The following is a 72089-nucleotide window of genomic DNA, read 5'->3' as shown; positions in this document are numbered from 1 at the left end:
TCACTGGAGGGATAGTTAGTCTCTTTTTTAGGGATATATAGTAATCAGAAGGATACTATAGATTTAGAAGTTATAATTGGGTAACTCAAAGATTTTCTGTTTGTTTTGGGTGATAAAATAACGAAGGATTCAGACATCTCCTTGGCCTTTTTGATCCTTTCTGGGAAATTTGGAAGCAGCACACCTTCACTTGATCTTTAGTACCTCCCATGTACTGTCATGCTGTGGAAGCAGTGGGAATATCACTGGACCAATGAGAGGGTAGGAAAGTCCACCTAGCAATGGACATGCTTACCAGTCTTCAAGGCGCAGGTTTCCTGGCCTTCAGTGGACATTCGGTCACCTTCCACATACCTCTCCTCAGCAAATCCCCGGACAGCAGGCCACCTTGTGTATAGAAGAGTTTGACAGAAGGTCCGACAGGGGAGTTGATCTCTGGAAGAAAGTAAAGGAGTTTGTGGCACGTTGGCTCACTCCTCATGGCTTGCACGTGGGCTTTGTGGCAGCTGACAATAGATCTACTGTTGTAGCTGCATTCGTAGAGTGGTACGTTTGCGAGAACATTCCAACACAGTGACCAACTACTGCAATAGCCAGAGCCGGCAACATGATCATGTCCCCATAAAACCAACACAGTGGCAAATGTTGGACAAAGTTTAGTCTTTTCTGCAGCCATTCAAAGAGGCTAGTCAGTGGGTTCGCCTGTATGATACATCACTCAGCGAGGTGCTGCAACTGGTGGATCTATTAGAATGAAAACTATCCAACACAACACATGAACTGTATGGCGTTGCAGGGCAACTAGCTATGAATCTGCACTCAACCTTTTGGCAGGGTCCAAACATAAAAGGTATAATGAGGAAAATGGATGACGTCTTGACATTTTTTCTTGACCCACCATTTAAAGTGATGGCAGCAATGTTTAAACGGGTTGTGTGTGAGGATGAGAAAAATGCAACAGGTTGCCATTTTCAAGAGCATGTGCTTACCATCTGTAAGGATGCACAAAAGAGATGTTTGAAAACCTGGCTGGAACAAGAAGAAGAAACCCAAGGTCAGAGATCAACTTCCCAGTTTGGGACTCCACAACTGCAAAGAAGCTCATCTGGCTGTAGACACTCGTTTTCTAGATTTCCTGACACAGGTTCAGGACACACCATGGTGAGCTTTCAGAGAATTGAGAACCATAAGAGATTGCGGGAAAGACAACTACCCTAGTCCGGCAAGAATTCAGTGTGCCCATTATAGATGAGATGGTTGATGCCTGCGTTCTGGACCGAGTAGCAATGATGATCCACTGCCGGTCTAGCTTGCCAAGAGGTAACTGTGGGCATCTGTACTTGTTCAATTATCTGTGGAAATCCTAAGCCACCGCTCCAGTATAATGAAGTGTGGATGGTTTGTAGCGCTGCTTGGGGTCTTGTCTCAGATCAGAGGAGACACCTCAATGGGACACACGCGAGAGAGCTTACTTTCATAACAATGAACGAGCATCTTATCTCTGAAGACTACAGGGGGAGAAAACACCAGTCAGGCCACTGTGACTACCACACAACAGATTGTTCTCATGAAGATGTGTGGGCAAGACAGCTACAGTCATGCGGATGGAGTGTCTTGAGAAAAGGTTGTATAACTGTAGACTCTGACAAGAGTGGTTGCATGTATTGCAAAGGTCAATATTTAGTTTTCTCATCATCCTAAATCTATTTGGCTCGACCAGGGGAGCCACTGTCTGACTCCTAGCACCACACTCCTGTTACAGCCCGAATTATTAGTCTCTATCAACCAGCAGAGCCAGCAACAAATGTTTACACCTCCAACATCTGTGTATTTTTGTGGGCGAATCACAGCTCGATCTTCAAGCTACAGTTGGTATATAGTTTTCCTCCATGTTGGAAGGATTTTTCAAATAAGCTTAAATTCTTTTTTACGTGATGTCTAAAATTCTTTTCCAATAAACAATCAAACCCACTTATGCTCAAGGAAGAAGAAATCAAGTATTACTTATTTATTGTTCATTTTTAACGCGCTTCATACCAGCCAGTGGTTTCTAAGCGCGGGTCGGGGATTCGAACTTGTGATGCGCCCCACTGCTTTTCTTCCACAGAATATGGTCACCAGTCCACCAACTTTACTTGCCGATTGTTCCCTGCAGGTCATTCTGCCAATGTCTTACCTTCTTCTATTTCGAGCACACTAAAAAGTAATGGAATTAAGCCAGCCCTTGACTCACATAGCTTTGCTTCCTCTACAAAAAAACATTCACCACATGTTGAGAAAAAAACCCTGTCTATAAATGGTACTGCTCCTTGTTTACAGAGCATATCAGGAGGCTAACCGGAAAGAGATATTGTGAAACATGTTCTTATTGCTAATTAAGGGCTGGCGAAGGGAGCACGCGCCACCAGCGTTGAGGTTGACATCAGGACTTACATTCGCTGTAAAAACCAAATGGGTTCGCGCGGGCACGCGCCCGCGCGTCTGCAAAGCTTTTAGCCCAGCGGCGGGTGAATCCATCAAATCCCACCACCTAATTTAATAGCAATAATGAAAGGTGTGTGCCACTATTAATATAGGGCCTGCAACATTAGCCCAGCACTCAGGGAAAAAAGCCAGCGTAGTGCTATTTACAAATGCACAAGCCGGGCACCGAGCGGGAAAGTACTGGGTTGACCCCACAGCCTGCCTTTTTCATTTAGCCAGAGGTATCTTTCTGTTAGGTGTAGCTATTTATTCCTTTCCCATTTAAAATGTTTTCTAATCAAGTTCAAGTGCATCAGCAGGGATCAGGCAGGGGGGCGGGGAAAGAAGCAGACGAAAGTTAAGTGAATTTGAATCTAATGCCTGCTGCATTAAGGATCCGTGTGTACAGTTGCAGTATAAAACGAATAACAAGCTGCTGAGATCAAAACGATTGCTTTTAACTCTTCTTATCACTGTGTGCAGAGCATAGACGTATTTACAGCAAGGCCGACTAGGCCCAGGCCCAGGGCTGCAGACTGCCAGAGGAGCTGCATTTTATTTTCAATTTATTGCTTGTCATTTTTTAAATATAAAACCAATTTTATTTCTCCTGATCCACAGCACTGAACGACACTGCAAGTAATGTTGAGCTGTTATTCAACTCTGACAGCTGAAGTCTTTGATGGGCAAACCTGTATATATGCTTGATATTTACAAAAGTTATATTGCTAGGGGGACTTTTGTTTATATATATATATATATATTCAGTGAAAAAACTTTGTTAAAGGGACGTTATGGTTCCAAGTAAAACCGAAAAACCCTTGAAATTCGCCAGTAAGCTAAGCAACCATAACTCGCGCCACCACCGTGCACTGCTAAGACTAACACCCAGGACATCAAAGATGACATCACAAATGTCATTGATGACATCACGGATGACATCACATGTCTGGCTCACTATTTTTTCTTTTGCTGACATATCTAGGCCACATGGTTTTCTTCAGTAACAGTCAGAAACTAAGAATTTTATTTTATTTGTAGACGTATCCTTCTAGTAGGTTCTTACAGTAATTCCCTTAGAGTACAGTCACATCATATGAAACATATACATACGGGAAGACACAAGCTTGAAAGACAGCAATCCTTTTTGTGCATAAAGATAATCAATAGACTTATGAGCACTTTCTGATAGTTCTGTTGTTTTTTTTTATGGCTGTACTTTCCCTGTATATGGTCATATTTGTATACATTGTACTCACACTACTTTCCTTAGGGTCCAATCACATCAAGTGATACATATACATAGGGTAAATAGCAGCTTTGAAACAGAGCAATCATTTATTGCATGAAACTAATCAGTTAAGTTATGAATTGTTTCTTCTACTACCTGTGCTTTTTTGCAAACTTCACTTTCCCTGTATATACCCATATTGGTATGTGTTCTTGTGTCTTTGTGTTTTGTCTATAGTAATGCAATTATGTAATACATGGGTTTTATTAGCCACTTATTACATATTTCACAGTACACAAAAATCTATTAAGAAAACAATTATCATTTCATTATTCAACATATTAACATTACGAATATCATACCTTCATCTTGTACACTGCACACAATGTTATGTTTCTGTATGAGTAGCTTAGTATACTAGATAGAACCCCATAATAGGATGCTATTTATATTAATGCATCGTTCAATGCACTTATTAGGGTATATTTCTTGCAATGATTCTTGACACTTTTTTCGCAACCTAATAAGAATCCCTTCTACACATATTTCATGAGAAGTACATACAAATGTGATGTCATCAGTGATGTCATCAATGACATTTGTGATGTCATCTTTTATGTCCTGGGTGTTAGTCTTAGCAGTGCACGGTGGTGGCGCGAGTTATGGTTGCTTAGCTTACCAATAACTGGTGAATTTCAAGGGTTTTTCGGTTTTACTTGGAACCATAACGTCCCTTTAACAAAGTTTTTTCACTGAATTTCATAGGTTTTTAGTAGCGCAACTTAACCATAACGTCCCTTTAACAAAGTTTTTTTCACTGAATTTCATAGTTTTTTAGTAGCACAACTTAACAATAATGACTTTGACTTTATATACATGTCATATGGAACTGACTAGATCTCTTCTTATGAACTTGATGTCCGCGAACTTATTTAATGTTCGCGGACATGTTCGGAGAACAGTACCACTACCTAAAAACTGTGGGGAGGGGTGGGGGGGTATGTTTGATTGTTATATCATAATATAGGAACATTTAACAAATTCAAAAAGCAGCACACAAACACATTATATATAGTAATACATAAGAAATGTAACCCATATATGTAACACACTAACCATACATTTAAATACAATATGTTCTGAAATGGAATATACCACAAGAAGATAAATTGGCTTCCAACATAATTACCTCACAAACACATAGTAAATACGCAATACTAATGCTTCTACGTTACAATGCAGATGGTACCAAAAACAACTGCAAGCTGACTGGATTCGCACATAGTCAAATATCACTTGGTAAGAAAACCTTCACAACAATAGGTATAATCTACCACGCAGGAGCCACAACCAATTCAGGGCACTACACGGCATATATAAAAAAGAAATGTGGATGGTTTGAATGTAATGATAGTACCATTACTCTAAAGCAGAGATTACCAGCAAATCTTACAAACGCTTATTTGATATTCTTAAAACCAAAATTTGATAAATAAACTGTATTTAAACCTTTAAGTAAATTTGTGTTAAAATAATATAAACTGTTAGAATACTCCAAAAGCTATCTAACAGCTCAAAGATTCTACAACAACTAATCAGATAAATGAATACCACTAAATTAGGCCAAAAAATACACAGTTAGAATACGCCAATTGGTATGTAACTGTCCCAAAATCTAACAATATCCAAATAGATAAATCAAAACCACTAAAATATATTAAAAAAATAGACAGTTAGGATACGCCAATTGGTATGTAACTGCTCCAAAATTTTATAATATCAAAACAAATGAAGAATCTGTTACTGCTCCAAAAAAAATACAACAAAGCAAAGTATAAAGCATTAGCCAGAAACAACAAGTTAACACTGAAAACAAACAAACAAATAAACTGTAGCATAACAGAAAAAGGGTTTTTTTTTAATCCAACATGGATTTTTTTTTCTCCCACAGACCCAATGATTTTAGCAACAAATACAGAAACTGAGCAAATTGCACAGTACTCTGATTTGTACTCTACTAAATATGAGGGTCGAAAAAAAATAAAAGTATATTGCTTATACAATGAAATAAGTCATTACAAAATACTAATACTAACATGCTATTTTCTTTTATCACAGAAATGAAGAAGAAAAACATGGACTCCCATTACTAGACCAAACAGTAAGTATACAATAATAAGGACAACCATAGCAGCATATCACATCCATAGTATCTAATACCTTTGTTCCTTATACATTTGTTTTTAACCCCAAGTTATAAGCAAATATGAATGTGATATGCTGCGGTGGTTGTTGCCAGGGCATACAGTTGTCGGGGGGAAATTCTGCCGGGGTCGGCTGGGCCGTCCGCGGACCTCCGGGCAGGGAGGCCCCAACTCCTCCCGCGTATCGCAAAAATGAGTATGAGGCACACGCAAGAAGCAAGGTGGTTCTGCTGTTTATTATACAAACGGCAGGGATGGGTCAAGGATCGTACGCGTCCGTCCTGACACACACACAATCGTGGGGCTCGCAGGCCCTTTTTACCTTAGTATGACGCGCTACTTGCATCACCTCGAAAAGTTAGCAAAAACTTATCTCCACTCTGGATTGGTTACTTGAGTGGTAGGGTTAGTATAGCATACATATAGAGAAGGGTTTTAGTGGCTGAGGGTCAGTCAGGTGGTATACCTGGGTTGTCCCTGCAATTAGATACATGAGAATTGTTACATGAAGACCCCTGAGGATTGGTCAATGTTAATGGCGTCAGTGATAAGAGCCCCATGTTCTGATTGGTGCGCTCGCGGGCCTCCCAGCCTGGGACCATCGCCGTTCCCAGCTCGCAGTGCACCTGTCATTTGCAACAATGTTTCACTATGGGTACGTGCAGACAATGCAAGGACTTATTCATAGGCTGGAAGGCCGACTACTCCCACTGTCGCAGATGTCCATTGAGTCTTTTATTTGTATCTGCCTGTGTCTTGTAACGAGGGATCCAGGCGCCCCCGTTCTCTTAGCCTTGGCATCCTTTCAGGTTTGGCTTGGTCACGTGAGGCGGGACCGTGTTTGAGGCCGAATTCTGCACAATTAATATTGTTTTTTCCACAGTGTGCCTTGTTTAATTTGCAGGTGCGACCTTGACGTTGGTGTGCGGCGTGCGAGATTGCAACATTGTGGCTTGACTGTCTGCCTTTCGTCAAGCTCATTCTGCAGGATCAGCAACCGGACTCTTGTTCATTTTAATGTTCATGGGAGCTCTTGCTTGCGGCCTACTTGAATCAGGTACATAGATGGAGCCGTTGAGTGCACAGGTGCTTTAGGTTATAGGGTTTATGTGAAGCGTGAGCAAGCCATTTAGATAAGTTCATCGTGCGTCTTGCGTTTCTGCATCTTAAAAGCCTATGTGAAAAATAAAAAAGATGCACGTCCGTGGATGTGTTCGTCACCTACGTCATAGCGTTGAGTATATTCTTCGTGTAGGTTGGTGTAGGAGTGTCCAGTGTGCATGGTCGTACAGGTGTGGCCGTTGGCTAGGTCATCATGGCATATCTAACGATGTGTTGGTTTAGTCGAGTTGATCCATGTTGCAGGTGTCGGCCTGGGTAGGGCGAGCTGCTGGGCAGGTAGGGCAGGTAGGTGGGCACATCCGTAGGTTCCTGTACCAAGGTATTTGGTCTTCTGGTAGATGGGCAAACTCATCTCGTGGTGGGTGCCTAGGCCGTGATCCTCTAGGCCAAGCGTGAGAGGGGATTGGTGGGAGCCTGTGGTTTCATTCTCCCACTTCAGTCCCCCCTCTGGTCGACTTGTCGACCACAAACATATCCTTTTCTTTATCTCCTCTCACTCTCCATATTTTAGTTATTCCTCCCAAATGTCCATAATGGTTAACATGGTCCTCAAATGACCAATACATGTATTCACAGGGTCCTCCAGGAGTGCAGTATACCCATTTCCCTATGTAGCTCCTTGGGTTTCTTGGGTTTTCGAGCTTCACAGATGGTGGGTCCAGGTGGTTGGTGGTGATCTGATTGCGCAACTTCTCTCTCTCTTGTATTATCATGCCTGTGTGTTGGCCGTCATCTGCTGGCATCAAGGGGTGCATACCGGCCATTTCAATCATTTCGTCTGTGGTGCGTGCCTTCCGGGCTTTCCAAAATCTTATTATGATCAGTGTAGCTCCAGCCAAAATAGTACATCCAACTATAACCTTCAGTCCGTCTGACAGCCATGATGGCATCCATGACCATAATATTGAAAACCAACTTCCATCCTTTGTTACACCTTTACTTTCATCCATCATTTTAGAGTTCATCTGGGCCAATTGTGAGACTGCTTCTGTCAGTGTACCGTTGTCAGCATCATTGGCAGGGATTAATGTACAGCATGATTGTCCTATCTTTGCGCAAACTCCTCCTTCCATTGCTGTGAGCAGGTCCAGTACATATCTGTTCTGAAGTGCCACCATCCTCACTGGCGCAGTTCCTCTTTTATTGCGTTGAATCCATTCACTGTAGAATTGATGGTCATCATTAGTTCCCATCTAGTTATCTGGAGCCATTTTGCATTTGCGTAAGCCTGTAATCCCGGATGTATTATTGAGGAGAAGAACATTGCTGCTCGGCTAAATAGTCTGTGTTCTGGCGGAATTGAGGTGAGTGCTGTTTCTGATCTACCCCATAGGTAATTTCCTGTCAGAGGTTCTCCTTGTCTTTTCTTTCTATTCAGGACAGTATTATTGCTGTTGGTTTTGTTCTTTGGCCCCGTCTGAGGTTGTACAGATCTCTTCTTCCTCTCGTTCCCTTCATCCATTTTGGGGAAGTTGGCCATATTCACGTGTTTCTGGGGTACCACTAGTGATGGTACATTAACGTGCACTATTGTACATATACCATTCCACAATGGGGGCAGCGTGTGGTATGCCTTTTCTCCGCAGGCCCAGTAATGGTCCATTATCACTGCTGTTCCTGCTCCCCCCTCAGGTAGCTCCATCACGCTTGCACAGTTGGTGTTATAGCCTACGTCCACCTCTCCTTTATGTTGGTAGCATACCTTAGGCGCAGTTAGCGGCAGTATTATTATTGGGTCTTCATCCTTCTCTATCCACGTGAGCATGGGTACGTACTTGATCCAAGTCGTCCAACATCTGTGGTTGTGTCCATCGATAGTTGAAACAGTTTCTTTTGTTATCATGTTGCTGCCAACCACTCCTATCTCCCATTTGTGTCCAAGTACACCTTCCCTGTTATCGTCACCAGTGGCCTCTCCCAACATCCTGTTTTACCAGGAACTTCAGTGGCATACCAATCACATGGTAGGTACTGTAGTGTTACCTTCTTTGTTTCTCCTTTTTCAGGACCACTTGTCATGTATCTGAAGGCTTCAGTATGTAAACTTTTCTTGTGGTAACTTAAATAAGTCTTGAGGAAGTTGTTTTCATATGGATATGAGTCTCGTGTTTTCCACACCAGTTGCACCACTGTCCCTTGAAATCTTCCTTTCGTTTGGAACAGTGCCAGGTATATTATGCATCATGCTGTCTTTTCATCTATTTCTGTAGCAACAAATGTTCGAGAAGCGCTCATGGCATATGGAATTAATGAGCAAACGTAGCAGCTGTCTTCTGTTGTCTGCTTACCTCTGTGGGTCATGTGTTGATACCACATGTTGTTTGAGATGTGTGCTGAATCTTGTATGTAGTTGTCAATACCTTTATTATCTGAGTATGTGCTGCGTTTAACTCTATTTTCTTCGTGTGGGATTATACTAATACCACCTGACGTAACACCTGTTGCAGCTGGGGGTGGGGGTATATTAGGTTTGGGTACAGCAACAATATTCATAGCATAGCTGTACTGCCATACAGAGGCAGCCAAGAACCCGGTGATCATCAAAATCCCTATCAATTTTATTACAAAGGCTAATTTCACCGGCATTTTGCTCTTACCTTGCTGCAGTCCGGCAGCTTATTCTTGCGATGTTAAAGTTGCCCGCCTGAAAATTCTTAATATGCTTGTTATTACAGTTAGTGGTTATTTTTTTTTAAGCCCTCCCTATCAGATAGTCATTCAGTGCCCAGGCGAAGAGCTGTTCCCACGCCACTCTAAGTGATCTATCTCTTAGGGCAGGTAAGTATGGGTGGAGGTGGGGCATTGAATATTCTATGGCCAAGAGGAATGCTGTGTAGTAGACACGTACCCTTCTTTTGTTCAGGTACGTTGGCCTTCTTACTTCATATACAAATTGGTGTGACAATTCTTCTGGGTAGTTATCATCTGAGGGTACCATCTACTCCTGGGCAGTGAATTTGTTAGTTAGCTTACTTTCTTAACAGTACAATAATACGCAGTACCTGCATGTGCGAGAGAAAAGAAAAAGAGAACATTCAAGTGTTTACGTGTGTATATGTGCAAAACAATGTCCTTCAGTTCGGTCGTTACTGCAGTGGGTAGGGGGTCAATGGGCAGAGGGTTTGGGGCTTAACTGGCGGAAGTCTCTTTACTCTTTGATCGTGTGACCATGGGGTGGGTGGGTCCAATAGTTGTCTCTGGGGGATCTGGGGGTGGGGTTTGACAGGGTATGGGGACACTTAAGCCGTCAGTAATGGCAGAAGTCTCTTCCTCCGTTGGTGGCGCTGTTGTTGTTCTTCCGATGGCCCTGTCGGTGGCGCTGGGGCGGGTCTGGAGTTTGTAGATCTTTACGTCATGTAGGTGATTCCAGGCACTTTTGTCCTGTAGCTTTACTGCTCTCGTTGATATCTCCTCTACCAGATGGGGGCCAGTGAAACGTGGGCTGTTCCACTTCCTATTGAAATTGCGGAGTAGCACGTGGTCACCTTTAGCAATTTTACACAGTCTTTTCTTTTCCAATTCTTTATCCGCGTCTTCTTGTTGATCACTGTTAGACCCGCCCCGTGTGCGCTCGAGCTGTTGAGACACAAACACTACACTAGTAATCAAAGAAGACACATATTGGTACATTTCATCACCAAAAACAGTGGCAGTACTATCGTGATCGGTGAATGCTCTTGATGTTGGTGTCAGAGGAAGGCGCATTTGGCGTCCGGTAACCACCTCGTGAGGGGTGAGGTGGTGGTCGGAACCTGGATTATTCCTTAGCTCAAATAGGGCTAGCGGAAGGCAATACAACCAACTCTTTTTTGTTGTTTGCTGTATTTTTGCAATTGCCTCTTTTAATAGGCCGTTCAGGCGTTCGCATATACCATTGGCCTGTGGGTGGTAGGCACACGCAAATTTATGCTTGATGCTCAATAAGGACGTGATGTGCTGGAACATTTCGTTTGCGAAATGTGGGCCATTATCTGACCGCAGTACCTCGCACACCCCCCACCTGGGGAAGACCTCCCTCACTAGGAATTTAGCTGCTCTGAATGCATCTGGGTGTGAACATGGCCCTGCTTCAATCCACCTCAAAAATGGGCATACTACTACAATCATATACCTGTTTCCTTGACATACGTTGATCATATCAACATAGTCAATATGGAGATGTCGGAAGGGTCCCTCTGGCCGGGGTATAGTACCTTTTATCACCTTCAGAGTGTGACCGGCCGTAAACTGTTGACATGTGAGACAGTTACTTATAAAATTTGACACATGAGAATTTAACTCGGGGGAAAACCAGTCTTCCCTAATTCGTGCTGCAATTACTTCCTTGCCTGTATGGGCTGGGTGGTGTAGTTGGCTCAGGGCGGTATTCAATAGTGCCAGTGGTATTACAATTTTTCCAGTGTTACCCTGGCGCCATAGTGCGTCAGTTGGTGACATTGTGCATCCTCTTTTTACCCATAGTTCTTTTTCTGCCATTGGTGCAGCTGCTTGTAGCTCCATTATCTGTGTGGCTGGGAGATGGGTGTACCCTTCTCTTATCAACATCTCCTTAGCCATTCCCCTCCCTCTCCCTCTGTCTGACTCTGGGGGGTTCCATATCTCACCAAAGTATGCAGCATACTTCGCATGTGCGTCTGCCGCTGCATTCCCTCTTGAGACATGATCTTCTCCATTGGTGTGTGCGGTACACTTGACCAATGCTAATTCCTGGGGGTTGTTTATTACTTCAATTAGTTCTGCCAATAAAAGAGCATGTTGCACTGGAGTGCCGTCAGCTCTTCTAAACCCTCTTCTTCTCCATTTTGACAGCCCTGAGTGGACAGTGGACGTGACATATGCGCTGTCAGAATATATAGTCACTCATTTATTAAAGCTTTCCTTCAACGCCAAGATCAGAGCAATTAGCTCTGCCGCTTGAGCAGAGTAATGCTGTGGTAATTGCACACATTTCATTGCCACACACACCGCTACCTCCATCATTTTCACCACTGCTGCCCCAGTCCTCCTTATCCCATCTTTTTGGTCAATTGTTGATGACCCATCAATGAACAGGAGCTCACCTCCCTCTAGTGCGTTTTCTTCAACTTTTCTAGCACATGAGTACATTTCAGTGGTTTGCGTACAATCGTGTGCATAATCTCCTTCCTCAATTACTTCTGCTAAAAACCTTGCAGGGTTGACCGTGCTACATCTAACAATTGATAGTTCAGCTTTAGATAAGATGATCTCATAACCTGATGCCCTCTGCGTGATTAGGGTGGACTTGGGTTTATTCAATATTGCAAATCGTGCATGTTCCACAAATAGTGTGGTTGGGCACCCCATGGTGATTGCTGATGCTTTTTCTACCGCAAAAGCAGCCGCGGCAAGACCTTGTTCGCAAGGGAAATGACCCAACATTACAGGATCTAAGTGGCCGCTGTAAAACGCTACTGGTTTGTATCCCATGCTTGTTTTTTGAGCCAGTACTGCTTTCATTACTGCTGAGTCGCAATGTGAAAATATGAAAAATTGTCGCTCATAATCTGGGGTGGCCAATACTGGAGCAGTTGATATCGCATCTTTCAGTTCATCAAAAGCCTCTTTCATTTCCATTGTCCACCCCAACTGTTTCTCCCCTTTGTTAGCTTCTTTTAACCCCTCAAGCAGGGGTCCTATGTATGAGCTGTAATCAAATACCCATGCTCTACAGTAGTTGCACAGACCTAGGAACTGCTGCAGTTCCCTCACTGTTTGTGGCAATGGCGTTTTTGAAATGGCCTGTGCTCTTTGTGGTGCAATCTTTCTTCCATGTTGGGATATGAGCTGACCAATGTAAAGTACCTGTTCCTGACAGTACTGTAACTTTTCCATGTCTACCTTGTAACCTTTTTCAGCCAATATTGTCAGCATCTTTAATGAGTCCTCTCTGCATCTTTTTTCGTTTGTGCTGCAAATTATTATGTCGTCTACATACTGCAACACTGTGCTTTCTACTTCAATGTTACCCAAATCCATCTGTATTACTCTGTTGAATATTGAGGGTGACTCGCAGTATCCTTGTGGCAATCTAGTGTGTTTCCACTTTGTGTTTCTGTACGTGAAGCTTGTCAAATCTTGTGAGTCTGGGTGCAATGGTATTGAGAAAAAAGCATTTTTAAGGTTGATCACTGTAAATCGTGATGCTTCTGCTGGAATGCCACACAATATTGTGGCCGGGTTTGCTGCTATGGGGTACTCTGCCTCCACTATGTTGTTCAAGGGCCTGAGGTCCTGTATGAAGCGCCAAGACCCCCCTTCAGCCTTGCGCACTGGGTATACAGCTGTGTTACATGGTGATTCTGATGGGACCAGTATGCCATTATTTATGAGGGCCGTTATGGTTTCATATATGCCCTCATCTGCCTCTTTTGATAGTGGGTACTGTTTTACTCTGGGGAGTATTGCACCTTTTTTCAATTTTATCCTTACACCCCCTATACTTTTTATACATCCTACGTCATAGGGGCTAGTAGTCCATAGCGATGTGGGTACCTTTGTCATATCCTCCTCAAAGAAGGGAACTGGGGTGGGTGCGGGTGCCTCAAGTGCCATTGCAATTTTTTGTGCCACTTGTTTATACGCCACTCTTAGCCATATCTCCACACTCATCATAAACACCATTTCACCTTCCTCCTTTTCTTCTGAGAACAGCTCCTCATCTGACACCTGGGTGAGTCTACATCCCTCTGCTAGTGCTATTACTGCTCTCCATGCTCTACCTTCGCTGTCTTGGGCATGCACTGCAATGTAATCAGCTGTTGCTATAATGCTCTCTATGTTCACTGAAATCACCTTTCCTTCTGGTTCATTGGCTGGAGTTTCTGGTCTGAACAAATAGGCTGCTGGCCTCCTCCAGATCTTTCCTTCTATCCCTGGCACCCAGGCAAATGCCATGTCTGTCCCGTACTGGAATAGTTCACCATCAACGGGCTCAGCCCTAATCGCTGTCTGTCCGCAGTATGCTTGCATGATTTGTCGTGCTGTGAGCATGTTGATCCCTGGAGTAGAGCAAATTATGCCGTTTTCCGTAAAGGAAATCGTCATATTCAACCTGTTCATGATGTCTCTCCCCAGTATATTTACTGGTGAGGCCCTAGAATATAAAAGTGGGACTGACATGTCGTAATCCCCTATTGATAAGGGAACGTTATCAGTAAAGGGAACCAACCCCCTAGCCCCAGAGAATCCTTGGGTGTTCATGGCTTCGCCTGACATCTTAAACTTACCTTCCCTTATGCAAGACCGGGTCGCCCCGGTATCAACAAGGAATGATAACTTTTTGTCACCTATCGTTACCCCTATGCGTGGTTCCTCCGCACTATTAGGGGTTACTGACAGGATGGGACACACCAAGGCCGTCTGTGGGCTGTCCTATTGAGGGTACAACGATTGACCGTTTCCTGTGTACGGGTTGTGTCCTAGTACTGTCACCCTACCCAGTTGTGTTTGTTGTGCTTGGGGTTGTTGTTGTGTTACTAGTTGTTGCTGGTCATTTCCCTGTTGCAACGTCTGCTGTTGCTGTATCCCCTGCTGTTCCTGTGTGGGCCTTAGTTGTCCCTGCTCGCTCCATGATGGTGTTCCTAGTCTTACTCTACACGTGCGTGACATGTGCCCTACTAATCCGCAAATCCAACACACTGGTGGTTCCCTACTTTGCCATGGAAAGCTTCCTGTGTTGTCCTGGTATACTGGTTGACCGGTGGGGTAGGAATATCTAAGTCCTCCCACCTGTTGTTGTGTGTTATATCCGTATCCTCTCCCTCTCATTATTCCTCCTCTTCCCCTATTGTAATTATAATACCCAGCTCCTGGCATTGAGTATCCTCCTCCCAAGTTGGTCGTGTACGGTTGGAGTGGCGGCATCTGTTGTGTTATAGTCTGGGAGGGTTGTATTTGGGAGGGGTCTTGTGCAGCCACTACTTGTGTGGGGCTTTGGGTCATTGTTGCAGGTGTAGTTATTAGTGCCCCTTCCATTGTGTATTTAGTAAGTTTTTTCTGTACAAGTTTAGCCTCTTCCGTTTTCCTGTCTTCTTCTTTTTGTTTCATTTTACCTTGCCATGTCCTACAATGATGTACTATTGTCAATTGTATTTCTGGCCATGCTTTTGCTTCCATTCCCACCACTTTCTTCAGTTGTTTCTGAACTCCTTCTGGGAGCCCTTGTACCAGTATATGATAGAATATTGCTGGTGTTTTGTCCCATTGTTCTCTAGTTTCCATGCGCCACTTCTCTTGAATTTCCTGGATATAATCAACAGGATCTTCCTTCTCACGCATCTTGCGTGAGGTAATTGCTCCTATGTCTGATGTGTCTGGGTACTGTACCCTTAGTGCCTGCCATAATGCATGTCTGCAGTTTGCGAATGGTGCCCCATCGTGTGATGTGTTGGTTATTGTTACCCCAGTGAATCCCGCTCTTTTCCAAATGTCATCCGCTGCATCCCCTAATATGGATATTAGAAGGCCTTTTACATCCCCCACTGCCAGTTTCTGTCCTGCGGTGTGTTTTTCCATTTCATATATCCATTTACCTGCACCTCCACTTAATGATGGGAGCCTGCACTTTATATTTTCTTTGTCTACATGCTTCCAAGGGACGTATTGTGGTCTCACCCCTCCCCTCTCAAGAAGTGGCATTAAGTTTTGTCTCGTTATCTCCCTTGGGTTCCATAAAATTGAGTCCCCACACCCCTCCTCTTCTTCCCTCTCTCTTATATCGTCAATTCCGTCCGTAGTTCCCCTGCTCGTAACTCTTTCTTCTCCCTCCTTTCCCCTTCTTTCATCATTTCCTGTATTTAATGTAGGTGTGTGTATTCGTCCTTCCTGCCTACGTCTAGGGAGGTCTCTAAGCCTACCTACATAAGGTGTCATTTCGTTTGTGAAAGGCGCGAGTTTAGTTGTACGTAGTGATCGTGGGGTGGTTGACTTAGTGTAGGATGGTGAGGGTGTGGCTTCATGTATCTGTCTTTTCATTATTCCTCGCTCTTCCTCCTCACTTTTCTCCAGTTCATCCTTTCTCATACATATCCATGGTGAGTCTGTATTGGTCCGAGTGGTGTATAGTTTATCTAGGCTTTCCCTGTCACTGTTTCTTCCTTCCTTCTCCATTCCTTCTTCTTCCTCACTACAAAAGTCATCTGTATGTGGCTGCCCCCACTCTGTCTTTCTTCCCTTGATCGTTACTGTTTTTAAGTCTATTAGGTCTGTCTCTCCCCTTTCTCCTTTACCACCCGCTCCCCTTTGTGCTGATGTTGTTGCTACTTCTGTATCTCTATATACATACCTCCTTTCTTCAATCTCTCCTCCCCTATCTTCTCTTTCCCCTCCATTTCTCTCCTCCATCTCTCTACCAATTTCCTCCCTTTTCCTTTTTAATTCCTCCATTACTTCACTACTCATCTTTCCCAATACCCTTTCATCCTCTTCCTTCCTTTCCCTTCTCACCCTCTCCCTTTCTAATATACTCTCTATCACCCTCCCTTCTTCGTATTTCCTGGTCGTTTCTGATAGTAATCTCTTCTTCCACATTGCCATTTCTTTTTCTTTCTCTTCTTCTTCCTTTTTCCTCTCTCGTAGTATTGCTCTTGATACCCTTTCTGCTGCTGCTTTTACCCTTTCGGCTTCTCTCCTTTGCTCCTCATTTCGTTCCCTTATTCTTTCCAACTCGTTCCTACCTTCTTTCCTTTCCCTTGCTCTCTCTCTTTCCTCCCTCTCGAGCTGTTTGATTAGTTCATTCTGCTCATCCCTTAGCTCTGCTAGCCGTTCCTCCAAAACCTCTTCCTTTTGTCTTATCAGCTCTTCTCCCCTTATTTCACTCTCCCTGGTATTATCCTCGTCCATCTTCCTCACTACCTCCCTCTCTTCTCCCGTTAATGTGCCTCGTAATTTTAATAGTATCTGTGCAGCTACCCACTCGTCATGTCCTATTTCCTCAGTTTGCTCTTCTCCAGTCCTCCCCTCCCCTTCTGGCATCTTCCTATAGACTGATCCCGTCGTACTAGTCCGCTCCCCTCCCTTGTGGACACCTGTCACTGCATATGGTGGCGGGCTGTATGTCGGGTTCGAGTACCCCTCAGCCGCCCTTAGTTGTTCTCTTCCTATTTCTCCTAGATCTCTCAAAGGGTACAACCCCCCTCCCTCTGTTTTCACTACCTTTGCTAGGGTTATATCGTCGCTCTGTTCCTTTTTTAGTTCATTTTCTTTTGGGTTGTTATTCTTTTCTCCTCCCTCTTGTCCGTTCCCCGTGTTCTTTGGGCCTTCACTCTCCTTCTCCCCATTCTCTCCTTCCTCCTTAATCTCTTTTTCTTCCGGTGTTTCCCCCACAGTGAACATTCCATTTGGTCCTGGTCGGGACCCCTGGAACATCCGCCATAAGTTAAACATCTCCACATGGTTCGTCAATTTCTTCCCCTTGTATGTATTATGCAGATGGTTTAATAGTGAATGTTGGGTATATGGATCGAAGCTACCATTAGGCGGCCATGGTGTTGTCATTTTGTTGTCCGTCCCCTGTGTCCATTCAATGCTATACTTGATCAATTTCTCCCGATGGGGTGACAGTGTTTTGCATATGTGCTGTAGTGGGGTAGTGAGGGTGTTCCCCCACCCTCCCGATCCTGCTCCGTGTGACATAGCAGCGCCCCACTTGCTATCCTTCCCCTGTTTGGTAGCTGTTATTTTACTAACACCTTCAATACACAACCTTTTACCTTTACCTGGCCCCGTGAGTTTGGGGACTTGCGATAGTCCGCTAAGGAAAATTATTAAAATATATTATTTAAATTTGCATATTCTTTTCTTTCTTGTCTTCCCTTACAGAACACCCTTACGGCCCCCTGCGGCCGAGGCGCACGTGGCCCCCCACGGCTGCGTGCCCCTTGTGACGTTCTTATACAGTCGTCCTATTTTCATTTGCTCCTCCTCCCTCTTCTATACTTGCCCGTTTCGCCTTTTCCCGATCAACTCGTTACCGTTTATCTCCGTTTCCACTCCCTTACCACAACTCTCTTCCCCACCACCCTCCGAAAGAGAGATGCCTTGTGCTCGAGATATCCTATGAAAGCCCTACTGGTGACGTCACCGATCTCTTCAAACTATTAGTCAGCTCTTAATACACTTACACTCTACCCCAGTTAACCCCACAGCTGTCTTCCTGTCACGCCTGGAACAAGGTAATCAACAATATATAATCGGACTGCGCACGCTGCGTCGCCTCGCGTGTGATACGCCCCTCGACAGGAGGGCTTAACCAGCCAATTATCTTCCGTATTGGGCAACCAACTAGCTACCGCCTACAGGGAAACGTCATCTACCTATCGAGTTTCTTGCTCGATCAATAGGGATCCTCATCTACTCATTGATCAATAATCACCAAATCGTAGGGAACCGCACACACCCACACCCGTACACGTAGTCGCGACCTAGGCCAATCAGTGTCTACGAGCGGCCGCACGTGATGTTTTCATGCTCCGCCCCCCTCTTTCGCGTGGCGTAGCCGACTGCTCTCGCGCTCGTTCGGCTACCATTCATTTCATAGCCAACACTAAATTGTCAAACCTTCGCCGCGCACCTGTGCAACACCTCCCTCCTACCTTATTTTAATTCCTCCCCCCTCCCTCACAATTTCATATTGCTTGTTGGGTGTGGCATACTCACCAAGTTCTCTTGATGCGGGGCCGCTCGACTGCGTGCACCCCTCCAAGCGGCTCGCCACCTCCCCTCGTCTGGACCACGTCTGGACACTCGCCAACCGCGGGCGGGATACTTCTCAACCGGCTCCCGAAGGCCAATATCCGGATTGCGCTGTCCGGTCTTCTCGCAGTTCCGCGATGGTCCTGTAGTCCTCAGAAGGGGGCAGCGGCAGAGGGGGCCACGCCGCCGGGCCTCCTCGCAGCGGGAGCACTCGGAAAAATAAAATAAAAGCAGACCTTAAACAGATCTCAACAGTGCCTCCAACTTGTCGGGGGGAAATTCTGCCGGGGTCGGCTGGGCCGTCCGCGGACCTCCGGGCAGGGAGGCCCCAACTCCTCCCGCGTATCGCAAAAATGAGTATGAGGCACACGCAAGAAGCAAGGTGGTTCTGCTGTTTATTATACAAACGGCAGGGATGGGTCAAGGATCGTACGCGTCCGTCCTGACACACACACAATCGTGGGGCTCGCAGGCCCTTTTTACCTTAGTATGACGCGCTACTTGTGTCACCTCGAAAAGTTAGCAAAAACCTATCTCCACTCTGGATTGGTTACTTGAGTTGTAGGGTTAGTATAGCATACATATAGAGAAGGGTTTTAGTGGCTGAGGGTCAGTCAGGTGGTATACCTAGGTTGTCCCTGCAATTAGATACATGAGAATTGTTACATGAAGACCCCTGAGGATTGGTCAATGTTAATGGCGTCAGTGATAAGAGCCCCATGTTCTGATTGGTGCGCTCGCGGGCCTCCCAGCCTGGGACCATCGCCGTTCCCAGCTCGCAGTGCACCTGTCATTTGCAACAATGTTTCACTATGGGTACGTGCAGACAATGCAAGGACTTATTCATAGGCTGGAAGGCCGACTACTCCCACTGTCGCAGATGTCCATTGAGTCTTTTATTTGTATCTGCCTGTGTCTTGTAACGAGGGATCCAGGCGCCCCCGTTCTCTTAGCCTTGGCATCCTTTCAGGTTTGGCTTGGTCACGTGAGGCGGGACCGTGTTTGAGGCCGAATTCTGCACAATTAATATTGTTTTTTCCACAGTGTGCCTTGTTTAATTTGCAGGTGCGACCTTGACGTTGGTGTGCGGCGTGCGAGATTGCAACATTGTGGCTTGACTGTCTGCCTTTCGTCAAGCTCATTCTGCAGGATCAGCAACCGGACTCTTGTTCATTTTAATGTTCATGGGAGCTCTTGCTTGCGGCCTACTTGAATCAGGTACATAGATGGAGCCGTTGAGTGCACAGGTGCTTTAGGTTATAGGGTTTATGTGAAGCGTGAGCAAGCCATTTAGATAAGTTCATCGTGCGTCTTGCGTTTCTGCATCTTAAAAGCCTATGTGAAAAATAAAAAAGATGCACGTCCGTGGATGTGTTTGTCACCTACGTCATAGCGTTGAGTATATTCTTCGTGTAGGTTGGTGTAGGAGTGTCCAGTGTGCATGGTCGTACAGGTGTGGCCGTTGGCTAGGTCGTCATGGCATCTCTAACGATGTGTTGGTTTGGTCGAGTTGATCCATGTTGCAGGTGTCGGCCTGGGTAGGGCGAGCTGCTGGGCAGGTAGGGCAGGTAGGTGGGCACATCCGTAGGTTCCTGTACCAAGGTATTTGGTCTTCTGGTAGATGGGCAAACTCATCTCGTGGTGGGTGCCTAGGCCGTGATCCTCTAAGCCAAGCGTGAGAGGGGATTGGTGGGAGCCTGTGGTTCCATTCTCCCACTTCACAGTCTTGGGTCATGGCCAAATGGCCATGCACCCAAGACTTTATGCCCTGGCAACAACCACCGCAGTATATCACATCCATAGAGTCAAACATTTCAACTATGATCTATGGGAAACTTTTAATGTCCGCGAACAATGTGAGTGTTCTTAGAACACTTTGAACTTGCAAGCGAACAATACGGACACCGTTTTCAGGACACCCCCTACGAACATTTCAGAACAACGCGTTAGTTCTTAGAGAACTTTCAATTTAACAACGAACAATACGGACAGCGTCCTAAGGACACCCTCTACGAACATTCCAGGACACCGGGAGTGTTCTCAAAAACGTCTTCAGAACACCCCCATTTTGTTTATTTGCGAACATTTCAGGACACCGCGGGTGTTCTTAGAACACATTCAACTTGACAGAGTACAATACGGACAGCGTCCTCAGGACACCCCCTACGAACATTCCAGGACACCGGGAGTGTTCTTAGAAGCTTCTTCAGAACACCACCATCTTGTTTATTTGCGAACATTTCAGGACACCGCGAGTGTTCTTAGGACACATTCAACTTGACAGAGAACAATACGGACAGCCTCCTCAGGACACCCCCTACGAACACTCCCCGGACACCGCGAGTGTTCTTAGAAGCGTCTTCAGAACACCACCATCTTGTTTATTTGCGAACATTTCAGGTGTGGCCGTTGGCTAGGTCGTCATGGCATCTCTAACGATGTGTTGGTTTGGTCGAGTTGATCCATGTTGCAGGTGTCGGCCTGGGTAGGGCGAGCTGCTGGGCAGGTAGGGCAGGTAGGTGGGCACATCCGTAGGTTCCTGTACCAAGGTATTTGGTCTTCTGGTAGATGGGCAAACTCATCTCGTGGTGGGTGCCTAGGCCGTGATCCTCTAGGCCAAGCGTGAGAGGGGATTGGTGGGAGCCTGTGGTTCCATTCTCCCACTTCACAGTCTTGGGTCATGGCCAAATGGCCATGCACCCAAGACTTTATGCCCTGGCAACAACCACTGCAGTATATCACATCCATAGAGTCAAACATTTCAACTATGATCTATGGGAAACTTTTAATGTCCGCGAACAATGTGAGTGTTCTTAGAACACTTTGAACTTGCAAGCGAACAATACGGACACCGTTTTCAGGACACCCCCTACGAACATTTCAGAACAACGCGTTAGTTCTTAGAGAACTTTCAATTTAACAACGAACAATACGGACAGAGTCCTAAGGACACCCTCTACGAACATTCCAGGACACCGGGAGTGTTCTCAAAAACGTCTTCAGAACACCCCCATTTTGTTTATTTGCGAACATTTCAGGACACCGCGGGTGTTCTTAGAACACATTCAACTTGACAGAGTACAATACGGACAGCGTCCTCAGGACACCCCCTACGAACATTCCAGGACACCGGGAGTGTTCTTAGAAGCTTCTTCAGAACACCACCATCTTGTTTATTTGCGAACATTTCAGGACACCGCGAGTGTTCTTAGGACACATTCAACTTGACAGAGAACAATACGGACAGCCTCCTCAGGACACCCCCTACGAACACTCCCCGGACACCGCGAGTGTTCTTAGAAGCGTCTTCAGAACACCACCATCTTGTTTATTTGCGAACATTTCAGGACACCGCGAGTGTTCTTAGGACACATTCAACTCGACAGAGAACCATACATTTGTTTTTCACCCAAAGTTATAAGCAAATATGAATGTGATATGCTGCGGTGGTTGTTGCCAGGGCATAGAGTCTTGGGTGCATGGCCAAATGGCCATGCACCCAAGACTCTATGCCCTGGCAACAACCACCGCAGCATATCACATCCATAGAGTCAAGCATTTCAACTATGATTTATGGGAAACTTTTAATGTCCGCGAACAATGTGAGTGTTCTTAGAACACTTTGAACTTGCCAGCGAACAATACGGACACCGTTTTCAGGACACCCCCTACGAACATTTCAGAACAACGCGATAGTTCTTAGAACACTTTCAACTTAACAACGAACAATACGGACAGAGTCCTAAGGACACCACCTACGAACACTCCCCGGACACCGCAAGTCTTCTTAGAAGCGTCTTCAGAACACCACCATCTTGTTTATTTGTGAACATTTCAGGACACCGCGAGTGTTCTTAGGACACATTCAACTTGACAGAGAACAATACGGACAGCGTCCTCAGGACACCCCCTACGAACATTCCAGGACACCGGGAGTGTTCTTAGAAGCGTCTTCAGAACACCACCATCTTGTTTATTTGCGAACATTTCAGGACACCGCAGTGTTCTTAGGACACATTCAACTTGACAGAGAACAATACGGACAGCGTCCTCAGGACACCCCCTACGAACACTCCCCGGACACCGCAAGTGTTCTTAGAAGCATCTTCAGAACACCCCCATTTTGTTTATTTGCGAACATTTCAGGACACCGCGGGTGTTCTTAGAACACATTCAACTTGACAGAGAATACGGACAGCGTCCTCAGGACACCCCCTACGAACATTCCAGGACATCGGGAGTGTTCTTAGAAGCGTCTTCAGAACACCACCATCTTGTTTATTTGCGAACATTTCAGGACACCGCGAGTGTTCTTAGGACACATTCAACTTGACAGAGAACAATACGGACAGCGTCCTCAGGACACCCCCTACGAACACTCCCCGGACACCGCGAGTGTTCTTAGAACAGTTTCACTTTGCTTGCGAACAAAACGGACACATATTGAGTCCTTAGAACAGCCCCCAGTCAGTTTATTTAGAACATTTCAGAACACCCGTGATGTCCGCAAACAAATCGAACACAAAAAGAACGTCTAACACATAAAAAACACAACTTTCATCCTATCTCATACACTCCCACCCTCCCCAAACACTCCTACACACCAACACACTCTACTAAATACACATTTTGAACAAAGTTTCACTGCGCTGTCCGCGGATGTCCGCGAATCCAAGATGGCGGGCGCTACCGAAAAATCTGACGCGCTTCACGCTCCACGCCGTCCAATCAGCGAACACGTTGCATGTCCGCGAACATCACGCAAGACGATTGGCCAATCAGGACACTGTCCGCGGAGCGAACAGGGAAGTGTGTCCGCGAACCGAACACAGATATCACTAATTTTTTTTTACCTACTTTTTGGTCATTTTAAAAAAAACTACTGGACGGATTTTCACCAAATTTGCAAAAGCACGCTTTCGGGACCAAGCCACTGCTCCTGGTCCAAATTTGGTGGAAATCCGTCCTGCGGTTTGGGCTGTAGGCGCGAGCAAAACTTTTTTCCCATTCAGTTTATGGGAAAAAAAAAGTTTTGGGACCCCCCTATAACTTTGCCCCTCCTGAACGAATCATCACCAAACTTTGCAAAAAAATTCAGAGTGACCCAAATACTTTTTTTTGCAAAGTTTGGTGAGGAAGGATCCGTCCAGGGAGAGCGAAGTTATAAGCCACCCAAAATCTTCCTATGGAAACAGCAACTTAACCATAACTACATGGCCACTACCGTGGCCATGTAATATATATATATATATATATATATATATATATATATATATATATATATGTATAGTAAAGCGTACCAAACCCAGTATGCCTTAGGTATTTAGTGATTCAGTCATACAACTGTCAACATATATATAATGCTCTTTGGCCATTCGGACAAACCTCTTTAATATGCAAAACAGCCCAAACCTCATTGGTTCCAATTCACATTGTAGTTCTTTCTAATCAATACCCACATAAACTGTATTAAGCAATCACTTTTATATTCAAATAAGCAACATGCATTTTTTAAACCGCTGCAAAAATTAGGGGGTTGCCCTTAAAAGAAGTAAAGGTGAAAAATGATGCATCATTTTTTTAATTTTAATAATGTGATACAGTTTGTATTTAAACTTTTCACATATCAAAAGAAATACATTAGTAAAACACACTAGTGAATCATTTCACAATACAAAAATAATTACTTTGTTCTCTTAAAAATAAACTGAAGTATTAGATAAACATATCATTAGAAATAGCTATAGAATAAGATACTGACAGGGTAATTCATAGAATTTCGCAGAAAAGTGTCGCAAGCGGCTGGCGCAGAGTGTCCGCGTGCGATTGTCTGCGCCAGGCACGTGCGCTAAAACCGATTTCCGCGCACAGCGTATTCATGGATTTTAGGCTCCCAAACCAGCCGTGGCGCAGAGTATCGCAGCGACCCTGCAGCAGCGCCAGTAACGCCCCCAAGAACGCCCTTGCGCAAGGAAAAGCCATCAAAATCGCTAAATCATCGCAAAGGGCTGCGCTAACCCTGGACCAGTTTACAGGGCTTCCAAACAAGGAACGCAAAGCGGGTAACGTGCATATCAGGGGTACGCGTGAAGTTATACACGCGATTAGCCAGGGTACGTGTATTACAGGGGTACGCGGGAAGTTTAACACGCGATTGGCCAGGGTGCGTGTATTACAGGGGTGCGGGAATTATCACACGCGATTTGGCTGGGTACGTGTATTACAGGGGTACACAGGAAGTTGTACACGCGATTTGGCTGGGTACGTGTATTACAGGGGTGCGGGAATTATCACACGCGATTTGGCTGGGTACGTGTATTACAGGGGTACACAGGAAGTTTTACACGCGATTCGGCTGGGTACGTGTATTACAGGGGTGCGCAGGAATTCTCACATGCGATTTGGCCAGGTACGTGTATTACAGGGGTGCGCTGGAATTATCACACGCGATTTGGCTTGTTCGTGTATTACAGGGGTACGCGGGAAGTTTAACACGCGATTGGCCAGGGTACGTGTATTACAGGGGTACACGTGAAGTTTTACACGCGATTAGCCAGGGCACGTGTATCACAGGGGTACGCGGGAATTATCACACGCGATTTGGCTTGGTACGTGTATTACAGGGGTGCGTGGGAAGTTACACACGCGATTAGGCTGGGTGGGTCCTCACAGGTGTTCCCTGTACACCCTCCACGGCCCCAGCAGGCAGCCCACAAAACAGGGGACTACCCTGCACACCTGCTCATGTCCCCCTGCACCCCCACCCCCCAGCAGTGCAGGGGCACCCTCCACCAGGCCCCCACTCATGTCTACCACCACCCCCACCCCCCAGCCACCAGGGGCACCCTCCACCAGGCCCCCACTCATGTCTCCCACCACCCCCACCCCCCAGCCACCAGGGGCACCCTCCACCAGGCCCCCACTCATGTCTACCACCACCCTCACCCCCCCGCCACCAGGGGCACCCTCCACCAGGCCCCCACTCATGTCTCCCACCACCCCCACCCCCCAGCCACCAGGGGCACCCTCCACCAGGCCCCCACTCATGTCTCCCACCACCCCCACCCCCCAGCCACCAGGGGCACCCTCCACCAGGCCCCCACTCATGTCTCCCACCACCCCCACCCCCCAGCCACCAGGGGCACCCTCCACCAGGCCCCCACTCATGTCTACCACCACCCCCACCCCCCAGCCACCAGGGGCAGCCTCCACCAGGCCCCCACTCATGTCTACCACCACCTCCACCCGCCAGCCACCAGGGGCACCCTCCACCAGGCCCCCACTCATGTCTCCCACCACCCCCACCCCCCAGCCACCAGGGGCACCCTCCACCAGGCCCCCACTCATGTCTCCCACCACCCCCACCCCCCAGCCACCAGGGGCACCCTCCACCAGGCCCCCACTCATGTCTCCCACCACCCCCACCCCCCAGCAGTGCAGGGTCACCCTGCACCAGGCCCCCACTCATGTCTCCCACCACCCCCACCCCCCAGCAGTGCAGGGTCACCCTCCACCAGGCCCCCACTCATGTCTCCCACCACCCCCACCCCCCAGCAGTGCAGGGTCACCCTCCACCAGGCCCCCACTCATGTCTCCCACCACCCCCACCCCCCAGCAGTGCAGGGTCACCCTCCACCAGGCCCCCACTCATGTCTCCCACCACCCCCACCCCCCAGCAGTGCAGGGTCAACCTCCACCAGGCCCCCACTCATGTCCCCCTGCACCCCCACCCCCCAGCAGTGCAGGGTCACCCTCACCAGGCCCCCACTCATGTCCCCCTGCACCCCCACCCCCCAGCAGTGCAGGGTCACCCTCCACCAGGCCCCCATTCATGTCTCCCACCACCCCCACCCCCCAGCAGTGCAGGGTCAACCTCCACCAGGCCCCCACTCATGTCCCCCTGCACCCCCACCCCCCAGCAGTGCAGGGTCACCCTCCACCAGGCCCCCACTCATGTCCCCCTGCACCCCCACCCCCCAGTAGTGCAGGGTCACCCTCCACCAGGCCCCCACTCATGTCTCCCACCACCCCCACCCCCCAGCAGTGCAGGGTAAACCTCCACCAGGCCCCCACTCATGTCCCCCTGCACCCCCACCCCCCAGCAGTGCAGGGTCACCCTCCACCAGGCCCCCACTCATTTCCCCCACCACCCCCACCCCCCAGCAGTGCAGGGTCACCCTCCACCAGGCCCCCACTCATGTCTCCCACCACCCCCACCCCCCTGCCACCATGTGCAGCCCCCACCAGGTCCTCACAATCCCCAATCATGTGCGTAATGGTCAGCCTCCACAGCCAAAAAGCCCTACCAAGTAACCCATTCACCCACATGGAAATGAAAACACATGTTACACCCCCAATGTTCATGAAGCAAATGAACCCATGTCCGTCACACACAGATTTTCAAATTGAATGGGAAAACACACAACATGACATGCATGAAACCAATGAGATGAAACCACACAGTGAACAATGGAAAAAAAAAATGTATTGGACAAAAATACGAATGGTAAAGAAAGAAAAATAACTACAATGTAAATGTGAAAAAATAAGCTGCATGTCCGCATAAAAACACAAAAGTAGAAAATCAAATCCATAAAATTGTGTCCAAAGTGAAATGTAAAAACTCTCCATGCAACAAAGAACTATGTACAAAAATAACAAGGGTCCATCATCACAACTGAACTAAGGAAACCTCCTAAAAAACCTACCTAAATATCAACTATATACAAAAAGTGGAGCAGTGTCCGTCGACTCCAAATCATAAGAAAAAACAAAGGAAACCTAAAACTAAAGAACTATATACAAAGGCGGCGGGCAAGTCCAGCGGCTCACTCCGTGGTGTTCCGGGCCAGGGCATCATCGAACTCCTGTTCGATGTCCCGGAGGCGGTCCAGTTCCATGGCCCCGAGGGTCCGCAGGGACGACGCCGTGTCCTCCTCCAACCCCCTGCGGATTGCCTCGAGGCACTCGGCCCGCCTCAGGGCCCTCCGCATGGAGTTCTCCGCCCTGACCATTGTGAGCCGCGCCTCTTCCGCCCGCCGCCGCTCCGCACCTATGGCGTGGCCCAACCGCTGCCACACGGAAGACACTCTCTGTCCTGGGTCCTCCTGCCCTCCGGCCGATGCCTGCCCCTCCGATGTCGAAGGCCCCGAGCCTTCATGGCTCCCACCATGTTGCTGCTGCTGCTCTGCCTCTGCCCGTGCACTGCCTCCTGCTGCCTGCACATCCTCCGCCGGCTGGGGTGCAGTTGTTGATGTGGCCACCCCTGCTGGATGTCCGACTCCCGACTGTGGCAGGGATGCCTCCTCCACCAGCCTGGCCGCACTGTCAGAGGCAGCTCCACAGGGCATCCAGGTGACTGATGGGTGGGAAGATGGCACAGAAGACGACTGGCGCGTAGGGGGTCCAGTTGAGGAGGGGGTCGGAACAAGCCCCATCAGACGGAGGAATCCGGTCTGGGTGACCTGTCCCAGCAGGCTGACGTGGTCAACGAGCCATTCGAGATGACGTGCAGTCTCTCCATGAAAAGACTGCAGGTCACCTCGCATGGCCCGTTGACGCAACGCCACACCAGCCAGGACAGGCTCAACCCGGACCTGGATAGCCACGTCCGCAGGCAGAGGAAGGCCAGTTGACGTCAGCTCATCCCCTGCCTGGAAACGGGTCTGGACGTAGGCATCCCTGCTGGTGCAAGATGATGCAGGGACAGGATCGGGGACAGGATTGCACACAGGCACCTCCGCGGCAGCCTGTGCTGCCTCCTGTCCCTGGTCCTGGACTGCACCACTAGCACCAGTGGGATCCCCACCTCCAGACCCCGTCTCTGGTGCTTGCACGGCCTCCTCCTCCACCAGACCCCCCACCAACCTGGATGACTCCGTGCCATCTTCCCCTGTTGGGCCCTGTGGGGTCCCAGCTGCCCCTTCTGCTGCCGAGGAGTCCAACTCCAACCTCCGCCTCTTGGACCTCCCCCCGGCAGCTGCGGCCTGGGACGCGGCACCGGACTCCTCACTCCCCGACGAGATGACAACACGGGAGGGGAGCCGGGCCTTGCGCCTCCGGCTGGCGGTCGGATCCCCGCCGCTGTGCTCCACAGCACCTTCTCCGCCCTCTTCATCAGTTGACGCTGCAGACAGGGAGAAACAAAACACAGGCATCAGGGCACTGTACAATGGACACATACACACATGACAGTTGCACATGAGTGGCATTGGCAAACCTCAGACATGTCATCACAATCCCCAACACACATGTCATTGCAACTCGCACACATGAGCCATACCACAGCCATATCGCAACTGCCACCACCATCCATACACATACAACAGCATGAGCAGCCAAAGGTGACCCAGACATCACATGCAACACAGGAAGTTCACCACACATGTACACACACCACCACACTTGCATGCATGTGTACACCTCTGCCAAGTGTCGCACTGTTCAGACGGGCATCCATGTCACATCTGCCAATCAGGCTTACACATACCGCAGTCACATGCATCCATGTTGCATCACTGTTGCACCCTTGTCAAATACACACACATGCACATGTACACAGTGCTCATACATGCAGCCCAATACAACATACATGCGTGACATCACGGACATGTCTACTTACATACACATACATACAAACATGTGTGCACGCACAACTGCATTTGCCATGCAAGCCTACACACACAAGCACCATCCATGTCTCACACATTACAGCCCTCGCATGTGTCAGCCCCACGGCCATGTACACCCCCACCCATACTCGACCCCATACAAACAGATGTGCAACCTGCACAATACCGAATAATCATCACACACACTGCTCACAATCAGGATGCATGTACACTCACCGCTCGACTCCAGACGGGTCTGCTTCTCCAGGACCTGGACGTGGAGCGCTGGGGATATGCGTTCCAGGACCCCCATCTGTTCTTCTGACAAGTGGCCCCGGCGCCCCTTGGCATCCGCTGCCTTCAAGAGGCGCCGGACCTTGTTCAGGGTCCTGGACCTGAAGTCCTCCCAGCGCTTCCTGACATGTTGTAAGTCCCGGACTGCCACCCCCTCCGCGTTGATGGCAGTCACGATGTCAGTCCAGATCCGAGTCCGTCCTTCCTTGTCGGCGCGGGAACTTCCGAAGAGGGCATCATACTGCCCCAGGACTTGCTCCACCAGGACACCAACTTCAGTGGCACTGAAGCTGGTGCCCCTCTGCCTCTCTGGCCGGGGGTTGTCAGTGGTCACAGATGGTGTTTGCCCCGACATGACAACCCCAGAGGCAGGAGTGGGTGGGCAACTGGGTCCTGGGGCTGGGCTGTGGAGCGATGGAATTCCAGTCGGGAGTCTTCGGTACCAGCAGGGGTGGTCACAGCAACAGCACCCCTGGCTGATGTGCAGGCAGCAAATGGCAGTGCACGTGGGCAGCAGGCAGTCAGGCAGCAGCAGATGGCAGGTGGGAGCGTGCTCGGGGCTCTGGGGGGCAGTAGTTCAGCCTTCGGGGCAGGAGCGTGGTCTTCCGTGTGCTTACGCGTGGCCAGCTTGGTACGGAGTGATTTGGCACGTGAAAATCCTGCACGTCAGCGTGAAAATCGAGGAAAGGCCCTTAGCGCGTAAGCGCGTCAGCACGCATACGCGATTCTATTGGACCAAAGGCCCTCAGCGCGTAAGCGCGTCTGTGACGTGAGCCGCACGGGTGTTTCCCACACAGCACGTGATGACAGAGCACACGTGGAAAGACTGCACGTCAGAGTCTCATCGCGTGTGATTGGTGGAAATGGCCCTACACGCAGAAGTGACAAAGCGTGTAATTGGTGGAAATGGCCCCTCACGCAGAAGTGACAAAGCGTGTAATTGGAGGAAATGTCCCTACACGCAGAAGTGACAAAGCGTGTAATTGGTGGAAATGGCCCTAGCGCATACACGCCACGTAAGTGACGCTGGACGTGTGGGCCTGTATAAAAGGTACGCGTAGAACACCACTTCCTTGTACGTGCTTTTCGTGGAGAGAGAGTGGGTGAATTCTGTACTTCTTGTCGTTTCACACGCGATTTACTTCACGGCGTTTCAAGTTCGTATTCCCTGTTACCTCTGACAGCTTTTTCTCTTCTTTCGCTTTTACTGGTTTACCTGGGCCTGTTCCCTCAAACAGTGTTCCCTTCTACTGTTGTCCTGTCTCCTCAGACAGCGTACAAATCTTCTTTTGGCGGGGGTGTTGCCAACCAAACGTGCTCCTTTTACACGCTCGTTTACCAGGCAGACGGTGAGTCACGCACGTATCTAACATCTGTGCTTGCCCCGTGTGTAGCCTACCCCTTCAGAGGTCATTCTAGGCTGCGTGTGACACGCATACGTTCATTCTTGTGTTTCTGGGTGCCACAGCGTAGTGCAGGTTTTTCTTTCTGCACACGTGGTCTAGGAGGGGTTGTGTGCACGTCATCTCCCTTTTTTGGGCCTCCTGTGCGTTGCGTGACCCGTCATCTTTCCCCAGGGGTTACATTCAGCCTTGCTAGAGCACTAGGGTAAAATTACCATCTGGTACCCAACCCCTTTGACCCCCAATTGCCCAGGACAATAGTCTACATCCACTCCCATACTGTAACGCTCACCTGATTCTCGCAGAGGCGCCGGTCTTGACTGGGCGACTACCGTATCTTCAAAGGTGATGTGTAGCACCCGGTTGGCTCTTTGGGCTGGACCTCTGTGCACTGTATGCCTGACGTGTAGAGTAAGATGTCTGCAGATAGAAAATATGGGGTTAATGAACTGGGGTTATTGGGGTGTCCCTATCTCTTTCCTCTTCTCCTCTCCTGTAGACCCCCAAAGGTTAATGCTCTCCCCTTAGGTAAGTGAATGCCGAGCTCTCCATCTGCCTCGGGGCAGGGTGCTGTAACCAGTTTCTTCACTGGATAGGTAGCGCAGGCCTCTTGACTTCAGAGGACTGCTGTCCGTCGTTTACTGCACGAACGGTAAGTTTCGAGTCATTCAAATGTCTCTTGTTTTGCAGGGTTCCGGCGATGGCGGATGACGGGCTGAAGTGAGTTGAAGATGGAGCCCGTGTGATGAATAGAAGCGCCTGGAAGCACGTAAGTAAGCGCTTGTTGCCTGCTTCACTATGCGCTCTAACTGTCTTTTTATTTTGCAGGTACGAGTTCGGAGCGGCTGCAGGGTGCCGGAATACCCACTGGATTAGATGTGGAAAGGAGTAATGGCACGTGAGTATTAAAGTTCCCCAATGTCTTTAAACGCACCTTGTTTTGTCTTTCAGATGCGGGATGCAGCGCCGAAGGCCTCCGGAGCGTACGAAGAGTAGGTAAGCCTTTGCCTTTCAGATGCCGGAATGCTAACCTGTTCTTTCTTGTCTTTATAGGTGTTGCTGAAGACTGGATTCAGGATGGTAAGCCTTTGCCTTTCAGATGCCGGAATGCTAACCTGTTCTTTCTTGTCTTTATAGGTGTTGCTGAAGACTGGATTCAGGATGGTAAGCCTTTTTCCTTAGGCCCAGGACCGGATGCAGAAGACACGATGAGCGTTCTGCTGCAGAGGTTGCAGAATAACGCAAAGCAAGATTCATCCACCGGGTGTGGTTTAAATAGCCTCCTGTAGTGCTTAGGTGTCTCCTTCCACAGCCACGCCTAAGTAAGAAAAGAGTTCCTGGTAAGAAAAGAGTTCCTGCCTTCCAGAAGAGTTCCAGTGTTCTGAATCTAGGGAGTGGCTCCAGCCCCACCCAACAGGAAAAGTAGTTCCAAACAGAAGAGGATCAGAGGCTCAACTGGCAGGCAAGTAAGCAGCATGGTCTGCTGAAGGTAAGTCCACCCAAGCATTATGAGCCCGGCGCTTCCAGCGCTGGGACTGGGCATATTTATGAGCCTGGTGCCACTGGCGCCAGGACTGGGTCCAAAAGGTCCCAATTGGGACTGGTTGGCACTCGGAACCTGGGTTATGGATCTGCTTCCAAGGGAGTTGGGAAAACCCTGACCTTTTGGAAGCAGAGATCATGACACATACGCACATTAACATCAGTGCCATGGCTGGGAGGCGAGGATTCCGTAAGGGTGGCAAAGGTGGAAGAGCCACAAGTGGTGGCCGTGGTGGATCCGGTAGGGGACGTGGTCGTAACTTGCAGGGTGAGCCTGTCCCCCCATGTGTGGAGGACCAGTCACGGGCACCCATAATCCCCCCCTCCCCCCCTCCCATTGAGGCTGATGTGGCTGACACCATCCATGCTCAGCCCTTGTTGGACCAGCCCATTGTGGCACCAGACCTGGCTGACTCCATGGCTGACTTCCAGGTCAGCAGGGCTACGACACGTGCGCTGGTGCACGTTGATGCCATCATGCCACGTGGATCTGGGGCAGCAAGGTCATCTGCTGCACCAAGGAGGCAGGGCGGAGAGGCTGCAGGGGCAGCTGCGGCTCCATCCACCCCAGCCCTCACACACCCAGCCAGGACAGTGTCGGTCCTAGTCCATGCTGCTGACATTCCCCCTGACACCATCACACTAGAGCCAATGCCTGCACCATCTCCCATGCTGAGTGTGCAATCCCACACTCCTGATACAGAGTCCACCAGGGCTCCTGCCCCTAGTGTCCAGAGCGGCGCAGGACACTCAGGATCACCACCACCTTCCAAGCGGAAGAGGAAGAGTGCTCGTCCGGCACAGGCTGATGCCCCAGACACGGCTACACAGTCCGGCCCGTCCAGGAAGCCCAGCTTCACGGATGACGAACTGAATGCACTTGTCGAGTATGTGTCCGGACATGACAACGAGATGGTCATTGTTGCAGGATCCAAGACCACACCTGCACAACGCCAGGCACACTGGCAGACCGTTGCGGACATCGTAAGTGCCCTTGGAATCGTGAGGCGCACAGCCAATGATTGCTATAAGCGCTGGAATGACCTAAAGCGCAGGGCAAAGAGTAAGCTGGCCTCAAGTCATGCCGCAACTCTAGTGACTGGAGGTGGGTCTCCAGTAGTAGACATGGAACTCACTCCACATGAGTCAGTCGCTGGGACCTACGTCACGGAGGAACAGATCCAAGGCGTGGGAGATCTGGCTGATTACGAGGCATTGTCCGGTGAGTGCACATGCATGTGTGTGTCATACATGTGCATGGTGTGTGTGTGAGGGCTTCTGTTTGTGTGCCAGGTGAGAGTGTGTGCGCCTGAGTCGTATGGGTCAGCCATGTGCTTCATGCAATACTTCCTGCGCAGCTGCATTTGGCCATAGCAGTATCCCTTCTGCCAACAGTTGACATCTAGCCCAACTGCACGCCAGTTGCCCTTGAAGTGTCACCTTGCCACAACATATTTGCTTATTTTTCACTGTTCATTCAGTCAGTTTGTTTGCATTCCACCACTTTCACTAGGCATGTCGCTGTCCACTAGTCACATGTCTGACATGGGTATGGTAAAGTGGAGTGACTTTGTTACCTGGATATCATTTGTACACACATGTCCCTGTGCAATTGGACCATTTCAGACTGGCAGCTCCAGGTGAAAAATCTGACCTGTTAGAATTAGAAAAGCAATTACATGCGGGAACTGGACTGAATGAATAGGTGCTGCCCTCCTCTCCATCTTCACTCAATAGCAATGGTACATGCCATCTGTGTAATGGCATGTGTGTTTCACCTGGCAATCACAGGCCAATGTGTGATGCCACTGCCAGGCAGCATGCAGAAAATGTGTTCATCTTCCATCTTGGTGTCATCAGTGTGTGCCATTTGCCTGCACTTCATACGCAGTGAGGGTGCATGCATGGGAGGGTTTCAGTCATGTGGGACATGTGTCAATCAAGTACTGGTTCTCTTGCTTCTCAGCCCTCATTGTGTGCCATGGTGCTAATGCCTGTTTCCATTTCTTTGTTTTCATGTCTTTGTAGGGGAAGACGCACCTGATACTGCTGGGGTTGTGGAGATGGTGCAGACCCAGGAGGGGTCCGAGGGCCGACCAACCACCAGTGAGGGACGTGGTGTGGTGGTGGGGGAGAACCCACAAGTGCTGCAGGTCGTGCTCTCAAGGGGGGTCTCTGGCTGCACCTCCCCCGAGCTGTACTCAGGTGTTGATTCGGATGAGACCTACGTGCCGTCGCAGGTGAGTGTTCCAGGGAGGGATTCTGTTCTGTCTCGCCCACCTGCACCAGGGTCAGAACCCTCCATGGGGATGTCAGTGTTGGCAGCTACGCCTTCGGTGGTTACGGATGCAGGGTCACACTCCGCGACATCTGATCCTGTTCCTGGGCCAGCAGATCAGAGGGGGAATGCAGTCCTGCAGCCTCAGGCAGTGCCGGCACAGCAAGGCGCAGTTCGCCTTGCCCCAGACAGGTGTGGTGCCCGCCGACGTGGTGGCCGTACGCCACCCGGCAATACCGCATGGGAGCAATCCATTTACGGTATGGCAACCCAACAGGCTGCATCATCCGAGATGATGGCTCAGGCCATGGATAGGGTGGCCACTTCCATTGTCCCCCCAGAAAGGCTGATGGAGCGACTAGAGCAGGCAACCGACTCCATCTGCCAGTCACACAGGGAGGACATGTTGGGGTCCAACAGGGACAGGCAGGCGGCACTGGCGACTCTGCAGGAGGCCATCTCCATTGAGTCCCAGGGCCACAGGGAAGCCCTGAGGCAGGAGCTCCTTCACCTCAGGACGACTCTTGTTGAGCTTGAGGCTTCAACACACCAAAGGACAGAACAGCAGCTGGAGCGTCTCACCCGTACGCTCTCAGCTGAGATGCAGGCAACGAGGGCGGAGGTCCGGGCATCCCGTGAGTTGTTGCATGGGGACCTCCGCACACTCATCCTCCAGAACCAGACCTACCACACCCGCATGCTTGCAGCCATGGCGGAGCAGACTAGGGCCTTGCGCGGGCTGCCTCCCATAGTGCAACCACCTCCGGATGCAGCTGCACAGGGTGATAATAGCGACAGCAGTGATACTCCCACAATAGGGTAGCCGTGTGGGCCATGAGCCCATGGAGGTGTTTTATCTTCCCAGGATCCACGCAGGTGGGTTCTGGTGTGCATCCTGTCCTCGGACCTCCTGGGTGGCCTCCCCAACCCCCCCGGGCCCATCAATGGCCATTTTTGATTGTTTCTTATTTTTATTTTTATTTTGATTTCTTTTATTCCCAATTTTTTTGGGACAATCTGTTGGCTTCCGTGGTTCCTGTGGGCATACGCTGCATTGTGGCTGGGCACATGCAGGCTTGTAATGTATTTGGTTCAGATGCTTGGGTTTGAGTCACACACACCCCTCCTGCTTCCCGTTTCCATGGGCTTGCAAAGGGTGTGCCCAAGTGACAGTGAATTACACAGTGACGTTGGACTCCCATGAGCTGTTTGGGCAGTCTGTAGTCAATACTGTGTATACATTCCTAGTGCATATTGCTGTTGTGTTGTACACTGCATGTTGCATTGATGTGTAACTCTTCTTCTGTGTCTACCTCCCAATTTGCAGGTCCCTTCCTCATGTCCACACAAGGACCTCTAGTCTGGAGATGGGGTCCATGTTGGCAGCAGTGCACCTACAACTCTACATGGCGCCAACACTGCACAGTTGGTAGTGGTGGGAGACATGAGTGGGGGCCTGGTGGAGGGTGACCCTGGTGGCTGGGGGGTGGGGGTGGTGGGTGACATGAGTGGGGGCCTGGTGGAGGGTGCCCCTGCACTGCTGGGGTGTGGGGGTGGTGGGAGACATGAGTGGGGGCCTGGTGGAGGGTGCCCCTGGTGGCTGGGGTGTGGGGGTGGTGGGAGACATGAGTGGGGGCCTGGTGGAGGGTGCCCCTGCACTGCTGGGGTGTGGGGGTGGTGGGAGACATGAGTGGGGGCCTGGTGGAGGGTGCCCCTGGTGGCTGGGGTGTGGGGGTGGTGGGAGACATGAGTGGGGGCCTGGTTGACGGTGCCCCTGCACTGCTGGGGTGTGGGGGTGGTGGGAGACATGAGTTGGGGCCTGGTGGAGGGTGCCCCTGCACTGCTGGGGTGTGGGGGTGGTGGGAGACATGAGTGGGGGCCTGGTGGAGGGTGCCCCTGGTGGCTGGGGTGTGGGGGTGGTGGGAGACATGGATGGGGGCCTGGTTGACGGTGCCCCTGCACTGCTGGGGTGTGGGGGTGGTGGGAGACATGAGTGGGGGCCTGGTGGATGGTGCCCCTGGTGGCTGGGGTGTGGGGGTGGTGGGAGACATGAGTGGGGGCCTGGTTGACGGTGCCCCTGCACTGCTGGGGTGTGGGGGTGGTGGGAGACATGAGTGGGGGCCTGGTGGAGGGTGCCCCTGGTGGCTGGGGTGTGGGGGTGGTGGGAGACATGAGTGGAGGCCTGGTTGACGGTGCCCCTGCACTGCTGGGGTGTGGGGGTGGTGGGAGACATGAGTGGGGGCCTGGTGGAGGGTGCCCCTGGTGGCTGGGGTGTGGGGGTGGTGGGAGACATGAGTGGGGGCCTGGTGGAGGGTGCCCCTGGTGGCTGGGGGGTGGGGGTGGTGGGAGACATGAGTGGGGGCCTGGTGGAGGGTGCCCCTGGTGGCTGGGGTGTGGGGGTGGTGGGAGACATGGATGGGGGCCTGGTTGACGGTGCCCCTGCACTGCTGGGGTGTGGGGGTGGTGGGAGACATGAGTGGGGGCCTGGTGGAGGGTGCCCCTGGTGGCTGGGGTGTGGGGGTGGTGGGAGACATGAGTGGGGGCCTGGTTGACGGTGCCCCTGCACTGCTGGGGTGTGGGGGTGGTGGGAGACATGAGTGGGGGCCTGGTGGAGGGTGCCCCTGGTGGCTGGGGTGTGGGGGTGGTGGGAGACATGAGTGGGGGCCTGGTTGACGGTGCCCCTGGTGGCTGGGGGGTGGGGGTGGTGGGAGACATGAGTGGGGGCCTGGTGGAGGGTGCCCCTGGTGGCTGGGGGGTGGGGGTGGTGGGAGACATGAGTGGGGGCCTGGTGGAGGGTGCCCCTGGTGGCTGGGGTGTGGGGGTGGTGGGAGACATGAGTGGGGGCCTGGTGGAAGGTGCCCCTGGTGGCTGGGGTGTGGGGGTGGTGGGAGACATGAGTGGGGGCCTGGTTGACGGTGCCCCTGCACTGCTGGGGTGTGGGGGTGGTGGGAGACATGAGTGGGGGCCTGGTGGAGGGTGCCCCTGGTGGCTGGGGGGTGGGGGTGGTGGGAGACATGAGTGGGGGCCTGGTGGAGGGTGCCCCTGGTGGCTGGGGGGTGGGGGTGGTGGGAGACATGAGTGGGGGCCTGGTGGAGGGTGCCCCTGGTGGCTGGGGTGTGGGGGTGGTGGGAGACATGGATGGGGGCCTGGTTGACGGTGCCCCTGCACTGCTGGGGTGTGGGGGTGGTGGGAGACATGAGTGGGGGCCTGGTGGAGGGTGCCCCTGGTGGCTGGGGTGTGGGGGTGGTGGGAGACATGAGTGGGGGCCTGGTTGACGGTGCCCCTGCACTCTGGGGTGTGGGGGTGGTGGGAGACATGAGTGGGGGCCTGGTGGAGGCTGCCCCTGGTGGCTGGGGGGTGGGGGTGGTGGGAGACATGAGTGGGGGCCTGGTGGAGGGTGCCCCTGGTGGCTGGGGGGTGGGGGTGGTGGGAGACATGAGTGGGGGCCTGGTGGAGGGTGCCCCTGGTGGCTGGGGTGTGGGGGTGGTGGGAGACATGGATGGGGGCCTGGTTGACGGTGCCCCTGCACTGCTGGGGTGTGGGGGTGGTGGGAGACATGAGTGGGGGCCTGGCGGAGGGTGCCCCTGGTGGCTGGGGTGTGGGGGTGGTGGGAGACATGAGTGGGGGCCTGGTTGACGGTGCCCCTGCACTGCTGGGGTGTGGGGGTGGTGGGAGACATGAGTGCGGGCCTGGTTGACGGTGCCCCTGGTGGCTGGGGGGTGGGGGTGGTGGGAGACATGAGTGGGGGCCTGGTGGAGGGTGCCCCTGGTGGCTGGGGGTGGGGGTGGTGGGAGACATGAGTGGGGGCCTGGTGGAGGGTGCCCCTGGTGGCTGGGGTGTGGGGGTGGTGGGAGACATGAGTTGGACATGGGTGGGGGCCTGCTGGCAGGTGCCCCACAGTGCTGGGGGGTGGGGGTGCAAGGGGACATGAGTTGGTGTTCATTAGTTCAAGGAGACATGTGCCTTTGCTGGGGGGCATGCCCATGTTGGGTGGGCTGCCTGCGGGACATGACCAGGGATGCAGGGTAGTCCCCTGTGGTGTGGGCTGCCTGCAGGGGCCGTGGAGGGTGTACAGGGTACACCTGGGAGGACCCACACTGTCAAATCACATGTGGAACTTCCCGCACACCCCTGAAATACACGCGCCCAGGCTATTCGCGTGTGGGACTTCCCGCGCACCCCTGAAATACACGCACCCAGGCTATTCGCGTGTGGTACTCCCCGCGCACCCCTGAAATACACGCGCACCCAGGCTATTCGCGTGTGGAACTTCCTGCGCACCCCTGAAATACACGCGCCCAGGCTATTCGCGTGTGGAACTTCCCGCGCACCCCTGAAATACACGCGCCCAGGCTATTCGCGTGTGGAACTTCCCGCGCACCCCTGAAATACACGCGCCCAGGCTATTCGCGTGTGGAACTTCCCGCGCACCCCTGAAATACACGCGCCCAGGCTATTCGCGTGTGGAACTTCCCGCGCACCCCTGGAATACACGCGCCCAGGCTATTCGCGTGTGGAACTTCCCGCGCACCCCTGAAATACACGCGCCCAGGCTATTCGCGTGTGGAACTTCCCGCGCACCCCTCAAATACACGCGCCCAGGCTATTCGCGTGTGGAACTTCCCGCGCACCCCTGAAATACACGCGCCCAGGCTATTCGCGTGTGGAACTTCCCGCGCACCCCTGAAATACACGCGCCCAGGCTATTCGCGTGTGGAACTTCCCGCGCACCCCTGAAATACACGCGCCCAGGCTATTCGCGTGTGGAACTTCCCGCGCACCCCTGAAATACACGCGCCCAGGCTATTCGCGTGTGGAACTTCCCGCGAACCCCTGAAATACACGCGCCCAGGCTATTCGCGTGTGGAACTTCTCGCGCACCCCTGGAATACACGCGCCCAGGCTATTCGCGTGTGGAACTTCCCGCGCACCTCTGAAATACACGCGCCCAGGCTATTTGCGTGTGGAACTTCCCGCGCACCCCTCAAATACACGCGCCCAGGCTATTCGCGTGTGGAACTTCCCGCGCACCCCTGAAATACACGCGCCCAGGCTATTCGCGTGTGGAACTTCCCGCGCACCCCTCAAATACACGCGCCCAGGCTATTCGCGTGTGGAACTTCCCGCGCACCCCTGAAATACACGCACCCAGGCTATTCGCGTGTGGTACTCCCCGCGCACCCCTGAAATACACGCGCACCCAGGCTATTCGCGTGTGGAACTTCCCGCGCACCCCTGAAATACACGCGCCCAGGCTATTCGCGTGTGGAACTTCCCGCGCACCCCTGAAATACACGCGCCCAGGCTATTCGCGTGTGGAACTTCCCGCGCACCCCTGAAATACACGCGCCCAGGCTATTCGCGTGTGGAACTTCCTGCGCACCCCTGGAATACACGCGCCCAGGCTATTCGCGTGTGGAACTTCCCGCGCACCCCTGAAATGCACGCGCCCAGGCTATTCGCGTGTGGAACTTCCCGCGCACCCCTCAAATACACGCGCCCAGGCTATTCGCGTGTGGAACTTCCCGCGCACCCCTGAAATACACGCGCCCAGGCTATTCGCGTGTGGAACTTCCCGCGCACCCCTCAAATACACGCGCCCAGGCTATTCGCGTGTGGAACTTCCCGCGCACCCCTCAAATACACGCGCCCAGGCTATTCGTGTGTGGAACTTCCCGCGCACCCCTGAAATACACGCACCCAGGCTATTCGCGTGTGGTACTCCCCGCGCACCCCTGAAATACACGCGCACCCAGGCTATTCGCGTGTGGAACTTCCCGCGCACCCCTGAAATACACGCGCCCAGGCTATTCGCGTGTGGAACTTCCCGCGCACCCCTGAAATACACGCGCCCAGGCTATTCGCGTGTGGAACTTCCCGCGCAACCCTGAAATACACGCGCCCAGGCTATTCGCGTGTGGAACTTCCCGCGCACCCCTGAAATACACGCGCCCAGGCTATTCGCGTGTGGAACTTCCCGCGCACCCCTGGAATACACGCGCCCAGGCTATTCGCGTGTGGAACTTCCCGCGCACCCCTGAAATACACGCGCCCAGGCTATTCGCGTGTGGAACTTCCCGCGCACCCCTCAAATACACGCGCCCAGGCTATTCGCGTGTGGAACTTCCCGCGCACCCCTGAAATACACGTAGCCCGCTCCCCCAGGCCCGATCGCGTGAGGAACTTCACGCGAACCCCTGTAATACACGTAGCCCGCTACCCCAGGCCCGATCGCGTGAGGCACTTCCCGCGCACCCCTGAAATACACGCGCCCAGGCTATTCGCGTGTGGAACTTCCCGCGCACCCCTGAAATACACGTAGCACGCTCCCCCAGGCCCGATCGCGTGAGCTACTTCACGCGAACCCCTGTAATACACGTAGCCCGCTACCCCAGGCCCGATCGCGTGAGGAACTTCACGCGAACCCCTGTAATACACGTAGCCCGCTCCCCCAGGCCCGATCGCGTGTGAAACTTCACGCGAACCCCTGAAATACACGTAGCACGCTCCCCCAGGCCCGATCGCGTGAGGGACTTCACGCGAACCCCTGTAATACACGTAGGCCGCTCCCCCAGACCCGATTGCGTGTGAAACTTCACGCAAACCCCTGAAATACACGTAGCACGCTCCCCCAGGCCCGATCGCGTGAGATACTTCACGCGAACCCCTGAAATACACGTAGCCCGCTCCCCCAGGCCCGATCGCGTGAATAACTTCACGCGAACCCCTGTGATGCACGTACCCTGCTGAAATCGCGTGTTAGACTTCCCGCGCACCCCGGTATACACGCACACGTATTTTTTGTCAGCGGGTGTCCGTGTTTGTGGGTACCCCTTTGCACGTCATTTTTCCTGGAGGGCCACAGTATGGGACATTCATCATGGCAGTATATAGGTGCTATTTGTTGGCGCACCTTTTGGCGCACATTTCTTACAGCCGCAGAGACGCTACCGCCTGCTTTCTTGTGGCGGTCGTGTTTGTGCCTGTGCTCTGGTTTGAGCGTGCGCTTTTTTCCCCTATTCTATTCCATGAATACGTGTTGTAGGCGAGCGTGTGGGCGTTCCGCGCACTTGTGCCCTGTACTTCCCCCGTGACGCCCACGTTTTGGCAAGTTGTTCCCCATTCCGAGTGTTACGCCCGTGTTCCGCCTACTTTTGTTGCGTGCGCCGCGCTATGTGCGAATTTCGCTGTGGCCTGTGCGATTTTCGCTGTGACCTGGCGCACGCTGTTAGATGGCCTGTGCGCCAACGTGCGCCGCGCACTTTTTTATCGCACATACGCTGGTTTTCTCGCGCACGGCCTTCCATGAATCGACGTGCGCTGCTTTTCGTGCGATTTTCGCAATTGCACTGCGATTCGCACGTTTTTGCCCACTTGCGCCGCGCTAATTATTCCATGAATCGGCCTGTAAATCTCTTGTTAAAATTGCTCAACCGCTTGGAAAAAAATAAAATTAACAACAAAAGCTAGTTAGAATATTATGACGACGAATGACACTGAAAGCAGAGACTATCAGCCTAAATAGAAATATACAACAAAATGTCAATCCTAAGCCAAATTCTATACATTGACATAAATATTTTTAGGCTGTAAGAATTCACGCTGTGATACCAGAACATTGAGTCCTCAACAAATGCAATGTCATGAACATGATTACCATAATGCATACGATAAAATACTGACAGAGATGGACAAGCAGTCAGCAAATGGCAGGCTGTCTCGGCAATCACCATGTTTTTACACGCCCGACAGTATCTTTCATTAGAGGGCAGTTGGCTATAATTTCCTTTATTGGTCAATACTGGTAGATTGTCTATCCTTAAAAGGAGAATAAAACGTCTGAGTTTGCTGGAAGGGCACAAGATCATATAGTTATGGGGGTTCTTAAATGTATATAACATGTGATGAACAAATTGATACTTTTTTAATTTGCCCAGGTACTCATAATTTTCCAGCCAGTCCCAAAGATCTACCTTCTTGGACAAAGCTTTTTTTGTCGAGACCCCAGATTCCCTCCATTTGCTGGACCAACATATCTCGTTATAAAAGTAGTCCATGGTCTGCTTCAGAGGATATTCAAAGGGCGCCTTTAAAATGTCTTGATAAATGCAGGCCAATAAAGGGTTCGTCGGATTGTTACTCAGTTTTCGGTAAAGCTCTGCTCTCCTTTTCAGCACAGTTGATTTTAAGGACACCAGACCGAGTTCAAGTCTGATAAACGCCATGGGGATACTTTGGGGAAGAACCAGTATCTTCCTCCAGAATGTACCCTCCAGTACTTGAAGGCATTTTAAGTCAATAAGCAGCAGTGCCTCCAGGCCATAGATAAACATGGGAACAAACACCTGCATATATAGTTGGCAAACTCCCTTGATGGTGTACCCACAGTTCTTGATGGTAAATTGATTGATCAGGGTTGTTATCTGGGCTGCTGTATTTGAGCGTGATTGTATACAAAATGTATAATCTCCTCTTGTGTCAAATTCCACCCCTAGATATTTATAAGCAGGGGTGTATTTTATTTCATGGTCTTGTATTATTAGTCTAGGACGTGCAAACGTCTTTCCTGAGAATACCATGAGTTGTGTTTTTTCAAGATTTATAATCAGACCATTTAACTCTGCGTATCCCCACAGAGCATTAGCCAACCTTTTTATCCCACTGAATGTGTGATCTAGGATTATTAAGTCATCGGCATAAGCAAGTACCTGACAATGCGCGGTACCGCTTGTGGGGGGACAATTATGGACTGAGGATACCACTGTAGGAATATCATGGGTGAAAAGATTGTACAAACAGGGGGGCCGTAACACAACCCTGCTTAACTGCCCTATTCTGGCCAATTAAATTGGTCATATTACCCAGAGAGTCCAGCTTGAGTCTTGCAGTGACCAGAAAATTAGTACAGGGAATAACAATGCGTGGTGCGCTAGTCCTGTAGTTAAAAGTTGTAAGTAGGTCTAATAATCGCAGATAACAGCACGTGCGGTCTCCCTAAACCAGCACATGCAAAATAAACATAACAAGAGTAGTGCTGTCTTGCGCTAAGACCTGAAAACTAGAATGAAGCTTGAGAAGCTTAAAACTGATGGGTATTTAATCCGAACAATCCATGTAGGAGGGTATTTGAACCCATGGATGAAAGTGAAATTTATGTTAAGCACACATATATTTGTCATTAAACACCAAGCATTGAGCTTTGACTTCCAGATTGGCCTTGAGAACGACCCACCGGTCGAAACACGTGTTGGCTGTAGAAATTAAATGGACTCACTGGACACAATTGTTATTTGTTCATTTTATCAAGCTTCATTCTAGTTTTCAGGTTTTAGCGCAAGACAGCACTACTCTTGTTATGAGTCTTGCAGTGGTGTTATGATGAAGTAGCTTCAGATAATAGAGAAGCTCAGCTGGGCAGCCCAAAAGTTCCAGTTTTACCCATAATTTATCTCTTGGCACTAGGTCAAAGGCTGCTCGAAAGTCAATGAACAGGGCATAAAGTGGTGGATTACCAGTTATCCTTGCACGAGTGTGGAGAAGATCTAGGATAATCAGGTTTTGGGAAGTGGTGTAACTTTTCCTAAAGACACACTAGAACTCAGGCTCCGGCGGGCTCCTTCGGTGCCGTAATCGCTATTTCTTGGGCGTAAATGTAAACGCCAATGTTGTCCGCAGTAGTCACCTCCTCGTACTGTTCTCTCGACTCGCACTCTGCTACTTCACTGTTAAAGGCAGAGACCTACACATCCGCTCTTACCGTACCACCATCAAGCCATCAAGCCGCACTGACAATCAGTAAATCCTACAGGAGTCAGCCTCTTCTGACAGCCACAAGGATGACAAATGCCTGGATATGTGTTTTCCACCAACATAAAGGAGTAATCACTAATGTGTTCTATTCAGGGGTGGTACCCACGATTGTCAACCACTGCTCCTAATCTTGGTGGGAAGCCTATGCCTGTATAGCAGCAATTACAGGGTGTCAGCAGTAATTACCCCAGATTGTGCACAATAGGCATCTAGGCACCTATCCTCAAAGCACAAAGCGCACGGCTCCACTGTCTTACCCGTTGCTCAGGGCAGAAAGGTCCTCTTGCTTATATATAGCCGGATGGGCGGCTTGACACCAGCCCTCTTAGCACCGCTGACCGCTGGCGCCCTGAGCTGTGCTGTGCTGGAATTGTGGAGCAGTGAAGCCACGGCGTCAGGGAAATCAGGAAACTGTATGCATAGATTGACAAAGCAGGCAGCAGACAGCATCCTCCTTCTTTTTCGGTGCGCCACCGTCACCCTGTACGATAAAGCAGCGTTCTGCGTCCCGTTGAGCTGCTGCACAGGTTAAAGGAAGAGACCTCGCAGCCTCACTATGGCGTTCGCAGGAAACGGGAATCAAGGGAATCAAGCCGGACCTCTGACCCACTAGCGCACGCACTCAGAGTCACAGAGGCCGCTTCCGATTCCGATCAGAACCTTTCGCATCATTTTACAACATTAAACACATGCCTATGCTTGAGTCCAGCACAGAGTTCCCACAGGTGGCACTAAAATGATGTTCAGAAGCAAGCACTGATTTCCCTCTCCAGCCCCACATTTCATAGGTCTCTGACCGCCCAAAAGGTACAAGCATGAAATAGATCATAGAGAAGTTAAAACAGCGAAGAGTAAATCAGAATGCGCAAATGCACCAAGAAACCTATAAAAGAATACCCAAAGCCATAGAAGTGTTAGAACAAAAACTGTGTGCCAAAGGTACACACTGTTCCATAGCTAGCTGTAAAGTTGTCCCATAAAGAAATCCATTCAACGGTCCTTTCAGAAGCTGCTCAGTGCTAAGCAGGCAAATGGCATCCCTGCTGGATCTATCAAGTGTCTTTGATGACATTCTGCTGCACTCTCAGTACTACCAGGAGAACCAGGGGCGTAGGACACACATAAAATCTGGGGGGGGGGGGACAGGGGACACCTTGGGTACTTTGCATGGTAAAAGGACACAATCCATCAGGCCAGGCCAGCAGCCGGACAGTCCATGTTGTGCACCCTGCTGTGTGCTGCCCTACTGCTATTGTTACGTGCGTCTCCATCCATTTACATAGCAACCGGGTTCAGGAAGTTGTCTTGGGTCTCCCCTGCCTGTTGAAGCCGCAATTCCCTAAGGAAAGGTTTGGCAGGTGGTGCCCGCTCCCTGATGGCAGATGGAGCGGGTAAAATATGGCCCTGTGTGTTGCGTGCATGTAAATGGGCCAGTAACTAACGCCACATAATGGTTGCCATTGCTTCTTCCCAAGAGTGTCAAAGTACTGTCCAAGTGGTTGTGTTGGCCCACAAAGAACAAAAGTGGTTTTAATGAGCCTGTATGTTCCACCTGTGCAGTGTTGCCATGGCAACTGGGAGCGCTGGGATTCAGCAATAAGAGGAGCCTGCATATGACAGCATGACCAGGGCAATCCAACAGCATTAGACCGGAGAGCATGGCACAGTAAAGAGTAGGTTTAGCTGCCCACCCCCCTTGAATGGTGCAAGTAAATTGAGAGGCAGTGGCAGTGGGTCAAAGAGTACTAGCGTAATTTGGGTTAAAGGGAGGCAGTGTGAAATGGCTTGCGGGGGAATGGTGCCAGCAACAGCCCAATCATATGGCCCAAGAGCCTGGTGATGGGAAAGAGAACAGTTCAGGCAGAGTGTGAGGGAAGGGGGCAGGGGAGATAATGAGAGCTGTGTGCAAGGATTGAAGAGGAGTTGGGAGCCAGGATTATGTGATTGGAGGGGACAAACAAAATAAACAGTCACAGAGGGAATGGAACTAACATTGGAGAACGCCATCCATGAGAGGATAATTCTGGGCAACAAACAGGTAATAATGCCCAGAATTCCACAACTCTGATTGTGTGGGTCACCATAAACATCCTGGAAAGGGTCCTAAAATATATTTTTACCTATGCTGATCCAACTCTATGTTCTAGCTCATATTTCTGTTTTTATTGTTCAACTGAGGCAGAAAGTGGTGGCATAATAAAGCATGACTAGCCAGTGTGTCCCAACCAGTAATGGCCCACCACCTGAATTAAGGCGCAAATGCAGTGAGGGCTTTTGGCAGGTGCTGCACAGAGCTCTTTATTGCCAGTATGGCCTTTCAAAGCATGCTTTATCACCACTATCACCCAAGTTGTTTGTGGCAAACAGATGCAAGCTGGAAGTGCAAACTTGTTTTTCAAAACCAAATACAACTACACAAAGGTGGCTATCTTGGAGAATCCCATGGAAGCTTTATAAATATCCCCCTTTCCGTTTTAATGGCAGTCACAGTGCTTGAGTTAATGTGGGTCGGGAGCAAGGGTGGAGTTAGCAAGCACACATATGCATTTTGATTAATTTAGTTCCATTAATTCCAAATCTAGAAGGAAATGGAAAAACAGGGGAAAGCAGAGGAGATGGATAGTGAGTTAGTCATCTGAGAAAGTGGGCTGGTTAAAATGGATAAAGCCCATGTCCAAGCGCACTCTTTCGCTGTAGCATCCATCGATAGTGCTAATGAATCATAACGCATGAGTCTGCAGGTGAATGAATGTATTCATTGGACGGGAATACATATTTCTCATGGATGTATGTGAGCAACCAAACATTGTGAGGGCTTCCAAAACCAAGCAATGGGAGATCGGAGGGATAACCCCCCATGCCTCCTATATATTTTTTTTTTAATAAAAGATTACAATTGTGCATTTTATGACATAGCTTTTTTTTTAAACAATTGCTAAATACCTATAAAACGTACAACTGGTTGTGTGGGGTATCACATTAATACAATACAAAAATTGAATGTTATGTTACCAACAGAACACAAGAGTATTGTTCAGTGCATTTCCGGATCCTTTTGTACACAATATATCCCAGTATTCTGCTAGTGTCAAAAGACATTTACAATCTCCATGTTTCAATATACACCAATATTTCAAAAATAAGAACACACTCATGTCGGTATTGCCCATAATGCCAGTAATGCCACTGTAAGAAGAAAAGTTCACACCGGCCGGCCTCATATATGGCAGTATTCCCACATATGTTAGTACTCCCATGTAAGAATACTTATGATGGATTGACCCATAATGTTGTTGCCACATCTTAGTTGTGCTAATTAAGGGCAATATCCTTATCTAATAAAACTCAAATTGCCTTTTCACATAATACCTCAATATTGCCATGTAACTAGATAAAAAAGTGTCAATGTTGGCTGTGGCAATAGTGGCCAGTATCTCCATGGAAGAACCCTCATGATGCCTTTGCCAATAATGGCAGTAATATTATGATGCCATTATAAACATGTCCACGCAGGTTATGCCACTATAGGCCATTGTCCCTCCTAAGAACACTCACATTGTCTTTGCCAAAAATGTCAGTATTATTGACATGACACATGAAGAAAGTATGCCCATGCTGCCACTGTAAACATGTCCATGCAGGTTGTGTAACATTTACCCATATAAGAACACTAATTTTGGCTTTGCCCATAATGCCAGTAAAATTGCAATGATATAGCATAAAAACATGCCCATGCAGGCCATGCCAACTCAGATAAGTACCGACAAGTAAGCAAACTCATGTTGGCTTGGCCCATTATGCCATCCACATTGCCAGGCTATTGTATACAAATATGTTCATGCAAGCTATGCAACATAGGCGATAACACCCTTAAGTCATGCTGCCATTTCCCATAATGCCAATAATATTGCCATTTCACATAAAAAAAGATCAATGCTTGTGAACGTTTACCAGTCACCATCCTCTCGGAAAGTGCCCTTGCACCAGCTCCTTCCATCACAGCCCGCAACCCCCTATCTCTTTTCATCACATCACAAACAAAACATCCCATGCAGACTAAATCTCACTCGGGAATTCATAACCACACAAGTTCACACACAAATACTCTAACACCAGCTCACACTTGAACACCCACATATGCTCACATCCAGATCCGGACTAGCCTACAGGTCATTAGGCCCATGGCCGAACCAAATGCTGGTGTGGGCCAGTTGTTGGTCAAAATGGGCCTCTTTTTTGGCCAATTTAGGCCAGTAGATGAGTTTATTCACTCTGCAACTAGTAGTTTTGACCAGTGTTGCTGAATAAATATTATTTAAAATGCATAATTTGCATCACATGTTATCAAAAAACTCCTCCTTGGTTAATATTCAAACTGTGTCACAACAGGAATGAATAGCAATTTGCAACTGTGGGACACTTTTTCATTGGTGCCCGAGACAATTGTATGGCCCAGTTCGACCCTGTTCACGTCGCACATTCATACACCATTATAACACTTGCACATGAACAGTATCGCTTTCTCTCACAGAGACAGGCACACACACATTTGCCTTTGTATTTACCTTCAGGCCGCAGTAGCAATTGCTTAATCAAAGGGCTTTGAGTATGCATGCACAGTACACAAAGGTGAGGGGTCAGGTGCCTCCCTTCGGTCCTCCATCTTATTCTCTGAATCTGAAACTAAATTTGAAGTGTAAATCTCTTCTCTTATTTCTGGGATTATTACGGAAATATCTACAACTAATAGAATGAAGGTAACTACTCACAAATCTCCCTTTAATGTAAAGATTAAAAACTTAAAATCGCACAAAAACTCAGAATTAATAAATTTAACCAAACAGTGTTTGAGAATTGACCTATATTTAGCCACAAAGAAATCTATTATTCAAAAGTATAAGAACCCATTAAAGTGGTACCAAATTGATGCCTATAATTGTGAAAATATCAAGATGCTCAAATATATGCTCAAATATATATGCGGTCAAAAAACAAAAGATATATGGACTCTTTTAAGATGTACCAACCCTATTGAACCAGTAGTTGATTAATGTATTCCTGCTGACATCTGGACCGAGCATATAACTAATAAATGTAGTCTGCCCGAAAAATGTAAAGATCTTACTTATGTTCTACCCTTTTCGAGGCTCACGCAACCATGACAGATCTCAATATCAGACATTTTAGGAGCGATTGGAAAGCTTAATCCTTCAAAAACAGTCGGACCTGAAGGAGTGCCTCCTTGTGTATTTAAGAATGATCCAGTTCTGTGGGCGCACATCTTTAAAGTCAAATTTGACCTTATTCTTAAAACCTTCACGACCCCTGAGTCATGGGTTTATGGCATCATTGTACCTATTTATAAGAAAGGGGATTACATGAATCCATGTAATTATAGACCTATAGCTCTAACTGATGCTTCATCCAAAGTATTCTCGACCATCCTATTATTTGAATTGGAGAAACATATAAAGGAACACAATCTCCTCTCTAAATGTAGAATTGGGTTCAGAAAGGGGATGGGAACTACGCTAAATATGACTGTTCTATCCCACCTCCTAGCTTCTACTAAAATTGCTAATGCTACGCCAGTATATATCGCTTCTATTAATATGACCTCAGCTTTTGACACAATTATTGGAGATATTCTATGGGAAAAAAATGGAGATGTTGGGTATACCCATTACCCTAATATTCTGCATCATTAAGCTCCATTTAGGTACCTCATATCAAGTTAGGGTCATCAAAGAAGGCTCCACTACAAAACCTATTCCAACTTTTGTCGGACTCAAACAGGGCTGCATTTTAGCAGCCATTCTATTTAATCTTCATATTTGTGATCTCGTCAGGATATGGGATTCCATAATTACATATGCGGTTTGAATAGGGTCAATGCGTCTGCACTGGTTGGCTTTCGCTGATGACATCCTTTTATTGGATCCAACCCCCTATGGACTTCAATATGAATTACATGCTTTCGCTAATGTTGCAGAGACTTTTAACCTAAGCGCGAATGTTGAAAAAACAATGATGTATGTTTACACATCTAGGAAAAAACCCATGCTAGCAAGATGGAAAATAAATGATGTTTTGATAAAACAACCCATACATGTTGCATACTTAGATTATAATTTCTCCAATTCCTTTTCCTTAAAATATTGAGTAGAACATTTGAATGAAAAGGTATGTCCTTTACCTTCACAAATGAAGATCATCTATAAAAAATTCTGCAAATACTCTCTAATTCCTCTCATAGAGTTTATTATGAAGAAGATTGAACCTGTAATTTTATATGCAACTCACATGTCCCTCCACAACATAGATACCATATTAAATACTATACAGGGTCGTCTTATGAAGACAACACTTGGTTTAGCAATGGCTATCCCCAATTCTGTCATACGGCACGAATTTGTGCTTCTATTACTCGCAAGTCACCATCACTGGCGGATTCTGTGTAATTATTCAAAAATCTTAGAAACTCCAAATAATTCATTGTATTGTGACCTACACTATATGAGGTCTGTCCAAAATATGCCTCCCACCTTCACATCTTACTTAACTTATGCAAATAATATTCTGATGGAATTAGAAACAACTAATGAAGATCTAGTTAATCGCCCAGCCTATGTGAAAAAAAAACATTATGAAAAAGATTGGATACAAACTATTGAATCTCTTTCCAACTATAAAACATATACCCACTAAGCTAAGCATCCAAGAAAAAGGATACCTTAGCAACTGTATGTTATTTCCTTTCTTTGTAAAAATGTTCGGTATACGTATTTAAGATTTATACTGAATCAAATACATACTCGTAAACGTGTATCCACTTGGTCTAACAAGCCTTCTATAAGTGGGAATATTAAGTGTAGATTTCCAGGCTGTGATGCTAAAACTGAATCTTTAACACATATGATTTTAGAGTATAATCACTTTAAAAATACTAGATCCAAGCTGTTTCTTATACTTGCTAACCAAGAATTTGAAGATTGTTTGGTGTATTTATGGAATAGACTGATGGAAGGATCACATAGATCACTGATCTTTGCTTTGTCTAGGTTTATTGATCTCATTGAACAGCAATCTGAGATATATAACTCATAATACATAATAATACATAATAATACTAATCTTTTGTTTTAAAGGAATTAAATGTTGCTCAATATGATGAATGTGTCTTTCTTCAATATTCACTTCTTTTTTTTTTGAGTATTGGATACTAACAATTGCAAAATTGAGTTTCTTATTTTTTTAATTTTGTTAGAATTTTTTATTTTAATTTGTATATAATTATATTTATAAACACTTGAATTTTGTATGGCAATTGATAGTATTGAGTTTAATAATGATTTTATGTAAAAGACAATGAATTAATATTGTATACATTGCTTGTAAAGGTTTTTTATAAACTAAGAACAATAAATAATTTTTTTTAAAAAAAGGTAACATTGTGCTGAAATGCCAGATCCAACGCAGAATTTTACTCTTGGAGTGTTGAGTATTTTTTTTTTTTTACTTTGGTTTTATTATCATTTTCTTAATGTAACAAACGGGCTCAATGCATATTCAAAGGGTATACATTCAACTGGCCCAATAACCCCGGCCCTCCTCCACCCCCACCCCAATACATACCCTCCCCCCTGATAACTTAACCCCACTTGAACCATAATTTGGGGCGTCTCGTTGAAAGCTCATTCGTGTCCGGAGCATTGGGAGAAAATGTGATTGTTGACTTCTTCTATGGCTGTATTTTGTCCGCCGTCCCCCGGGCCGTGGGCACCGTTCCATCCGTAGTTCCTTCCTGACCCCGATCCCCACCCACCCCCACCGGGGCCCATACCAGACGTCAGTGTACGTCCCATCCCCAGGTCTGCTGCACCCCGTACCAGTTTGCTTGGAATAAGCCAGAGTCATTGTTCATCATTGCCGTTAATTTGTTCATTAGGAACATGTTTTTTACCTTTTTTAGCCAGTCCTCCTTCGAGGGGGTCTCCGGGCTCTTCCATTTCTGCGCCAAGGCCACCCTTCCCGCCCTCAGCATTGTTTCCCACATTCTAGGGTACCTGTATAAGTCTGTGTCCTCCAGAGGGAGGCCCAGCAACATCGTCAGAGGGTTCTGGGGGAATAGTTCCTCAGAGACTTCAGCGATCCAACCCCTTATCTTCTCCCAGTATGCCTGTACTTTTGGGCAGTACCACCACATGTGTCCCCTCGTTCCGACCTGGTCACACCCCCTTGGGCAGACGGGGGACACTCCCGAGAACATTTTTGACAGCTTCACAGGGTCTCTATGCCACCCCTGCAAAATCTTGAAGTTGTGTCCCATATCAGCTGTGAATAAGTTCCAGTGGAATGCTATTTTGAATATCCTTGACCAGTCGTCCTCCGAGATCTCCTCTCTTGCCAAATCGTTCCAAAACGTGCGGAAGCCCCTCCTCTCCACTGGGTTAATAGTGTTCAGGATTATCTACATCCCGGATACCGCCCCCTTCCTTGAGGTCGCTGTGTCGAGTAATTTCTCAAAAGGGGTGAGCTGTCTCTTCAAATTTTGGCCCCATGCTTGGTCACAAAGGATACCCTTCAAGCGGAGGTATTCGAATATGGAGAGTGACCCCTGCCCGAGAGCGTCTCTGAGTTCCTCATATGCAAGGAATTCCCCTTCCTTAAACATCTGCCCCGCCCACTCCATTCCTGAGTCGGACCAGACCTGTGCGTTGCGGAACCCCCTACTTCTCAGTTTGAGGGGGTGGCCCCAGAGCGATGACATCGGGGACGGCCATGACGTTAGGTATGCTGTCTGGGGGCCCTCCCTTCAAATTGCCCAGAGATCTCCCAGTGTCGGGTGGGATTTGAGTCTGTTCGTGATGAACCTGCGTGGGGCCCATAGGAGGTCTCGAACTTTGAAAGGGTGGGCGCCCATGTCTTCCAAGTATGACCAGTAGGTTCCCAGCCCCTCTTTCATGTGTTCCAGGAGGACACGCAACTGGGCGGCGCGGTAGTATACTTGAAAAACTGACAACCCGAGCCCTCCCTCCTCCCTCAGTAAGGTCAGGACCGCCTTCGCAGTCCTTGGGGTCCTACCCTGCCATATAAACTCTCGCACTGCACTCTGAAGAACCCTGAAGGTTTGGTCAGGGACGCTGGTTGGGAGAGCAGTAAAGAGATACAGTAAACGTGGTAGTATATTAATTTTTCCTGCTGTCATACGGCCGTACCAGGACAGAATCATTGAGCCCCATCTCCTTAGGTCTGCGGTGATCCCTGCCATGACGGGGTCATAGTTGGTAGGGGCAAGTTGTCATAGTTCCTTGGTGAGGAGAACGCCCAGGTATCGGATAGAGACCTTCCCCACAGTTTGGGGAGCAGAACTGATTTAGATGTGTTGATCTTTAGCCCCGAGAAGCGCCCAAATGCGGCCATCAGGGACAGGAGTGGGGGAGTGAGGAGCCCGGGTCCACCAGGTAAGCCAGAATGTCATCCGCGAACAGGGAGAGCTTGAATTCTACTTCGCCTCTCCTGGTCCCCTTAATGTCTGGGTGTGCTCTAAATGCTATGGCCAGGGGCTCCATTGTGAGGATGTAGATCAGGGGGAAAGAGGGCATCCCTGCCTTCTTCCCCGCGAGAGGGGGAATGGATCTGACAACCTGCCATTTACTTGTACCCTTGCCTTTGGGGCTCTATATAATGCAGCCACCCATTCCCTGATGTGTACCCCAAAGCCCATTTTCTGGAGGATGAGTTCCATGTATCTCCACTCGACCCTGACGAACGCCTTTTCCGAGTCCAGGGAGAGGACACATGCGTCGAGGTCCGACGCCTGGGCATAATGGAACAAGTTGGAACGGATGTTGTCTGAGCCCTGTCTTCCCCTTATGAACCCCACTTGGTCCCCGTGGACCAGTTTTGGCAGTATCTCCTCCATCCTCCTCCAAACTAAATTAGCTAGGATCTTCACGTCAATATTCAACAAAGATATTTGGCGGTAGGAGGAGCACTCCGTGGGGTCCTTGCCGTCCTTGGGCAACACCACAATTATGGCCTCCATCATAGAGTCCGGAAGAGAGTCCCCCTCCAGCACTGCATTGAACACCTTTACTAAGTGTGGGGCTAGAGTCGAGCAAAACCTTTTATAGAAGTAAACTGAGTAGCCATCCTCACCCGGGGAAGTGCCCACCTTCATCCCGCTGATCGCACGTTCCACCTCGTCCTCGGTTACCAGACCCTCCAACCTCTCCGCCATCTCCCTGGTCAGGGCCGGGATTTGTATGGAGTTCAAGAACCCTTCAATCTCCGCCTCTCCCCCGTTATATTCTGATGAGTATAGTTTTTCATAGTATCTGCGAAAGGCCTCTTCTATGTGGGGCGTGTCATAGCCTATCGACCCCTCCTCGTCCTTTACTGCTTTCACCATTCTACTTCTCTGTACCTCCCTCAGTTTCCAGGCCAGAATCCTGTCCGCCCTGTCCCCCTCATCATAATACTTCTGTCTGACCAGTTGGAGATTCCTTTCTGTTTTGTGTAGGAGGAGATCTTTCAACTGGAGCCTATAGTCGTCCAGGGCGGCTACCCAGTCACGGTCCAAGGGTTCTACGGGGGGGCCTCCCGGCTGGAGTTGAGCTATTTTCTCTCTCAGAGACCTCTCCTGGGCTTCCCTCTCTCTTTTTTTCCAAGCTCCCATTTTGATCAGGACTCCCCTTAGGGTCGCCTGCAAGCCAACCTCCCCACTGTCATTGAGCTCAAAGAATTCCGATATGGTGTCAAGCACCTCCTGTGCGTGGACCTCGTCCTTAAGTAGGGAGTCGTTGCACTTCCATCGTCCCCTGCGGGTGCTTACCCATCCCCTTGTTATGGTGACTCAGACCAAATCATGGTCAGTCCAGGGGACGGGGGTCCACCCTGTGGCCAGTGACGAATGGGTGCAGGGTCTCATCCACTAAGATGTAATCTATCCTGGAAAAGGACGTGTGGATGGCCGAGTAATATGTGAAAGAGGGGGCGCTTGTCCTGGGGGTCGGGACCGTGTCCACCAGGCCTAATTCCGAGTTAACCCTTTGGAAGTTTCGAGCCATGGTCTCATCTGCTGCCCTGGAGATCTGGGGGCCAACGCGCTTCCTATCCTGGGTTGGGTCCAGGACCATGTTGAAGTCCCCCCACCACCACCGTGCCTTGGACGAATAGCTTGAGTCTATCCCTCACCTCCTCCCAGAATTGAATTTGACCTTTGTTTGGGCCATAGACAACGGCAAGGGTGAGTGGGGCGCCCTGCAGGGACCTCCGTAACAGCAAGTAACGGCCCTATGGGTCTTTCAATATGGCCTCTTTCTCGAAGCTCACATTCCTCGCTAACAAAATGGCCACCCCTCTCTTTTTGCCCTTATGGGATGCACAGAAAACCTCCCCAATTCCTCCTCCCCGCATTTTGGGTTCCTTCCCCCTTGCCCAGTGAGTCTCTTGCAAGAAGAGGAGGTCAATATTCGCCTTTCTAAACTCCCTGCAGACCAGGGACCTCTTCGTGGGGGTGTTCAGGCCCCGTACGTTGAGGGAACCCACTCCCAGGGCCGGCAAACTTTCAGCCATAATCTAGGTTTTCCTCTCTCTCGGTCAACATCTTCACATTGTCCCTCCTTGGGTGCTCCCTTAGTTTTGTTTTATGCTCCCCCTCTCCCCCCAACCCTCCCCCCCGGGTGGGCCTGAAACAATTCCCCAACTGCCCCCCCTCCCCAGCCCCTAACTGAACAACCCCAACCTTCGTGTGCACCCCCTCCCCCCACCCCGGCATCCAGACAGTTAGTCCTGCCATCACTGGCTTTTGGCCGAACCACCAGCCTGCCCACCTCGGCCAGGCGATCCATATAAAGCTCATCACTTTGAGCCCCCCCTGCCCCCCTGTGGCATTGTCCCTTCTGTGGACCCCTTATACTTGCTGTTTGTAGGGACGCTGATAATGATAGAACCTCTGAGTCCTCACTCGTCTGTCCAAATCTTGACGGGTCGCCCCCGTTCTCAGTCTTCAGAGTCATTCCGTTCACCCTCCTTTGCTGGTGATGGAGTGTTAATTTTTCTGAATTTCCTCGCTTCAGTTCTTCTTCTCCTGTTTCCCGACGGGCCGGGGCCACTAGGTCTGCCCATCTCCGGCCCCGATGGGCCCCTCCAGGGGTTGGAATCCGTTACATAATCTTGGATAGCTCCCCGTATGTCATCTTCCATGATCAGAGTTGTTCGTTGACCCATATATTCAAAAGCCAGGGAGAAGGGGAAGCCCCATCTGTAGCGCACTTCCTTCCCTTTGAGCAGCTGCGTTAGGGGGTGGCACATTCTGCGCTTGGCCAGCGTGTAGGCAGAGAGATCCTGATAGATTGAGATCTGGGCATTATTGTAGGTGATTTCCCGGGCCTTTCTGGCCTCCTCCAGCACAGGAACCGGACCAAGATCGACCGGGGGCCCCCCACTCTGCCCCCTGCCCTGTGTACCCTGTCGAATGTGAGTCATCTCTTCTGCAAACAGGAGGGTGATAATATCTCACACCTCTCGGGTGATGTCTCTCTCCGTTTCTCCTTCCAGTTCGGGTACCCCAAAGGTTCTGAGGTTGTTCCTCCTTTCCCTGTTTTCAAAGTCATCCATCTGCCGGGCCCATTCCTCGTCCCTTTTTTCCAGAGCATCTAGCCTCATGCCTATTTGTATTTCTTGGGACGCTGTTGATGACTGGTTGGTCTCGACCTGTAACAATCTGTCCTCAACCTTGTCCACCCTTTGGTCCATTTTTTCGAACTTCTGAGCGATGTCAGAGCGCATGTCCCTGATTTCCTGCAGGATCGAGGCAAAGCCCCTTTCCGTTGCTGCTGTGGAAGGTGCCGGGGCCTCCGACTGGGCCATTTCTCTTTTGGGGCTCGTACCTTTTTTGCTACTTGCTGTCTCCTGGAAGCGATATTCCTGCAAGGTTTACCGCCAGTTCATCTGGTGCCTCCCTGTGCCCCGCCGCTAAGACCACCGCGGTCCCGAAGGGCAGTGGGAAACCCCTCTCGGGTCAGTCGGCGGTTTTTCTTCCTGGAGAGCCCAGAGGGGGCTTGTGCGAAGGGGGGGAACCGGGGTAAGGTCTCCCCCCACTCGAATGAAATGTTCTTTTGCTGCCGCGGGGGGGTCGTTGTTGGGCGGGCACACGCCCCACCATCACCAGGCGGGGGCCCCAGACCAGCTTCGTTGTGGCAGTCGGGGGCTTCTATTGGTTTCCTTGTGGAGGACGTGGTGGACAGATGAGTCCGTTGTGGACAGATGAGTCTGTTTGGCCAGTGTCCTCAACTTGTGGTCAGATGCCTGCACTTTGGTCCCCGGGGGGGAGGGGCCGTCACCGGGTGGGCACATGCCCCACCAACACCGGGTGGGGGCCTCACACCCGGATTGCCCCCGAGACTGACGGCACTATCTCTGTGTCCCCGGGGTGGGGGGGCTGGAGTGTTCTGCTGTGGCACTTACGCCGAACCGCCGTGTCTGCCTGGTGCCCTCTGGTCCTTTCTGGGCAGTAGCTCCGGGAGAGGATCCTGGGACCCCCACTCGCCTGAATCACATGCGAGGGGGCCTCCACACCTCTGCTCGCTCACCTGTAGAGTGCGGCTCCTGGGCCCCCCGTGTCGAGGTGTGGGCCCTGCTGCATCGCAGGAGGTTCCCGCCTGTTTGCACGCTCTTCGGTGGGCTACTGCGGCCCGAGCTGGGGAATTCTGCGAGGGGCCTCTGCTCCCGGGACCGCCCTGTGTCCTCCGGCGTCGGGCTGCGGTACCCCGTCCCAGTCTCCCGGTTGCCGGCCTCCAGACAGCGAATTCCCGCTGCCCGCCGATCGAGCCCCGGCGTGTTTTGCTCCGGCTTGGGGGGGGGGGCGAGAGCCCGCTTCCCGCTTTGTGGACGCTCCTTCGTTTTGTTGGGGACCCTGTCTCCAGCCGGGCCGCACCCCCTGCTGGTGTAGGAAGCTGGTCGAGGGGAAGTGGGTGGACCGAGCAATGTGTCCGTGCGGTGTCGAGAGGACGCCTCTTCACCCGTGGCTCCGCGGCCGCCGAGGCCTCGCTTCGCTTCACACAAGGAGGCCCTGGGTCCTGTTCTCGGGTTTCCCAGGGATCCCGAGCATCGCTCTTTCGGGCGTGGGGTGCCCCGGGGGGTCACCACGCCAATCTGTCGAGTTAGGTCAGCCGGCAGGGAGCTCGGGGGGGCTCAATCCCCTCTAACTGCCAGGCTTCGGCGGGAGCAGTACACTCAGGCAGCCATTGCCTGTGCACCCCCTGGTGGCCTCTGTGTTGAGTATTTTGAACAATTGCACGAACAGAAATTATGTAAACAGTATATACCACTTAATGGGGCACAAAGTGCTAAGCAAAGGGTTTTGGGCAAGTTGGAGAGTGGAGCATGGTTGCTGTTCTGCTTTTGGACTTCTCTAAGTTGGCCCTTTAAGGATTGTGGAGGCGTTCCTTAAAGAAGATACATCCCGTGCGAAGAGTGGCCGCAATGCGCTAAGCAAAGTGTTTTGTGTAATTTGGAGAGTGGAGCAGTGTTGCTGTTCTGCGTTTGAACTTCTCTACATTGGCCCTTTAAGGATTGTGGAGGCATTCCTTATAAGATGATACATCCTGCATGAAGCGTGGGTGAGACGTTATAAGCAAAGTGCTAAGAAAAGTGTTCTGTGCAAATTGGAGAGTGCAAAAGGATTGCTGTTCTGCTTTTGGACTTCTCTACAATGGCCCTTTAAGGAATGTGGAGGCGTTCCTTATAAGAAGATACAGCCTGTGCGAAGAGCGAGTGCAAAGTGGTAAGCAAAGTGTTTGTGAAATTTGGAGAGTGGAGCAGGGTTGCTGTTCTGCTGTTTGACTTTTCAACATTGGCCCTTTAAGGATTGTGGAAGCATCCATATAAGAAGATACATCCCTCACGAAGCGCAGCCGCAAAGTGCTCAGCAAAATGATTTATGCACGTTGGAGAGCACAGCATGGTGTCACGCCTTTGCTTTGTTCTCCGCGTCCTTGGAGACTATTACCGTTTACATCCCTATGTCAACGGTGGAGACGCTTTGCTACTACCAAGATGGTTGCGTGCGTCATGAAACGTTGCGTGCACGTCATCACGTTAGCATGCAACCAGAAAGAAACAGACCAGCATTTAATCCCAACACGAACAGGTAAGCTCTGCGTTGCAACTGCCTTTAATGTTGTGAAACACTAATTTGCTTCCTCTCGTTCTGTCAGGTTGCTGGCTTTGCATTCTTCCTTGCTTCTTCTGCAGCATCCCCCTGGGGGTTGTGTGGCACCTTGCTCCTGACTCTGGCTTTGGCCGTGCTGTTCCTCTCTTCTGCTATCTCCCTGCTCAAAGTCCTCGCTACTTTCCTTCTGCCTCGCATGCTCTGGCATTCCACTGTCAGAATGCTCTTTTCATCTCTCCCTTGGCTCTCATTGTCTCCTCGTGGTGGCCTCATTGCCGCTTACACTCTGAAGGTAGCTACTCCCACGGGACCTCATCCTGCATTCTTCATTCATTGGCTCAGTGTGGATTGGGACTCTATTCACCTACCAGCGCTCACAACATTTCCCCTGCCCGGAAACAGATCCTACATGCCATTTACCAGTTATTGGGGATATTTCGTCATGGGACCACCAGGTTTTTCCCTCTGGAGGGGGTTTTTCCTTAGAGACCTAGCTCTCCGGGTGGCCCTCGAGCTGCCCATATCCTACATTGGGTAGGCGCGGTGGTGACTTGGAGCAATAGGCTTTATCTCTTCGTCTCCAAAGAAACAAAACCCAAGAAGACTACGCCAGAGAAGGACGTCAGACCCAGGAAGGTGAGACACAATACTGACACATGGTTTCTGTTCTGCTTTTGGACTTCTCTACATTGGCCCTTTAAGGATTGTGGAGGCGCTTTTTGTAAGAAGATGCATCTTCCGCTAAGCACAAGCGTGAAGTGCTAAGCAAAGGGTTTTGTGCAAGTTGGAGAGTGGAGCAGGGTTGCTGTTCAGCTTTTGGAATTCTCTACATTGGCCCTTTAAGGATTGTGGAGGTGTTCCTTATAAAACGATACATCCCGCTTGAAGCTCTGGCACAAAGTGCTAAGCAAAGTGTTTTGTGCATATTGGGGAGTCGAACAGGGTTGCTGCTCTGCTTTTGGACTTCTCTACAATGGCCCTTTAAGGATTGTGGAGGCACTTCTTATAAGAAGATGCATCCTCCGCGAAGCGCACGTGCGAAGTGCTAAGGAATGTGTTTTGTGCAAGTTGGACAGTGGCGCAGGATTGCTGTTCTGCTTATGGACTACTCTACATTAGCCCTTTAAGGATTGTGGAGGCGCATCTTATAAGAAGATACATCCTGTGTGAAGCGTGGGAACGAAGTGCTAAGCAAAGTGTTTTGTGCAAGTTGGAGAGTGGAGCAAGGTTGCTGTTCTGTTTTTGGACTACTCTACATTGGCCCTTGAAAGATTGTAGAGGCGTTCCTTATAAAAAAGATTCATCCTGCACAAAGCGCAGGGAATAAGTGCTAAGCAAAGAGTTTTGTGCAAGTTGGAGAGTGGAGCAGGGTTGATGTTCTGCTTTTGGACTTCTCTACATTGGTCCTTTAAGAATTGTGGAGGCACTTCTTATTAGAAGATGCATCCCCCGTGAAGCGCAGGCGCGAAGTGCTAAGGAAAGTGTTTTGTTCATATTGGGGAGTGGAACAGGGTTACTGCTTTGCTTTTGAACTACTCTACATTGGCCCTTTAAGGATTGTAGAGGTGTTCCTTATAAGAAGATTAATGTTTCGCAAAGCGCAGGGAATAAGTGCTAAGCAAAGTGTTTTGTGCAAGCTGGAGAGTGGAGCAGGGTTACTGTTCTGCTTTTGGACTTCTCTGCATTGGCCCTTTAAGGATTATGGAGGTGTTCCTTATAAAATGATACATCCCGCTTGAAGCTCTGGTGCAAAGTGCTAAGCAAAGTGTTTTGTGCATGTTGGGGAGTGGAACAGTGTTTCTGCTCTGCTTTTGGACTTCTCTACAATGGCCGTTCAGGATTGTGGAAGCATTCCTTTTAAGAAAATACATCCTGTGCGAAGCGCAGGTGTGAAGTGCTAATCAAAGTGTTTTGTGCAAGTTGGAGAGCAGAGCAAGGTTTCTGTCTGCTTTCGGACTTCTCTACATTGGCCCTTTAAGGATTGTGGAGGCGCTTATTATAAGAAGATGCATCCTCCACGAAGCGCAAGCGTGAAGTGCTAAGGAAAGTGTTTTGTGCAAGTTGGAAGTGGAGCAGGGTTGCTGTTCTGCTTATGGATTACTCTACATTAGCCCTTTATGGATTGTGGAGGCACATCTTATAAGAAGATACATCCTGCCTGAAGCGCAGGAACAAAGTGCTAAGTAAAGTGTTTTGTGTAAGTTGGAGAGTAGAGCAGGGTTGCTGTTCAGTTTTTGGACTACTCTACATTGACCCTTTAATGATTGTAGAGGTGTTCCTTATAAGAAGATTCATCCTGCGCAAAGCGCAGGGAATAAGTGCTAAGCAAAGTGTTTTGTGCAAGTTGGAGAGTGGAGCAAGGTTGCTGTTCTGCCTTTGGACTTCTCTACATTGGCCCTTTAAGGATTGTGAAGGTTTTCCTTATAAGACGATACATCCCGCTCAAAGCTCTGGTGCAAATTGCTCAGCAAAGTGTTTTGTGCATGTTGGGGAGTGGAACAGGGCTGCTGCTCTGCTTTTGGACTTCTCTACAATGGCCTTTCAGGATTGTGGAGGCATTCCTTTTAAGAAAATACATCCTTTGCGAAGCGCAGGTGTGAAGTGCTAATCAAAGTGTTTTGTGCAAGTTGGAGAGCAGAGCAAGGTTGCTGTCTGCTTTATGACTTCTCTACATTGGCCCTTTAAGGATTGTGGAGGCGCTTATTATATGAAGATGCATCCTCCACGAAGCGCAAGCGTGAAGTCCTAAGGAAAGTGTTTTGTGCAAGTTGGAGAGTGGAGTGGGGTTGCTGTTCTGCTTATGGACTACTCTACATTAGCCATTTAAGGATTGTGGAGGCGCATTTTATGAGAAGATACAACCTGTGTGAAACGCGGGAACGAAGTGCTAAGCAAAGTGTTTTGTGCAAGTTGGAGAGTGGAGCAGGGTTGCTGTTCAGTTTTTGGACTATTCTACATTAGCCCGTTAAGGATTGTGGAGGCGCATCTTATAAGAAGATACATCCTGCATGAAGGGCGGGAACAAAGTGCTAAGCAAAGTGTTTTGTGCAAGTTGGAGAGTGGAGCAGGGTTGCTGTTCTGTTTTTGGACGAGTCTACATTGGCCCTTTAAGGATTGTAGAGGCGTTCCTTATAAGAAGATTCATGTTGCGCAAAGTGCAGGGAATAAGTGCTAAGCAAAGTGTTTTGTGCAAGCTGGAGAGTGGAGCAGGGTTACTGTTCTGCTTTTGGACTTCTCTGCATTGGCCCTTTAAGGATTGTGGAGGTGTTCCTTATAAAACGATACATCCCGCTCGAAGCTCTGGTGCAAATTGCTCAGGTAAGTGTTTTGTGCATGTTGGGGAGTGGAACAGGGCTGCTGCTCTGCTTTTGGACTTCCCTACAATGGCCTTTCAGGATTGTGGAGGCATTCCTTTTAAGAAAATACATCCTTTGCGAAGCGCAGGTGTGAAGTGCTAATCAAAGTGTTTTGTGCAAGTTGGAGAGCAGAGCAAGGTTGCTGTCTGCTTTTGGACTTCTCTACATTGGCCCTTTAAGGATTGTGGAGGTGTTCCTTATAAAACGATTCATCCCGCTTGAAGCTCTGGTGCAAAGTGCTAAGCAAAGTGTTTTGTGCATGTTGGGGAGTGGAACAGCGTTTCTGCTCTGCTTTTGGACTTCTCTAGAATGGCCGTTCAGGATTGTGGAAGCATTCCTTTTAAGAAAATACATCCTGTGCGAAGCGCATGTGTGAAGTGCTAATCAAAGTGTTTTGTGCAAGTTGGAGAGCGGAGGAAGGTTTCTGTCTGCTTTTGGACTTCTCTACATTGGCCCTTTAAGGATTGTGGAGGCGCTTATTATAAGAAGATGCATCCTCCACGAAGCGCAAGTGTGAAGTGCTAAGGAAAGTGTTTTGTGCAAGTTGGAGAGTGGAGCAGGGTTGCTGTTCTGCTTATGGACTACTCTACATTAGCCCTTTAAGGATTGTGGAGGCGCATCTTATAAGAAGATACATCCTGCGTGAAGCGCGGGAACGAAGTGCTAAGCAAAGTGTTTTGTGCAAGTCGGAGCGTGGAGCAGGGTTGCTGTTCTGTTTATGGACTACTCTACTTTGGCCCTTGAAAGATTGTAGAGGCGTTCCTTATAAAAAAGATTCATCATGCGCAAAGCGCAGGGAATAAGTGCTAAGTAAAGTGTTTTGTGCAAGTTGGAGAGTGGAGCAGGGTTGATGTTCTGCTTTTGGACTTCTCTACATTGGCCCTTTAAGGATTGTGGAGGCACTTCTTATTAGAAGCTGCATCCCCCGCGAAGCGCAGGCGCGAAGTGCTTAGGAAAGTGTTTTGTGCAAGTTGGAGAGTGGAGCAGGGTTGCTGTTCTGCTTATGGATTACTCTACATTAGCCCTTTATGGATTGTGGAGGCGCATCTCATAAGAAGATACATCCTGCGTCAAGCACGGGACCGAAGTGCTAAGCAAAGTGTTTTGTGCAAGTTGGAGAGTGGAGCAGGGTTGCTGTTCTGTTTTTGGACTACTCTACATTGGCCCTTTAAGGATTGTAGAGGCGTTCCTTATAAGAAGATTCATCCTGCGCCAAGCGCAGGGAATAAGTGCTAAGCAAAGTGTTTTGTGCAAGTTGGAGAGTGGAGCAGGGTTGCTGTTCTGCTTTTGGACTACTCTACATTGGCCCTTTAAGGATTGTGGAGGTGTTCCTTATAAAACGATACATCCCGATCGAAGCTCTGGCGCAAATTGCTAAGCAAAGTGTTTTGTGCATATTGGAGAGTGGAACAGGGCTGCTACTCTGCATTTAGACTTCTCTACAATGGCCTTTCAGGATTGTGGGGGCATTCCTTTTAAGAAAATACATCCTGTGCGAAGCGCAGGTGTGAAGTGCTAATCAAAGTGTTTTGTGCAAGTTGGGGAGCGGAGCAAGGTTGCTGTCTGCTTTTGGACTTCTCTACATTGGCCCTTCAAGGATTGTGGAGGCGCTTATTATAAGAAGATGCATCCTCCACGAAGCGCAAGTGTGAAGTGCTAAGGAAAGTGTTTTGTGCAAATTGGAGAGTGGAGCAGGGTTGCTGTTCTGCTTATGGACTACTCTACATTAGCCCTTTAAGGATTGTGGAGGCGCACCTTATAAGAAGATACATCCTGCGTGAAGCGCAGGGAATAAGTGCTAAGCAAAGTATTTTGTGCAAGTTGGAGATTGGAACAGGGTTGCTGTTCTGCTTTTGGACTTCTCTACATTGGCCCTTTAAGGATTGTGGAGGGACTTCTTATTAGAAGATGCATCCCCCGCGAAGCGCAGGCGCGAAGTGCAAAGGAAAGTGTTTTGTGCAAGTTGGAGAGTGGCGCAGGGTTGCTGTGCTGCTTATGGACTACTCTACATTAGCCCTTTAAGGATTGAGGAGACGCATTTTATAAGAAGATACATCCTGCGTGAAGAGCGGGAACGAAGTGTTAAGGAAAGTGTTTTGTGCAAGTTGGAGATTGGAGCAGGGTTGCTGTTCTGTTTTTGGACTACTCTACATTGGCCCTTTAAGGATTGTAGAGGCGTTCCGTTTAAGAAGATTCATCCTGCGCAAAGCGCAGGGAATAAGTGCTAAGCAAAGTGTTTTGTGCAAGTTGGAGAGTGGAGAAGGGTTGCTGTTCTGCTTTTGGACTACTCTACATTGGCCCTTTAAGGATTGTGGAGGTGTTCCTTATAAAACAATGCATCCCGATCGAAGCTCTGGCGCAAAGTGCTAAGCAAAGTGTTTTGTGCATATTGGAGAGTGGAACAGGGCTGCTACTCAGCTTTTGGACTTCTCTACAATGGCCTTTCAGGATTGTGGGGGCATTCCTTTTAAGAAAATACATCCTGTGCGAAGCGCAGGTGTGAAGTGCTAATCAAAGTGTTTTGTGCAAGTTGGGGAGCGGAGACAGGTTGCTGTCTGCTTTTGGACTTCTCTACATTGGCCCTTTAAGGATTGTGGAGGCGCTTATTATAAGAAGATGCATCCTCCACGAAGCGCAAGTGTAAAGTGCTAAGGAAAGGGTTTTGTGCAAGTTGGAGAGTGGAGCAGGGTTGCTGTTCTGCTTATGGACTACTCTACATTAGCCCTTTAAGGATTGTGGAGGCGCACCTTATAAGAAGATACATCCTGCGTGAAGCGCGGGAACGAAGTACTAAGCAAAGTGTTTTGTGCAAGTTGGAGAGTGGAGCAGGGTTGCTGTTCTGCTTATGGACTACTCTACATTAGCCCTTTAAGGATTGTGGAGGCGCATCTTATAAGAAGATACATCCTGAGTGAAGCGCGGGAACGAAGTGCTAAGCAAAGTGTTTTGTGCAAGTTGGAGCGTGGAGCAAGGTTGCTGTTCTGTTTTTGGACTACTCTACATTGGCCCTTGAAAGATTGTAGAGGCGTTCCTTGTAAAAAAGATTCATCCTGCGCAAAGCGCAGGGAATAAGTGCTAAGGAAAGTGTTTTGTGCAACTTGGATAGTGGAGCAGGGTTGCTGTTCTGCTTTTGGACTACTCTAGATTGGCCCTTTAAGGATTGTGGAGGTGTTCCTTATAAAACGATACATCCCGATCGCAGCTCTGGCGCAAAGTGCTAAGCAAAGTGTTTTGTGCATATTGGAGAGTGGAACAGGACTGCTACTCTGCTTTTGGACTTCTCTACAATGGCCTTTCAGGATTGTGGGGGCATTCCTTTTAAGAAAATACATCCTGTGCGAAGCGCAGGTGTGAAGTGCTAATCAAAGTGTTTTGTACAAGTTGGGGAGCGGAGCAAGGTTTCTGTCTGCTTTTGGACTTCTCTACATTGGCCCTTTAAGGATTGTGGAGGCGCTTATTATAGGAAGATGCATCCTCCACGAAGCGCAAGTGTGAAGTGCTAAGGAAAGTGTTTTGTGCAAGTTGGAGAGTGGAGCAGGGTTGCTGTTCTGCTTATGGACTACTCTACATTAGCCCTTTAAGGATTGTGGAGGCGCACCTTATAAGAAGATACATCCTGTGTGAAGCGCGGGAACGAAGTGCTAAGCAAAGTGTTTTGTGCAAGTTGGAGAGTGGAGCAGGGTTGATGTTCTGCTTTTGGACTTCTCTACATTGGCCCTTTAAGGATTGTGGAGGCACTTCTTATTAGAAGATGCATCCCCCGTGAAGCGCAGGCGCGAAGTGCTAAGGAAAGTGTTTTGTGCAAGTTGGAGAGTGGAGCAGGGTTGCTGTTCTGCTAAAGGATTACTCTACATTAGCCCTTTATGGATTGTGGAGGCACATCTTATAAGAAGATACATCCTGTGGAAAGCGTGGGAACGAAGTGCTAAACAAAGTTTTTTTCGCAAGATGGAGAGTGGAGCAGGGTTGCTGTTCTGTTTTTGGACTACTCTACATTGGCCCTTGTAAGATTGTAGAGGCGTTCCTTATAAGAAGATTCATCCTGCACAAAGCGCAGGGAATAAGTGCTAAGCAAAGTGTTTTGGCCAAAGTTGGAGAGTGGAGCAGGGTTGCTGTTCTGCTTTTGGACTACTCTACATTGGCCCTTTAAGGATTGTGGAGGTGTTCCTTATAAAACGATACATCCCGATCGCAGCTCTGGCGCAAAGTTCTAAGCAAAGTGTTTTGTGCATATTGGAGAGTGGAACAGGGCTGCTACTCTGCTTTTGGACTTCTCTACAATGGCCTTTCAGGATTGTGGGGGCATTCCTTTTAAGAAAATACATCCTGTGCGAAGCGCAGGTGTGAAGTGCTAATCAAAGTGTTTTGTGCAAGTTGGGGAGCGGAGCAAGGTTTCTGTCTGCTTTTGGACTTCTCTACATTGGCCCTTTAAGGATTGTGGAGGCACTTATTATAAGAAGATGCATCCTCCACGAAGCGCAAGTGTGAAGTGCTAAGGAAAGTGTTTTGTGCAAGTTGGGGAGTGGAGCAGGGTTGATGTTCTGCTTTTGGACTTCTCTACATTGGCCCTTTAAGGATTGTGGAGGCATTTCTTATTAGAAGATGCCTCCCCCGTGAAGCGCAGGCGCGAAGTGCTAAGGAAAGTGTTTTGTGCAAGTTGGAGAGTGGAGCAGGGTTGCTGTTCTGCTTATGGATTACTCTACATTAGCCCTTTATAGATTGTGGAGGCACATCTTATAAGAAGATACATCCTGCGTGAATCGCGGGAACAAAGTGCTAAGTAAAGTGTTTTGTGTAAGTTGGAGAGTAGAGCAGGGTTGCTGTTCAGTTTTTGGACTACTCTACATTGACCCTTTAATGATTGTAGAGGTGTTCCTTATAAGAAGATTCATCCTGCGCAAAGCGCAGGGAATAAGTGCTAAGCAAAGTGTTTTGTGCAAGTTGGAGAGTGAGGCAAGGTTGCTGTTCTGCCTTTGGACTTCTCTACATTGGCCCTTTAAGGATTGTGAAGGTTTTCCTTATAAGACGATACATCCCGCTCAAAGCTCTGGTGCAAATTGCTCAGCAAAGTGTTTTGTGCATGTTGGGGAGTGGAACAGGGCTGCTGCTCTGCTTTTGGACTTCTCTACAATGGCCTTTCAGGATTGTGGAGGCATTCCTTTTAAGAAAATACATCCTTTGCGAAGCGCAGGTGTGAAGTGCTAGTCAAAGTGTTTTGTGCAAGTTGGAGAGCAGAGCAAGGTTGCTGTCTGCTTTATGACTTCTCTACATTGGCCCTTTAAGGATTGTGGAGGCGCTTATTATATGAAGATGCATCCTCCACGAAGCGCAAGCGTGAAGTCCTAAGGAAAGTGTTTTGTGCAAGTTGGAGAGTGGAGTGGGGTTGCTGTTCTGCTTATGGACTACTCTACATTAGCCATTTAAGGATTGTGGAGGCGCATTTTATGAGAAGATACAACCTGTGTGAAACGCGGGAACGAAGTGCTAAGCAAAGTGTTTTGCGCAAGTTGGAGAGTGGAGCAGGGTTGCTGTTCAGTTTTTGGACTACTCTACATTAGCCCTTTAAGGATTGTGGAGGCGCATTTTATAAGAAGATACATCCTGCATGAAGGGCGGGAACAAAGTGCTAAGCAAAGTGTTTTGTGCAGGTTGGAGAGTGGAGCAGGGTTGCTGTTCTGTTTTTGTACTAGTCTACATTGGCCCTTTAAGGATTGTAGAGGCTTTCCTTATAAGAAGGTTCATCCAGCGCAAAGCTCTGGAGCAAAGTGCTAAGCAAAGTGTTTTGTTCATGTTGGGGAGTGGAACATGGTTGCTGCTTTGCTTTTGAACTACTCTAAATTGGCCCTTTAAGGATTGTAGAGGCGTTCCTTATAAGAAGATTCATGTTGCGCAAAGCGCAGGGAATAAGTGCTAAGCAAAGTGTTTTGTGCAAGCTGGAGAGTGGAGCAGGGTTACTGTTCTGCTTTGGACTTCTCTGCATTGGCCCTTTAAGGATTGCGGAGGTGTTCCTTATAAAACAATACATCCCGCTCGAAGCTCTGGTGCAAATTGCTCAGCAAAGTGTTTTGTGCATGTTGGGGAGTGGAACAGGGCTGCTGCTCTGCTTTTGGACTTCTCTACAATGACCTTTCAGGATTGTGGAGGCATTCCTTTTAGGAAAATACATCCTTTGCGAAGCGCAGGTGTGAAGTGCTAATCAAAGTGTTTTGTGCAAGTTGGAGAGCGGAGCAAGGTTGCTGTCTGCTTTTGGACTTCTCTAAATTGGCCCTTTAAGAATTGTGGAGGCGCTTATTATATGAAGATGCATCCTCCACGAAGCGCAAGCGTGAATTGCTAAGGAAAGTGTTTTGTGCAAGTTGGAGAGTGGAGCAGGGTTGCTGTTCTGCTTTTGGACTACTCTACATTGGCCCTTTAAGGATTGTGGAGGTGTTCCTTATAAAACGATACATCCCGATCGCAGCTCTGGCGCAAAGTTCTAAGCAAAGTGTTTTGTGCATATTGGAGAGAGGAACAGGGCTGCTACTCTGCTTTTGGACTTCTCTACAATGGCCTTTCAGGATTGTGGGGGCATTCCTTTTAAGAAAATACATCCTGTGCGAAGCGCAGGTGTGAAGTGCTAATCAAAGTGTTTTGTGCAAGTTGGGGAGCGGAGCAAGGTTTCTGTCTGCTTTTGGACTTCTCTACATTGGCCCTTTAAGGATTGTGGAGGCACTTATTATAAGAAGATGCATCCTCCACGAAGCGCAAGTGTGAAGTGCTAAGGAAAGTGTTTTGTGCAAGTTGGAGAGTGGAGCAGGGTTGCTGTTCTGCTTATGGACTACTCTACATTAGCCCTTTAAGGATTGTGGAGGCGCACCTTATAAGAAGATACATCCTGTGTGAAGCGCGGGAACGAAGTGCTAAGCAAAGTGTTTTTTGCAAGTTGGAGCATGGAGCAGGGTTGCTGTTCTGTTTTTGGATTACTCTACATTGGCCCTTGAAAGATTGTAGAGGCGTTCCTTATAAAAAAGTTTCATCCTGCACAAAGCGCAGGGAATAAGTGCTAAGCAAAGTGTTTTGTGGAAGTTGGAGAGTGGAGCAGGGTTGATGTTCTGCTTTTGGACTTCTCTACATTGGCCCTTTAAGGATTGTGGAGGCATTTCTTATTAGAAGATTCCTCCCCCGTGAAGCGCAGGCGCGAAGTGCTAAGGAAAGTGTTTTGTGCAAGTTGGAGAGTGGAGCAGGGTTGCTGTTCTGCTTATGGATTACTCTACATTAGCCCTTTATGGATTGTGGAGGCACATCTTATAAGAAGATACATCCTGCGTGAAGCGCAGGAACAAAGTGCTAAGTAAAGTGTTTTGTGTAAGTTGGAGAGTAGAGCAGGGTTGCTGTTCAGTTTTTGGACTACTCTACATTGACCCTTTAATGATTGTAGAGGTGTTCCTTATAAGAAGATTCATCCTGCGCAAAGCGCAGGGAATAAGTGCTAAGCAAAGTGTTTTGTGCAAGTTGGAGAGTGGAGCAAGGTTGCTGTTCTGCCTTTGGACTTCTCTACATTGGCCCTTTAAGGATTGTGAAGGTTTTCCTTATAAGACGATACATCCCGCTCAAAGCTCTGGTCCAAATTGCTCAGCAAAGTGTTTTGTGCATGTTGGGGAGTGGAACAGGGTTGCTGCTTTGCTTTTGAACTACTCTAAATTGGCCCTTTAAGGATTGTAGAGGCGTTCCTTATAAGAAGATTCATGTTGCGCAAAGCGCAGGGAATAAGTGCTAAGCAAAGTGTTTTGTGCAAGCTGGAGAGTGGAGCAGGGTTACTGTTCTGCTTTGGACTTCTCTGCATTGGCCCTTTAAGGATTGTGGAGGTGTTCCTTATAAAACGATACATCCCGCTCGAAGCTCTGGTGCAAATTGCTCAGCAAGGTGTTTTGTGCATGTTGGGGAGTGGAACAGGGCTGCTGCTCTGCTTTTGGACTTCTCTACAATGACCTTTCAGGATTGTGGAGGCATTCCTTTTAGGAAAATACATCCTTTGCGAAGCGCAGGTGTGAAGTGCTAATCAAAGTGTTTTGTGCAAGTTGGAGAGCGGAGCAAGGTTGCTGTCTGCTTTTGGACTTCTCTAAATTGGCCCTTTAAGGATTGTGGAGGCGCTTATTATATGAAGATGCATCCTCCACGAAGCGCAAGCGTGAATTTCTAAGGAAAGTGGTTTGTGCAAGTTGGAGTGTGGAGTGGGGTTGCTGTTCTGCTTATGGACTACTCTACATTAGCCATTTAAGGATTGTGGAGGCGCATCGTATGAGAAGATACATCCTGTGTGAAGCGCGGGAACGAAGTGCTAAGCAAAGTGTTTTGTGCAATTTGGAGAGTGGAGCAGGGTTGCTGTTCTGTTTTTGGACGACTCTACATTGGCCCTTGAAAGATTGTGGAGGCGCATCTTATAAGAAGATACATCCTGCGTGAAGCGCGGAACGAAGTGCTAAGCAAAGTGTTTTGTGCAGGTTGGAGAGTGGAGCAAGGATGCTGTTCTGTTTTTGGATGACTCTACATTGGCCCTTTAAGGATTGTAGAGGCGTTCCTTATAAGAAGATTCATCCTGCGCAAAGCGCAGGTAATAAGTGATAAGCAAAGTGTTTGGTGCAAGTTCAGAGTGGAGCAGGGTTGCTGTTCTGCTTTTGGACATCTCTACATTGGCCCTTTAAGGATTGTGGAGGCACTTCTTATTAGAAGATGCATCCTCCGCGAAGCGCAGGTGCGAAGTGCTAAGGAAAGTGTTTTGTGCAAGTTGGAGAGTAGAGCAGGGTTGTTGTTCTGCTTATGGACTACTCTTCATTGGCCCTTTAATGATTGTAGAGGGGTTCCTTATAAGAAGATTCATCCTGCGCAAAGCGCAGGGAATAAGTGCTA

This window comes from Ambystoma mexicanum, chromosome 8, assembly GCF_040938575.1.
Source record: "Ambystoma mexicanum isolate Mex_15411 chromosome 8, UKY_AmexF1_1, whole genome shotgun sequence".
NCBI lineage: Eukaryota > Metazoa > Chordata > Amphibia > Caudata > Ambystomatidae > Ambystoma > Ambystoma mexicanum.
The sequence above is the reverse complement of the archived record's forward strand: the minus strand, read 5'-3'. Positions refer to the sequence as shown.